Source organism: Asterias rubens, chromosome 9, assembly GCF_902459465.1.
Source record: "Asterias rubens chromosome 9, eAstRub1.3, whole genome shotgun sequence".
In the NCBI taxonomy this organism is placed as follows: Eukaryota; Metazoa; Echinodermata; class Asteroidea; order Forcipulatida; family Asteriidae; genus Asterias; species Asterias rubens.
Window position 1 is genome coordinate 13,388,214 of NC_047070.1, and position 72,089 is coordinate 13,460,302.

At 38.2% G+C, this 72,089-nt stretch overlaps 4 protein-coding genes and 2 long non-coding RNA genes across 6 annotated transcripts in view; 2 read left to right on the forward strand and 4 right to left on the reverse strand.

Annotated features, from left to right (window-relative positions):
• Positions 1 to 347: 347 nt before the first annotated feature.
• Positions 348 to 1,057, reverse strand: LOC117295139. The gene is made up of 2 exons (XR_004519643.1): positions 799 to 1,057; positions 348 to 662 (listed from the first exon to the last, which is right to left on the reverse strand). It is a non-coding gene; the product is annotated as an uncharacterized LOC117295139 (long non-coding RNA).
• A 690-nt stretch (positions 1,058 to 1,747) lies between these two features.
• On the reverse strand, positions 1,748 to 5,664 carry LOC117295071. The gene is made up of 4 exons (XR_004519624.1): positions 5,446 to 5,664; positions 4,769 to 4,802; positions 2,420 to 2,467; positions 1,748 to 1,911 (listed from the first exon to the last, which is right to left on the reverse strand). It is a non-coding gene; the product is annotated as an uncharacterized LOC117295071 (long non-coding RNA).
• Positions 5,665 to 6,728: 1,064 nt separating this feature from the next.
• Positions 6,729 to 35,288, reverse strand: LOC117294546 (probable glutamate--tRNA ligase, mitochondrial). Its single transcript, XM_033777004.1, has 16 exons — positions 35,097 to 35,288; positions 32,518 to 32,721; positions 31,293 to 31,365; positions 29,689 to 29,726; positions 28,472 to 28,519; positions 27,790 to 27,960; positions 27,177 to 27,257; positions 26,957 to 27,049; positions 25,297 to 25,391; positions 14,455 to 14,509; positions 13,726 to 13,830; positions 12,343 to 12,500; positions 11,560 to 11,635; positions 10,139 to 10,244; positions 9,330 to 9,496; positions 6,729 to 8,562 (listed from the first exon to the last, which is right to left on the reverse strand). The coding sequence occupies exons 2-16, from the start codon at positions 32,716 to 32,718 to the stop codon at positions 8,446 to 8,448; spliced, it is 1,584 nt and encodes a 527-aa protein (XP_033632895.1). The 5' UTR covers positions 32,719 to 32,721; positions 35,097 to 35,288; the 3' UTR covers positions 6,729 to 8,445.
• LOC117294545 (sushi domain-containing protein 2-like) lies at positions 15,882 to 24,028 on the forward strand. Its single transcript, XM_033777003.1, has 2 exons — positions 15,882 to 15,965; positions 19,441 to 24,028. Exon 2 carries the CDS (start codon positions 19,442 to 19,444, stop codon positions 23,006 to 23,008), a length of 3,567 nt encoding a protein of 1,188 aa, XP_033632894.1. The 5' UTR covers positions 15,882 to 15,965; position 19,441; the 3' UTR covers positions 23,009 to 24,028.
• Positions 35,289 to 42,233: 6,945 nt separating the features above from the next.
• Positions 42,234 to 47,597, forward strand: LOC117295132 (alpha-N-acetylneuraminide alpha-2,8-sialyltransferase-like). Its single transcript, XM_033777696.1, has 7 exons — positions 42,234 to 42,570; positions 42,793 to 42,993; positions 43,221 to 43,362; positions 45,554 to 45,666; positions 46,352 to 46,441; positions 46,535 to 46,779; positions 47,146 to 47,597. Exons 1-7 carry the CDS (start codon positions 42,419 to 42,421, stop codon positions 47,373 to 47,375), a joined length of 1,173 nt encoding a protein of 390 aa, XP_033633587.1. The 5' UTR covers positions 42,234 to 42,418; the 3' UTR covers positions 47,376 to 47,597.
• A 317-nt stretch (positions 47,598 to 47,914) lies between these two features.
• Positions 47,915 to 72,089, reverse strand: part of LOC117294387 — a 58,025-nt gene continuing 33,850 nt past the window's right edge. The window contains exons 14-30 of the mRNA XM_033776764.1: positions 71,985 to 72,058; positions 71,427 to 71,523; positions 69,807 to 69,895; positions 68,922 to 69,027; positions 67,780 to 67,953; positions 66,941 to 67,070; positions 65,107 to 66,191; positions 63,570 to 63,668; positions 62,213 to 62,356; positions 61,434 to 61,506; positions 60,581 to 60,756; positions 56,647 to 56,916; positions 55,540 to 55,605; positions 54,623 to 54,703; positions 53,287 to 53,428; positions 52,306 to 52,419; positions 47,915 to 51,598 (exon numbers count right to left, since the gene is read on the reverse strand). Coding sequence (XP_033632655.1) covers positions 50,751 to 51,598; positions 52,306 to 52,419; positions 53,287 to 53,428; positions 54,623 to 54,703; positions 55,540 to 55,605; positions 56,647 to 56,916; positions 60,581 to 60,756; positions 61,434 to 61,506; positions 62,213 to 62,356; positions 63,570 to 63,668; positions 65,107 to 66,191; positions 66,941 to 67,070; positions 67,780 to 67,953; positions 68,922 to 69,027; positions 69,807 to 69,895; positions 71,427 to 71,523; positions 71,985 to 72,058 — 3,768 coding nt within the window. The 3' untranslated portion in view covers positions 47,915 to 50,750. The remainder of the gene's footprint in view (positions 51,599 to 52,305; positions 52,420 to 53,286; positions 53,429 to 54,622; positions 54,704 to 55,539; positions 55,606 to 56,646; positions 56,917 to 60,580; positions 60,757 to 61,433; positions 61,507 to 62,212; positions 62,357 to 63,569; positions 63,669 to 65,106; positions 66,192 to 66,940; positions 67,071 to 67,779; positions 67,954 to 68,921; positions 69,028 to 69,806; positions 69,896 to 71,426; positions 71,524 to 71,984; positions 72,059 to 72,089) is intronic.

Consider the following 72,089-nt stretch of genomic DNA (forward strand, 5'->3'; position numbering starts at 1 on the left):
TTAATTTGTTTACCCTTCACTAATGTGTGAAAGGACTGTACGTTGAATGCTTTCCAAGTCCTGACAGGAAAAACTCCAAGTGCATACTACACTTGGGTAGGAGTGCCACTCCCTGCATTCTATCACAGGTATCTAAAGCTAGTCCACTGGAAAGCCCAATGGCAAGAGGTCAGTTTGAAGTAGCAGAAGGTCTAATAAACAATCTAATAAATGTATTAATTAGATATCAATTAAGATATTAACAGAGTATATACTCAGTGCTTCATTTCTTTTTCCCTTATTAATGGTAAAAGTTCATATTATTGCTGCAAGACATTTTGGTGGATGTAGCAAGTTTGTGTGATTTAAAAGCTTTGTAAAATGCATTAATGGTCTTAATATCATAAAGCTAGTTAGGAGAGTAACATCATTCATCAAAAAAACAAAAAAAACAGTGCAATAGTATCAGTTAGTTTAGCGGAAATTAAACGCAAAAACTTCTTTTTTCTTTACTCAGAAAGTTATTTTGACAAGGATTACTTTCATGCTTAAGAGATTTATGAAATTGGGCACAGATTAGATAAACTCACCATGCCCCGCAGTACGTGGCTAATCCTCATCAGATGATCATCAACAACATTGGCAAAATGGTACGTTGGAAAACCATCACTTTTAATCAACACCTGTAGAAGAATTAAAATGAAACTAAACATCAAACAGAGTTTGCGTTTGTCTACAAATGAGAATGCCAATCACAGATACCATGTACCACAAATCATCATTATTAGTAGAAATAGTAAATAACTCGACTTTACTTACCGGGTCACCCTCTATGAGATGAGTGTCATGTTGAGTTCGTCTATTAACAAGATCCTCAAACAAGTCTGTCTCTACATCTAGCTAAATGTGAGAGGAAAGTAATTAATCACTTTTTAAAAGTATTCTTGCATTGCGACTGTTTTAACTGTAATTGAGGCTCAAAACCGCATTACTCATTACAAACGCATTTAAAGACAATGGACACTATTGGTAATTGTCAAAGACCAGTCTTCTCACTTGGTGTATCTCAACATAAACATAAAATAGCAAACCTGTGAAAATTTGAGCCCAATCGGTCATCGAAGTAATGAAAGAAAAAACACCCTTGTCACATGAAGTTGTGTGCGTTTAGATGGTTGATTTCGAGACGTCAAATTCTAAATCTGAGGTCTCGAAATCAAATTAGTGGAAAATTACTTCTTTCTCAAAAACTATGTCACTTCAGAGGGAGCCGTTTCTCACAATGTTTTATACCATCAACCTCTCCCCATTACTCGTTATCAAGTAGAGTTTTATGCTAATAATTATTTTGAGTAGTTCCCAATAGTGTCCACTGCCTTTAAGAGTAATTACACAGTCGCCACAGGAATTAGAAATTTGGTTTTCTGGTTGACTTTTGTGACTTTTTATCTTGTCAAATGTAACATACATGTATAGACATTATAGACATTATAGACATTCAGAAGTTGTAGATTATCATTGCCTAGTGAATATATTTGGTAACAGCACTACATGTAATTGATTGTTTTATTGAGTAATTGGTGACTGATTGATTTTTAGTTGCATTAAACACTAGAATAACTGCCCTTGAATGATTGATTGATCGACTGATTATTGATTGATCGACTGATTATTGATTGATCGACTGATTACTGACTGATTGATTATTGATTATTACATTAATCATTCAATTAAATTAATCGATGGATTTGACTGACCTGAATTAAATCTTATAACACTCGGCTTCCCAGAATGCCGGTGGTCTTGTACCTGATGGGATGTTAGGTGTCTGCACCTGTTGTCGTATCGAGGAACCTGCCTATTTCTCAAGGCTTCTTTACGGAGCAGCTCAAGTCTTTGTTCTGAGCAAAAACAGTGGTAGGCTGCGCCAGACTGAAAATAAAGCAAAGCAGCTTAATTATTATGGCATGTCATGGCCGAGCAGTTAACAGCACCGGATTCAAGCTCTGGTGTTTGATCAGCAGAGTGCTGGTTCAAGTCTCGGTCAAGACACTTGTGTCCTTAAGCAAGACACTTAATCATGATTGCTTCGTAAAGTTGGGGAGGTAGTGCTTTCTGCTCCACCAGCCAGGCTTCTGATGGATGATACCCAAGCCTACATCCCTGTGAACTGTAAAGAGGGTAACCCTGTTTCAGCCTCAAAAGTAGATGGCAACAGCCCCTGGCAAAAAATAGTTAATTGTAGCCCCCTTGAAGTGGCCCTCAGGCCTTGTGTGTCTGGCGACTTGCATAAAACACCCCAAAAACCAAGTGCATTATCAAGCAACTGGTCAGATTATGCTCTTGTTTATTTAATAACTTGTCATCATTTAGCTCCCCCCTACCCCCACTAGTTAAATAAGGAAAATACTTACACATGTACTTGTAGTAATTGGCTTACCTTAACTAATGTCTCAATGTGACTCTTGTATAAATTCAGTCGCTCTGACTTAAGAGAAACACAAAGGAACTAGAGATTAAAAGTGATCATAAAAACGAATTCAGAGGAGTTACAGCTTGCACACAATGCCTAAATCGTATTAATAAATTGATTTGGTACACGTAGGTAGCACTAACCAAGAAATGTCACTATTTCATTAGCTTACAATTATTTATAGATTAATTTATACATTTTACTTCATTGAATACAATTTGCTGCCCTCGCATATAAAAACTTAGTCTCAAGCATGCAAAATGTTTTGAGAGATCCACAAACTTTTATGTTTGTGAACAAACACATGTTTACTGATGGTGTCATGATGTAGAAAATTGTAGTATGGTTCCCTGTCTCGTTTACACTGACCATCATCCGGTGTATATGTATGCAGTGTGTGTATTCTGTGTATATCAGTAGCATGCATTCAATTATCACTTTCTTTGTCGACGAAGCATTTGGGGCAAAATTCAGCATGCGCAAACATAGGTCAAAGGTGGCTGTTTAAGTCGCAGAATTTAAGTCCATGTGGGATTGCATGGTAGAGTTACATAACAGCCAGTCCTGGTAACTTTCCGCGTGGCCGCTTAAAAAAAAGTGTTGTGGTTTTACCTGACCACATGCTACGAGTAGAGTGGGTGGTTTGGGGAGATATTGGGGGTGTTTGGGTAAGGGTCGGGAATGTCTTCACAGTTATCACACCTCTGGTGTACAGTACGTTCGCTCAGATTTTCTCCAAACTTGACAAATAATTTGTGAACAGCCTAGTGAGTTTTTAAAAGCAAAATGAATGTATTGTCATTCTCATGAAAGATTAAAGCCATTAGACACCTTTGGTAACTTTCAAAGACCAGTCTTCTCACTTGGCGTATCCCAACATATGCATAAAATAACAAACCTGTGAAAATTTGAACTCAATTGATTGTAGAAGTTACAAGAGAATAATGGAAGAAAAAACACCCTTGTTGCACAAGTTGTGTGGTTTCAGATACCTTAACAAATATTTTAGTGAGAAATCACTTCTTTCAAAAAAAACTAGTGGTAATTCTCACAATGTTTTATACTATCAACAGCTCTCTATTGCTCATTGTAGGTTTTTATGATAACAATTATTTTGAGTAACTACCAATTGTGTCCCATGCCTTTAAGTACAGCATACAGAAATAAAGGTGACTGCTCTATATTCCGACATCCCTATGTTCCGACGCCCCTATGTTCCGACACCCCATGTTCCGACACCCCTATGTTCCGACACCCCATGTTCCGACACCCCTATGTTCCGACACCCTTATATTCCAACGAACCAAACACCCCTGGCCTATGTTCCGACACCCCTATGTTCCGACACCCCATGTTCCGACACCCCTATGTTCCGACACCCTTATATTCCAACGACCCAAACACCCCTATGTTCCGACACCCCTATGTTCCAACAACCTGCACCAATATTATTGTGTTAGCCACTTTTTAAGAAACTACACCTGACTGCAATTTAGTCCATAAACGTACCGGTAACTAGGCTATGTAGTCCCCCAGATGAGTGTAATTTGTATGAAAAGTGTTATTCTGCTATTAAAAAATAGCATCTTTGCTTTAGTTAGAAGAGGACTGAGTAATGGAGGGGGTGGTATGACTTCATTTGTTATTATTATTAATACTATTATTATTATTTTATTATTTTTATTTAGTTATTTTTAATTATTTATTTATTTATTTATTTATTTATTATAATTTTTTTTTTTTTTGGGGGGGGGGGGGGCGAAATGTAGGAAATTACACATTGGCGCAATAAATTGAAGGCTCATGAAATGTTATCAACACGGACACGCATCTAACAACAGCAAAGTGCCGAGTTTTTCATTGCCAGCTAACTCAAGCTATAGGCCTAACATGTTTCTAACCACAACAAGCAACAAAATCATGTGTGATTCGATTATCTTAATTTGATTCCATCACTTTTAAAATCAGTACAAATTCAACTTATGACATTCAAATCCATTCCGGGCCAAAATTCGCCGGGAAACCTGTAATACAAGATGTGTTTTTGTTATTGATCAACAGAGGTGCGAAAAAAACTTGTCCGAACATAGGGGTGCCAGAACATAGGGGTGTCGGAATATAGGGGTGTCGGAACATAGGGGTGTCGGAATATAGGTTCAGTTGTCGGAACATAGGGGTGTCGGAATATAGGGGTGTCGGAATATAGGGGTGTCGGAACATAGGGGTGTCGGAATATAGGCCGAGTTGTCGAAACATAGGCGTGTCAGAACATAGGGGTGTCGGAATATAGGTGTGTAACCGAAATAAATACTGTACCTGTTTGTATGGCCCAAAATCTCCACCCTGGGACCTGTAAGAAATCAAATAAAACAATCAAACATGAAGCCCGAATTCTAAGATGAAAAAGCTATGACTTGCCAGTGACCATGAACAAGTATCTCAAGGGTCCTGCTGATCAATCCAATGGACATTCATCCAATACCTAGGTGTGTATGCTAAAGACCCGAGTCACACTGCAGCAATAACGAAAACGATAACGATAACGACGCAAAGAGAACGCATTCTATTGGTTGAATTGCTTCACACAGAATACGCCCACGCTTATCCAACCAATCTCAAAGCACTTAGGACAAAACAAAAATACCCCAAAAAACCATGAGGAACCAATTCTTTTTCATTAGAACATGAAAACATCAAAACCAATAATAATGTAACAATAATGTTGACCCCTATCCGAGTTGCGTGTACATCATCTTGTATGTTAAATTTTTAAATTTGTTTCTTGGCGAGTTGGATGGCAATTAGGCTTGAGCCATGAACTGCAGTTGCAATGAAAGCATGCACAGCTCAGCATCAAGAATGGATATTATAACAATAAATATATCTTAATTTTGTTTGCATCAAAATTAATCAGACACAATAAGATTGATACCTATTTTTAAGTGTATTGAGAGTAACGATGGATTTAGCCAATTGAGACTTTCTTTACACACCTTCATCTGCGCAACCACTCCTGCCATTGAAGCATAGTCTGTAAATGTTCTTCAGCTCCAGGGACAAGTTGTGTCTGCATAAAAAGTGTAACAAATTTCATCATCAGTTGTAACTACAAGTCAATCGAAAAAGAATCTTACAAAATGTGTACAAAAACAAATAGTACATATTATATATTGTGGGTTCAGTGTGAGACCTTTGTATGGCAGTTTCTTGGTCTACATCTTGGTCAAGATCTGCAGCTGGATCAATCCTGGGCTTACAAACGCTTTTTATAGACCAACTCGTCCGATCCAAGGCAATGTGTTCTTTTAATAATCGTTTTTTATATAGTGCTTTGAACACCCGAAGGGCGTCTCAAAGTGATTCCAGCATTATGAACCCTGGTCATTATCAGCTGTGCTTTTTTACCAAGTCGGTTTTTATAGAGTATCTTTGCAGTAACTACCAAAGGTATACCTCTCATCACCAGCACTTATCTTTATTGAAGTATCCTCAATGAATGCAATATTTTTATTCTGACAAAGTGAAATACTGGTCTGTTTGTTTTTGGTGCAAATTTATCTTTGATGTCCTAACATGGTTGGGTTCAAGGTAGCCACCGGCCAATATGGGCTTCATATTGAAGTCAAGATGAATGTTATACACTCATTTTATCGTGTAAAGAGTTATTTTGTAGTATCATTTACTTGTGTTATTCAGAGCTCAAAATATTCAGGGGACCACTGGACAAAGTCCCAAAAATGTTATCCCTTGCCCACTAGCTCCACTGCAGAACATCTACAATCTAGGTTTTATTTCAAAACGCATACCTTGGAAGATTTATAAATGTACTGAGGTTTAGCTTAGATTAAATTTTTTGTTCATCAGGTGAGGAAAACATGAGAAGTGGTTTTTTCAGTCTTTAAAGCCTTTTGTTCATCAGGTGAGAAAAACATGAGAAGTGATTTTTTCAGTCTTTAAAGCCATTGGACCCTTTCGGTACAGACAAAAAAATAAAAGTTCACAGATTTACAAATAACTTACAGGGCTTACAGAAGGTAGTGGTGAAAGACTTCTCTTGAAATATTATTCCATGAAATGCTTTACTTTTCGAGAAAACAGTAAAACAATATCAATTCTCGATATCAAGAATTACGGATTTATTTTAAACACATGTCATGACACAGCGAAACATGCGGATACAAGGGTGGGTTTTGCCCGTTATTTTCTCCCGACTCTGATGACCGATTGAGCCTAAATTTCCACAGGTTTGTTATTTCATATAGAAGTTGTGCTACACGAAGTGTGGGCCTTGGAAAATACTGTTTACCGAAAGGGTCCAATGGCTTTAAAAAGCAAGAGCCTAAAAATACAATTAGTCAATTGCCACATTCACAGATATATGTAGTGTGTCTAAGTGGAATGAGAGAAATAGAAAGACCACGAGTTTGTGACATCGTGAATCATGGGGCAAGACAAAATAAGTATTTGACTTCACAAATAAACTTGATTAAAATCATAAATGATAATCTCCACTCTTTATTGGTTCTTGTCATTATTTTGAATGTTTTTTGAATGCCCTGAAGTGGGTTAGAGCTCCCATGGAATATAAATGGTTCAGTAGAATGAACTCTCCATTGTAATGTACATGTGCCCCGATGTACACCATCCAAATTGTTCAAGCATTTTTTTAAATATCAATCACTTTTTCTCATCTTGGTCATGTCAGTGGCTAACTTGAGAACAAAAAATGATGAAAAATGTTTGGGTTCTTGGGAAATTGATAAATAAACAACCTGGTTCTCGATGCAGCATTCCTGTGATGTGGTCGACAAACATGATAGTGTGTGGGTACAGAGTGTTATAAAATATTGACTGCTTTTTCTCGTGCTATGGTTGGAAATGTTTGAGTGGAATGTCTCAAACAAACAATGAGCACTTTGTGACGCCCCTAGATTAAGCGCTATATTAAAACTATTTATTATTATTGTAATAATGTGAGTCCCCAAGTGTGTCATTTCCCCTCAGCTTTGCTGCAGGAATATAGAACCCAGCAGGATCATTACATCAGGAGTCACAGTTATAACCATAGCACTTGAAGCACTCAGTATTATGTATCAGTAAACTACGTGTTATGTATGGTTGGGAAGGGTCAATTGTGGGATATTGTACCTTCCAAGTTCTAGAGACCATGCTTGAAGATGAGCCTAGGTTCAATTTGTACACATAACATAATGTGGTAAACTAATGCATCTTATAGGAGAACACTACACCCTTCACTTTCATTTTTAACTTCCTACGTTATATCAGTTCTGAAATAATAACAAGCGCCCTCTAGTGTTCATGCACAAAGCGGATAATGTCAGGCCTAGTAACATCTATCACATCCTTGATTTACTTGTTGCAAAGAGTTATTTGGGCAAGGAAAGTCAGTCTAAGCCTTGTGTTCTTTGGGGCTGCTTTGCAACTCAATTTATCAGCTATTAATAAATACCTTGGACGGTTTCAAGTCTCTGATTGGTCAAAACCCTGTAACATGGGGGCGTACGCGCTGAAAATGTATCAATTTTGAGGGAACGGGTTTGCGCGTATTATCTCATTTGTCTATATATGGTCTTGTTTACAGCGACATGCTACATGGACGCTGAGCGCATGCGTCCGTTTTAACGCACAAAGAACAGCTATCAGCCATTTTATTTGTCTATTTTGACCCCCGTGAGGCGCTGAAAAGACCATTACTTAAAAGAGTCAGTGGTCTCAAAGTATCAGTATGTTATTGACAGGAACCATCAAAAGCTAAAATATGGCCCCTGAACATGTCTGGAAGCGCCAGCCACCAACGAGCTCCTGCACAGAGAGGATGATGCCAGGTCTGATAGCTTCTTGCATAATACAGTAATATACATGTACAGCATTTATTGTGGACAAGAGTTAATTTGGGCAAAAAGTCCATATGTTGGCTTGTTAGGCTTAAACTGTCTGTTACTAGCAATGGAAGAGCAGTCTGGTAACTGGAATCATCTGCTAACACTTCCTGTAGTATCTTGGACAACACTCTGTACAGATGCATTTAACCGTTGCACAACCTCAGCCTTTCCTAGAACTGACATCATTTCTGCCACACTTGCTCCTCGCTGTTAAAAAAAACAACAACAAATGATCATATTAAAAAAATGGAAACCAAGTACTTAACAGATTTGACTACGCTTGAATTATGAGACCTACTCCTTTTACTTAGCACCATGTCATGGTTTAAGCCTGGTGCATACTTCCTGTGAATGCGAAAAACGGGCTTTACAAGGTGTTGTGGCACAATACTTGCCAATCAAATAAGGAACACAGTGGCGAATCCCTTCTCTTTTTGATAAGTGCACAGGGTTCTTTTGGGAGCAATACACAACGTACAAGGCTATCATTGTCAAGTGTCTTGCTTGAAGACACATGTGCCACAACAGGGATTTTAACTCACACTTTGCTGATCAGAAACACCAGAGTTTGAATCCCATGCTCCTTACCACTCTGCCATGGCACACCAAAACAACGTAGACCTTTCAACAACTTGCCCAAATGGCAACCACCATCCATTACAAGTCCAATGTCATCTCTAACCAGATTAACAGTCCAAAAACCATTCACCTTTCCACCCTATAACCATAGAGCAATCCCAATTTCCTTTCCCCAAGGCATGCAAGGGCACCCCAACCCAAGTTACAATCAAAGTCACTTCAAAACTGGAATTATTGTCTGGAAACAAAAACCCAGAGGGATCGATGGATGTATGGATAGAAGCAATAGTTAGTTACAGTACCCTTCAGCCTATATAGGTATGAGGGGTAAAACTGCAAATAGCATCATTTTGCAATTACAATAATTCCACTGAATAGAGGAAAGTTTGGATTACCTTAAGATTACTGAGTGCAAGCCGTAGCACCTTCATGTAGACAGCATAAGGCACTCCTTGGAGCCTGTCACTAGATCTTCTCAATTGAGCTGATAACTCCTTTACATCTTCATAAACACTCTCTGGTAGGCCTTCAATCTCCTGGCATGCCTCACTCAAAATAATCTCTGTCAAAAAAAGGTGAACAAATTCATCTGTTAATTATTTGATCAAGTTAATTAAGTTAGTTTTAAGCCAATAAGCCTTTGCCTTGTCAAGAGAGTCTAAATAGTTGAAATTGAATATTATTTTTTGTATAATCCGCACTGAATGTTTACTCTAAGCACTGCATTCAGTGCTTTACCCCTGCATGTGAAAATATAAATCCAAAGGCTATTTTATTTGGGTTGGATTTGAGTCCACATCCCACTGATTCTAGTAACAGATATCTTGAATGCTAGACCACAGTGAGTTCAGTCATGAGAGGTGTGTTTGAATCAATGTAAAACTTGCTATCAGGGAAGGGAGAAGTAGCAGGCATGATACTTCGTGGAGGCAACAAAGGCGATTACTTCAATTCGCCTTGCCATTGCCTTGGTGCCCCCTATAAAATGTATTAATCAGTAGAAATTAAGTTGCCTCAAGGAGATGCCCTTTGATAGGTAAATTCTGCCCTGCCCTTACATGATTGCACTTAACCAGGCCAATGTTCATGTAGCCTAACGTTTGTCCAAACCTTTACTGCTGTTTTTTTGTGACTGAGAGTCTGTAAAAGTGTTTCCATCATGAAATAAATGACTGTTACTTCAATGCATTGATGATTTATATACCTGCATTCTCTGAAACAGCGATAAAGTCTTCCCTTCGTCCATCTGGTCTCAGCCAAAGATAACTGTAGTCTGGTTGACATAGATCGTTTATCCTGCTTATATGGTTCTAAAAGAATCAGGAAAAAACCACACACAGTTTCAACTACTATTTATATTAGTGTATATATCTGTATATTGAACAACTCTCAACAGCATGAACAAACTGATGATTGAAAATAAACTGATTTTTGGGGTTGAACAAAGAATTGACTAGAGTGGGATTCGAACCAACGTCCTCCGGATTAACGTGCCGGCGCTCTACCAACTGAGCTATCTAGCCCTATTGGCGGTGTCCCTATTTTGTCAATATCTTTGTTGGGGTGTGCCAGTCAGAAGCCATACAACCGTTAACTGCCATGTAGCCAGGGATCACACCCAAATTACGATACAACCTGGGAAGCGGCAGCGAGGGGATCACCTTAAGGGGATGCGACTTTTTGTTTCAGATATCAATATAAACCACAAGGGAAACTGACTGGGTAAATTTTGAAATGATTTTTGGGGTCGAACAAAGAATTGACTAGAGTGGGATTCGAACCAACGACCTCCGGATTAACGTGCCGGCGCTCTACCAACTGAGCTATCTAGCTCAGTATACTCAGTTCTTTCCCCGAGTCCTGTAACAAAAAAATATCACAGGCATGTTACTCAGGTGGGATTCGAACCCACGACCCTTGCAACTCTAGAGCAGTGTCTTACCAACTAGACTACCGAGGTTGCCCGGCAGCTAGAGGCAGTTTGAATCCTAAATTTACCCAGTCAGTTTCCCTTGTGGTTTATATTGAAAATAAACTGATCAGTTATAAGACTTATTGAAATATTCAACTACTAGGGCCCAATTTTATAAGCAGAAAATACTGCTTTGCTAAGCAATACTTGAATGGGGCACAAGTAACAACAATGCAAACTTCAAGTAAAATTGGCTGGTAACCTGTTTCTGTTAAGCAAATTTTGTCTGTATAAATATTTGTTTTTTTTACCCATACACCGATGTGTGTTAGCACTGTATACTCAGTACTTTCCAGAGTCCTGTGAAAAATATCACAGGCATGTTACTCGGGTGGGATTCGAACCCACGACCCTTGCAACTCTATAGCAGTGTCTTACCAACTAGACTACTGAGGTTGCCCGGCAGCTAGAGGCAGTTCAACAAAAAAAAAAAAAAAAAAAAAAGTATTCTTTAACCCCGATGCAAATTTAACATTTATATCGTTGCGGTACCCGCTGCCAAAACATAGGATTCGAACTGCCTCTAGCATTTTTGTCTGTGCTTAGCAAGTTGTTGTGCTTACAGGCTTTATGAAATTAGGCCCAGGTCAAGCATGGATCACCATATTGACAAGGTTGGAATGAACAACTGCTTAGCCATATGCTTAGCGTACCTTCCTTGCTTCAAGAACCTTCAGGAGATATTCATCTTTAAGTTCCATCGTCTCTCCCCTACTTCCATCTTCTTTTCTGGATGGAAAAGTAAAACGCTTCTTTTTTAAACCATCAAGTGTTTAATAAAATCGTTAGGATTATTCACAATTGACATGAATGCGAGATCTTGTCCCATTTTTTGTAACTATTATAAGTCATTGCAGTCCATCAGTGAAAACAATAAGTCTGATGGTTAAACAAAAACAGTTAATTTCTTAAATAAAGAACAAGATGCGGCTATATCCCAGCAAACAAACAAAATGGGCTGGTAACAATAATATTAATTTTTGGTTTTACCCATATACACCGATGTGTGTAGCACTGTATACTCAGTACTTTCCCCGAGTCCTGTGAAAAAAATCACAGGCATTTTACTCGGGTGGGATTCTAACCCACGACCCTTGCAATTGTTGGTAACAATAAGTTAAATGAGCACGATGACAAACTAGGAGATACATGTACTACAAGTACATCAAACAATGGACTCAAGGAAATGCAAATACATGTGCATCACAAGCTAGAAACCAGTTCAACTGAAGTAGAAAGTTATTTCACAGAATATGGAAACACTAACTTTAAAATGACTGCTGCAACCTCTAATTACCCATACACCATTTTGAATATAATTCGCTAATCTCCATTGAAAACAAAGCAAATGCATAGAAGAAGAAAGCAAGAACAAAAGCACATTGCTGAGAGTATTTTCCAGTTTGGTGACATGCAACAAAATGTTCATCACCTACTCTGTTTTTAGCTTGGCGAGTTTTTCTCGTAACTCTGAAATAAGTCTGCATCTCCCCTTCTGATTGGTCAGGAGATGTATCATGTGACTCCTGTTTACATCTGGTAGTAAGTCCATATTCAAGACTGCTGAATGGGTAGACACTTGACTTAAAGAAAACTTGAAAACAAATAAATAAAAAGTTAACATTTTATCAAATATCAAAACATTTATTTGCACAAATATGTCACATTTTTCAGTTTTGTTTGTCGGGTAACCAGAGTCCACATTGATATGCAAGATCTACATGTATAATGGACAATTTCTAACAAAGGGACCATAATGTATATTAATTATCCTTCCAGTCTCAGTTTGATTTGACATTAAGACTGTATTCAAATTTGGTGGCTGTGGCTGTTACTAAGGTTGGTGCCAATGGCAGCCTATATACTTCAACGCATGGTGAAGGGGTGACCAAGCCACAGCCATAGCTGCAAGTTGGAAATGGCTCAGGTCATGTCAGAACTGGGGGCTACAGCTACAGCTTTGGCTACGGCTGTTACTAAGGTTGGTGCCAATGACAGCCTATATACTTCAACGCATGGTGAAGGGGTGACCAAGCCACAGCAATAGCTGCAAGTTGGAGATGGCTCAGGTCATGTCAGAACTGGGGGCTACAGCTACAGCTTTGGCTAAGGCTGTTACTAAGGTTGGTGCCAATGACAGCCTATATACTTCAACGCATGGTGAAGGGGTGACCAAGCCACAGCAATAGCTGCAAGTTGGAGATGGCTTAGGTCATGTCAGAACTGGGGGCTACAGCTACAGCTTTGGCTACGGCTGTTACTAAGGTTGGTGCCAATGACAGCCTATATACTTCAACGCATGGTGAAGGGGTGACCAAGCCACAGCCATAGCTGCAAGTTGGAGATGGCTTAGGTCATGTCAGAACTGGGGGCTACAGCTACAGCTACGGCTTCGGTTGGATGGCCATATCACTGTGCGGTGGAAGTACATGACGCTCTTGGCAACAGTTGTCACCATGACCATCCTGGGCAGAACTATGGACATGATGGAGGACAAAAAGTGGCCATCTGCTTTTGTGAAGCTGCATTTTTTTTACATCTACTTTTCTGTTACCAGAAAAGCAGATCTTACTTTATCCCCTAATGCTGGCGGACGAAAAGTGGCGTTTTGCTTTTCTGCTACCAGAATAGTAGAAAAGCAGATTAAACGTTTTGTGAAAATGTAATTTTCTATTTCTCTGCTTTTTTGCCACCTGAAAAGCAGATTTTGCTCTCACACCAGAAAAGCAGATGGCCACTTTTTGTCCTCCATAGACCATTCAGATTTTGTGTATGTAATTGATCTGCAATCAATCTTAGTTGATTTCTACTAGACCAACCTGTTGGATAAGTTGCTGCATGTTTCTCAGTTCTCGATTCTCCTGAAAGCCTGAGCCACAAAATGTGATGAAATTGACAAGAGCCTCTGGCAAGAAACCTGCATCCTTATAAAAAAAAAAAAAAAACAGCATTAACCCTATTTATAAAGTTTATACAGGGTACACAATGCCACTTAAAACATACTAAAACTTGCTTCAAGTTGTTAGACTGTCCACTTCATTGCTTTTAAGCAGCATAATTGTAAACCTAAGGTTAATTGCTCATTTGGTTTTATTTCAAGTCTCATACAAATGAAAGTCAACACCAATGCAAACAATGTCACTGAGCTAAAATGCCAGAGACAATGTGGTACAATGCTGTTAACCTTTTTTTAAATCGATTTATGTCCAAGATTGCCACATTCTAGTCCATGTCGTCATTGCAATGAAATGAAATCTAAATGAACTCGTATTGATATAGACCCCTGACCTAACATATCAAGAATTCAACAGGTGAAAAGAATTCTGGCAGAAAACATTGAGAGTCAATATACCAGAACTGGAGACTTCAGTCTTTAGCTAGGACTCAAGTCACTTGAGTTTTTGATTATTTCGGGCACTGTCTAATTTGAACCCTGGACTTGACTTGAGTCTTGAGCTGAATGAAAAGTTGATGAAAACTCTACCTCATACACATTGCAGCTTGTAAACCTTCATTACTGTTAAATGTGTTTGGTTCTTAAGACTAACCTTAAAATGTTGCACATAGATATCCCCCTGTCGCTTTGATAACTTACTTCCATCTCTGCATGCACAAAATAAACAAAAAGAAAACAATAAATTATGTTTTTAAAAGTAGGGTCACCGTTTGGCTATTGTCAATGTCATGCTGATTTGTAGACCAAATTATCAAGAAAGACACAATGATACTGTGAAAGTTTCAGATGAGTACCAGTGTCTACTTGCTAAAAACAGCAACAACAACTTTCAGGGAAATTTCACAAGAGTCTTGAGCACATTCATGAACACAGAACAGACACCATCAACATGGGGCATTTCAGACGAAATCATATTGCTGTAAAATACAATGGAAGACCATACAGCAGCCGAATGTTATGCAAGGCGTCAATACAATTGGCAAAGCGCCCAAACATTGGTTCTTTCCAAACTTCAGTTAGAGAGATTTATATCATAGGCAGTTACCATGGATACAAATGCACCAGTCAAGTACCACAGTGAAATAGAACAATGTACTAAATGGTTAACACCTTTAACCTGTGTGTATGCACAGAGATCAATGTACATTTCCATTCCCTCCCACGGAGTTTTCTGGTAGGACTGGCTGCAGATTGCACCACAGAACGTTGTAAACCATTACATTATAAGCTTTGTACTTCAATGGGTCCTATTATATTTAAAGATAACTCAGTATACCTATAGAACAAAACGCTGCACACCTTAGAGACAATGTGCATGAAGTACTATACAAATGTTGAGTATTATTTCATACTGCTGGAAACCCACCCATCTCTATTGGTTGAACATTTAAGAATGGAAGCGATCATGTCCTCACTCAGTAAAAACCTTGGTTTCAGCAACACATGGTCATTAAAAAAAATAATAAGGATATATTTACGTATGTTGTTGTTATTCATATTTTGGTCAATTCTGATGGAGTTTTGTTTTTTCGTATAAAAAAAAAACACCCCGGGTCATCATTTATGCTCCATGTAACATTCACAACCTCAAGATGAAAAGTGAGAAAGCCATACATTATACATGTACACACGCAATTGTATGTGTATGTACACACGCAAGTGTCTGTGTATGTACATACAACATTGAATAAATTACAGTAAGATTATGAACTATACAGTGCTAACACAGATTGATGTATGGGTAAACAAAATATAAACAAAAATATATATATACTAATATTCTTTATCCCGATGCAAATTTAACATCTGTTAATATGATTTCTGCAAAACAACACTTGATCTTTGTTTATTGGAACTTGGACAGCCAGTTAAGACGAACAACTTTGCCAGATAAAGAATAACATTAATAATGACAAGGGGATTTCCCACTGAAGACCACCCAGTTCCAATAGGTCATAGTTCCTCCAAACCCCAGTTTCCATAGTGGGACACTGTCTGCTGGAAGTCACAATTTGCAAAGGAACGGTCTGTAGTGGAACGCAGCTAAGCTTTCTCCAAAACACCAAAAGCCTACTCTTTATTAAGTGCTAGTCAGCAGAAAAGGTAAGGACATTGTAACTCTAAGGAAGTTTGTGCAAGTTACAATTTTAAAAACATTTTATGTAGTCGGAATATTCAGGAAAGGAATATAGTGAGAAATAGGCATCTTTGGTATGGATTTTGAGCCCAGTCACAATGCTTATTTTGATTTTGCAAATCATAATGTCTGAATGTTTTGGCTTGTTTTATGATATGAATAAATCATATGAAATGAAAATAATCATTGTTCTTATGAAGAGATATTCACACTGTGTTCGCAAACCTATCTTCCACCGTGCAAAGTTTCAAATCCAACTTGTTTTTCTGTTTCGCCACTGATGGCAGATTAGATTGGAAAGGCAGTGGACACTATTAATAATTACTCAAAATATTTATTAGCATAAAACCTTACTTGGTAACGAGTAATGGGGGGAGGTTGATAGTAGTAGTTTTGAAGTAGTACTGTAGTTTTCGAAAAAGAAGTAATTTTTTCACGAATTTGATTTTGAGACCTTAGATTTAGAACTTGAGGTCTCGAAATAAAGAATCTGAAAGCACACAACTACGTGTGACAGGGGTGTTTTTTTCTTTCATTATTATCTCGCAACTTCGATGACCGATTGAGCTCAAATTTTCACAGGTTTGTTATTTAATGCATATGTTGAGATACACCAACTGTGATGGCTAGTCTTTGCGAATTACCAATAGTGTCCACTGCCTTTAACTGCTGTGGAAGGAAAGATAATTTAATGCAGTCCCCTGATCCACAAAGCAAAAGGAGAAGTCCCTTGCCTACTGCTTAGGTGGTAGATTAACAATCTTCAATTTTTCTGAATGCACTCTGTAAAAGTAGATTGTACTATTTGAAGACAGTACGCACCCTCTCGCATTTTTTGTTCTTCTCCCAGGTCAAAATTCCAGTTGAACCTAGTTAAACTGGGTTTAACTGGAACTAGTTGAAGTTGAAACCAGTTGAAAAACTAGTTAAACACAGTTAAAAACCAGTTGGTTTAATATGGAAAATGGACAGAAACCAACTGGTTTATAATTCCAACCTAGTTGAACACAGTAAAATGGACGAGTTTGGTCACTATCCAGTTGAACCAGTTGACCCCAGTTAACTAGGTTCAACTGGAATTTTAACCTGGGCTGCTAAGTCCCTTTTAACTATTCCTAAAACTTCCACATCATATGGCGATCGTGCCTTTTCCGCTTGTGCTCCTAAACTTTGGAACGCTTTACCTAACAACATCAGATGCTGTAGTTCTCTATCATTCCTTAAAAGCTTGCTGAAAACTCATTTAAAGGCCCACTATTGGTATGGTAATTACTCAAAATAATTATTAGCATAAAACCTTTCTTGGTAACGAGTAATGGAGAGAGGTTGATAGTATAAAACATTGTGAGAAATGGCTCCACTAGTAATGTAGTTTTCGAGAAAGAAGTAATTTTCCACTAATTTGATTAGAATTTGAGGTCTCGAAATCAAGCATCTGAAAGCACACAACTTTGGGTGACAAGGGTGTTTTTTTCTTTCATTATCTCGCAACTTCCACGACCGCTTGAGCTCAAGTTTTCACAGGTTTGTTATTTTATGCATTGTTGAGATACACCAACTGTGAAGGCTAGTAGTCTTACACAATTACCAATAGTGCTCAGTGTCTTTAATTAAATCCACAAACACTTCGCTTGTTACATGTCTTGACTAAGACTATTAACTGTATAATTGTCATTGTATTCTATTTTTCTTTTTTGTTGTACATGTAGATGTTTTGTTGTTTTGGTTCTTTGCTCTGAATAGTGTCTTGTACACTAGACAGATGGCGCATTATAAATGTAGTATTATTATTAATATTTTTATTATTATGATACCAGCTTCAGACCAAAATAAACAAACTACCTTCATTCCCTTTGTAAAAATGTCAATAATGGAACATTTTGGTTTCCGTCGGTGCGTTGCCTGGCCTTTACATATCAACCACTAACCCTGTTTGTTTGTCAGAGATAAAGTCTTGTTCAAGTCTGTGATGGTGGTTTTTTGCCCACCTGAAACAGCGCCCTCTTCATAAAACAAACCTTTTGAATAGGGTTTTGCACTACCACTGCAGAAAAACTGTTTAAGCACAATCTCAGACTTGAAATGACAGGCTAGATAGGCTGGTCGTTGTGTGTTTTGTTTTTTTGGTTTAACTTGATTGGTGTATGCCTCCATGATTGGTTGGATAGTCCTTGACAGACCGACACCCAAAAAGCCACGTTAGACCCTACAGTATATGTTATGTATACCGGTTTTGATTTTAAAGTTGATTTTTTGTTGTTGCAAGTTTGTGCTTATAATATTTTGTTTTATACCATACATTGATGTGTGTTAGCACTGTATACTCATTACTTTCCCCCGAGTCTTGTGAACAATTATCACAGGCATATTACTTGGGTGTGATTTGAACCCATGACCCCTGCAATTCTAGAGCAGTGTCTTACCAACTAGACCACTGAGATTGCCTGATAGCTAGAGGCAGTTTGAAGTTTGTGCTTGTTTTCTTACCTTCATTTTCCTGAAAGATGATTTTTAAGTGTAAATTGATTCATTACCCAATGGAGATCGATCCCCTGCCTTTAAAATAATTTGGTTTTGCTTTTTGCTTTTAATGTAATACAATTGAGCAAATCTGGTCACTGTAGTCTAACAGAAATTGATGGAAATGGCTGAAATTGCATGCAAAACAAATAATAGTAGGGGGGCAATGTACAGATTTCAGGTCCCGTTGAAATTTCATGTTAATTTATGGCAACCATTATAAATGCATTCTTATAGGTCCCTAGAACAATAGAAATGATGTTGCCATTTTTTCTATTGACCTTTAGCAGGGATGAGATTCTTAAAAAATTAAAAGGTCTGAAAATTTATCGTAGGTCTGAAATAATCAATTAAAATCAGGCATGAGAATGGGTGATGATAAAAAAAACAGGAAAAAAATTCAGTTGATTGGAAATGTCAATATTCCATCATAGTGTGTGCGAAGCACACAACAAGAGCGCGCAGCGTGTAGTCCCTTACGGCCGGGGGGTCCAGCATGTCCAGGGCCCGCTTAATCAGGGCCCATATCTTAAAATAAAACAGGTAAAAGAGGGAATGTCAAAATGTTGGAAGTGGAAAAAAAGGTCGGATTTCTAAAATTCAAAAGTCGGAATTCCGACAAAGGTCGGAAGAATCTCAACCCTGCTTCAGTTACCTTAAACTGAGGTCAAAGGTAATGGGTCATTTTCACCTGAAATTCTTCTTTTTTGGCAGGTTTTTAAAGAGTTTCAATGCAATAAGCATGGTTATAGTTAATTTTGACTCAGTGGATCAGACTCAAACTCAAAATTTGAACAACAGGGACTCAACTACAGACAGCACTGTACAAAAAAAGTTTGCATAGGTTACTAAGAATACAAACATCCAAACTTTGTGCATGGTGATTAAAAGCGATGTTTTTGCATGAATTTTGTTTTTCAGGATGGAGAGCCTGAAGTGTCAAGGACTGTGGTTACTGGTTTTATTGATACTAGCCACATCTGAACAGGTAAAGGCTGACCATCCATCGACTCTCGACAAGCAGCCAACATGCTTTGGCATATCCAGAGGTAAAAACTTCATCCTTGGCTTCACTGATCACGCGTTGGACAGTAGTTTCAAATACCTTTCCATAGTTGTAGTGGCGTTTAGTGATCAGCAAACCAATGTGACTATTAGCAGCAAGCACCATGTGGAGGGTCAGCCTCTATATGAAAGATTTGATCTTGAGGCTGGAGGGTACAGAACAACAAATGTCTCTATAGAGCTGCTTATGGATGGCACAGAAAGAAGCTTCAAAGGTATTGAGGTAACAGCCACCAGTGAGGTTTCAGTGTATGGTTTTTTTGCATTCTCCGGTTTCACAACAGATGGCTTTCTTGGCATACCGGTAAGCAACCTTGGCTTGCAGTACATCGTAGCAAGCTTATATTACACATCAAGCTTTGCTGTAATCGGTACAGAAGATTCCACTTCAGTTCAAGTAACCCTACGTGGAACAGTAACATTTGAAGGGCAGTCATACAGTCCAGGTGATCAGCTGAACTTCATGGTTGACAGATTAGAAGCCATTCACCTAGAAGGATCAGAAGACTTTACTGGAAGTGTGATTCAAGCCAACAAACCCATTGCAACATTTACTAGCAGTGGATGGTACACGGTGATTGAACAATCCGTACCAGTCAAGAGTTGGGGCCAGAATCATATCTACACAGCATTCCAAAGTACAGATCAAAACTTCTATCAGATAATTGCTTACTTCAGCGGCACCAGTGTTACCATCCCAAATATTGGGAACCTGAATTTGAACACAGGGGAGTTTTGGGAGGGTTGGCTTTCAGGATCTGGTCTGGTGTCTTCAAGCCAGCCAACTCTAATGATGCAGATGCTCGTGTCCATTAATAATTCAGGTGTATGGGAATCCCTGATACAAGTTCCTGCTATAGAACAGTTTGGGTATGTGTTTGGTTTTGCGACCCCACCCAATGCTGGAGCAGATTCTGGAGGATACTTCAATTTTATCAACATCGTTGTCAAGACAAATGCACAGGAGACTGTGCATCTCAATGGCTCTCCAATAAATGGATCTCAAGTACCCGTACATGAAAACAAAGTTCCAAACACAACTTACACGGCACTCTCTGTCCAACTCCCTAAAGGAGAAGGGGTGTACTTTGTAGAGCAAACTGATCCTCTTTCATCACCATTGTCTGTTATTGTTTATGGCTATGATTCCGTATATTATTCTGAATCATATGGCTATGCTGCAGGTTTATCCCTTCCAAGTAACCGGCAAATCCTGCACTTTTCAACATACTACTTAAGAGAACTTGGTGGTGAAACTTTTAGGATAACTTTACCATGCTTGCAAGATGAAGTTCAATCATACAAAACCTCAAAATGCAAATTTTTAACAGGTATTGGAAATATCTTGATTTCTGGACACTCTGTTGATTCCGACACCATCGTCTGCATTACACCAACCTTTTACATGAATGGATTTACTTCAGTCTATGTGTCTCTGGACGAAGGAGAGACATTTCCTTACTCTGGTGTTGTCTATATTACATCAGAAGAATACTTGCCTCCACTTATCACAGTCAATCAAACGCAGACATCAACTGGAAACGGAGTTATTGACTTAACAAAAGATGATGATCTTCTCTTAACATGGAACCCTTACAGTGTAGGTGAGGGAATAGAGACAGTGAATATCATAATGCAAGATTCTGATTACAACGGGGATGGCCATCCAGTCCTTCTAGAAGGAGTTTCCCTCAAGAACAATGTCTTGAACAATGGCAAGATTCAGATCTCTATAGAGTTGATAAATGACAAAAGCTTAACTACGACATGGCCATCGCTTGTAGCTTTTTACCTGCAACCAAATGGCCAACAAAGCAGCCCAAACAGATTTTACTCCGGAGTGAATCGTGTTACAAAGTTCATGACTAAATCCTGCTCATTTTTCCTAAAAAGATTAAAGAATATTCCTACAGGCTTACCACCATGTCCATGCACCTTTGCCCAGGCCAGTGTAGATTCTCTTAACTTTGTCTTATCAAATGAGTTTATTTCTTTCTACCATCCTGGAGCAAAAGACTGCTTTAGGTCAACCACATCATCATCTATTGGATCTGGCCAACAGTGCTGCTATGCCAAGGATGGTAACATACTCATAGGTCCCCCAGGGGGTGGCACTGCTGATCGATACAGTCCTGAGGATCATTTCTGGAAACATCAATGGTATGATGTGCTGCCATGGTTTGGCTGTTGTAAATCTACACAAAACTGCAAGACGTACTACAAGTACCGTCCATCTGATGACTGCTCTAAATACGTCCCTCCTTGGCCAGCAGCAGGGACTGGAGATCCTCACATAACAAGTCTAGACGGCAAGAGGTTCACCTTCAATGGGGCTGGAGAGTTCCTGATGTCTTCCTCTATACTTCATGACCTCATCTTCCAATCCCGCATGGAGGTATACCACCAAACTAATGCCAGTGTGTACACTGCTTTTGTTGTCCAGATGAACGATTCTTCTACTGTCCAGGTACAGGTATCTAACTCCAGTGAGGTGCTGGTTCTTGTAGATGGTGAGCAACTACTCATGAGGTCAAGCCTTGTCAAAGTTTACCACTTCAGAGGCTTTCGATTAAGTTTCACCTCCGACTTCTCTGAAATCAGAATTGCATTCAATGCTGGTATTGCCATCATCGTGTACATCAAACATGACTTTATGTCATTTACGGCACAGCTGAATGAAAAGTTCAAAGACCAAGTCCAAGGACTTCTGGGTAACCTGAATGGAGATCCAGAAGACGACTTTCGATTCCCAGATGGTACCATCATGAATCCAGAGTCTTCCATGAAAGAAATCCACAAATATGGGCTACATTGGCTTGTGATAAAAGAGGAATCCATATTCACTTATCTTTCCCCATATGACTACAACACTTACTTTTTGCCTGATTTTTTGCCAACTTTTGATGTCCCAAACCCACATGATGCAAGTCCAGAGATCAAAGATTTGTGTGGGCATTCTCTTGAATGCATATTTGATGCTGTGGCCACTGGAAGCCTGTCTTTTGCAAATGAAACACTACTAGTGACTGGCATCATCGATAATATTCAGAAATCTTCAGTCAAACTGGTCAGTTGTGGTTTTCCTGGAAGTGTGGACAATGCAATCATGACGGGGTCTGTATATCTTGTGAACTCAACTGTGGAGGTCAAATGCTTTGATGGATTTACTCTGGAGAATGGTTTACCCAGTTTAACCTGCCAGAGTACTGGACAATGGTCATCTACCCTTCCCTCGTGTACCATGATGAAAGATGCATTAGCCGATGTAGGTCTGAGTCTATTGGCAATCATCTTCATAGTCCTTGGGGCAATCAGTCTCTGTCTCATCATAATTATCATAACCATCTTCATCGTCAAACAGAAACAAAAAAACAAGATTGATGTTGGATCATTAGACATGCTAAGAGTAGGGGACAGTAAATAAAATACATAGGGTGGCCATGGTAAAGAATATATTTCCTTCTTTGCATTTGGACGTTTGCCCCAAACTAACTTTAGGGCTCTGATTTCAACATCGACCACAGTTAGTTCAGATGGGACATTGCTCTTGTGGAAAATTACTAAATATGCTTGGGAAAATACTATAATATTTGCAGTGTTGCTAGGCATTTTCCCATTTAAAAAATGTTTTAATATGGCCATGTACATGTACATGTCGTGCTCCAAACTCCAAATTATGCAAAGTTTCCATGAAACTTACCACAAATGTTCATTTTACCAAGATCTATCTGATGACATGAACACATTTAAAAAAATTGTCATTAAAGGAATTTTTATATATGTTTGAAAGCCCATTTTGGGTCCAAAAACTTAGCATAGCATTTGTTGTCCAAATGCTATAAACTTTGCAAATGATTTATTTTGATATAATGAACAACATGATAGTTTTATCATAAGCTAGGGTCACTCTTGGAGGTGCTATAATCTTTGGTTTATTAGCATTTCTTCTCTAGAAATCAGCACTTTTAAAGTATCCATTTATAATGATAGTTTAAACCCCTAAATACACGATGAAAACACAAAATCCAACATGGCGGCCAAATATGGTGGCCATTTTGAGTTCCCATTGCGTTAAATTTGTGATAACTGCTGTTCCAAAAACGAAAACCATTTTAAAGTGCTCTCTCTATCATCTCTTACATGTACAACTTAACAGTAAAGGTTTCATGAAAAATCGTTCAATTGTTAAGCATGCTTTGTATAAAAAGCGTAAAAACCTTTGCAGATATTTTCATTGATTTATAGTACATGTAAGTGTATAATTGTTGTTTGTGAATGTGTCCAGATGGTTACAAAACATCTCCCCTTAAAATGGGAGCAAGCATCAACATACATAATTGAACATCATTGCTTGTCCTCCTTGTTTCATCTCTGAAAATAGTGTTTAAGGATACATCTTTTGTATTATTTGGTTTTACCCTTGTGTGTCATGGCCGAGCGGTTTAATACACCGGATTCAAGCTCTGGTGTTTCAGTGTTTGATCAAGTGTGGGTTCGAATCCCGGTCGTGACACTTGCTACGTAAAATTGGGGAGGTACATGTTAGTGCTTTCTGCTCTACAAGACTGGGGTAACCCTGTTTCAGCCCTAGGAGTAGGTGGCAACGGCCTCTGGAAAAAATAATTGTAGCCCACACCTTGAAGTGGCCTTCAGGCCTTGTGTGTCTGGCGACTTGCATAAAAAATAAAAAATAAATAAAAACTACTGTATGTAATGTAAAGCACTGGTTACTCAGTACTTTCCTAAGTCCTGTGAAAAAAATTCACAGGCATATCACTCAGGGTAAAGTACATGTGCCAAGTACAAAGTGCTTTACACACATCTGTAAATGGGTCAAACAAAATAACATTGTTTACCCCTGATGCAATCTTAACATCTACTAGATAGGCCAAACAACAAGTTTCAAGACAGAGTAGAATATACAGTGTACTATAATCATGAAACAACACCAGGCAAAGAGCAACGCCAAGACTGCTTGCTAATTCTCAACAATATTCGAGCTGTTTGGAACAATGAGCTTTTGACCTTTGAGACATAAATGTCTTCATTTTCAGCTTTATAATACAAAGAGTTGAACTAGCATGGGAAATTATTCAAATGTAATTGTGTAAACAACTCATTACAAATATTAAAAGATGGTGTACACGTTGATGTGTATGAATAACAACTATAGCACCTATTTGGATGAAGTGCTCACAGCTAAAAATTGTATTCTTGAAAGAAAAAAAATGTTTAAAGAAAAACATTCTTGTGTCATACTCGCTAGAAAATGTCTCTTTTAAGTTTATTGTGAGTGACACAAGACAATTTTTCTTGAAATAAGAGAAATAAGATTAATTCAGGAGTCTTTGATGTGGTGTTGGGATCACGTGTCTGCAATGTCGAAGACGCTACATGTACATCCCGGTCATGTTGATAAAGACTTTAGTTTTGGTCAAAAATTGCATCTATGAAAATATTTCCAATGTTGTGATCAAAAGATAAACACTATTTGTGTCAATTACCAACATAGATGAATTTTCATGCCAAGAAAATTAAATTGTGATCATTTTGTGAAGGGTAATATACCTATTTTTGTGAAGGGTTACATACCTATTTTTGTGATGGGTTACATACCTATTTTTGTGATGGGTTACCTACCTATTTTTGTGATGGGTTACCTACCTATTTTTGTGAAGGGTTACACACCTATTTTTGTGAAGGGTTACCTACCTATTGAGTAAGAGAGGCAGATGAGCAAATTTAGGTGGGCTCCATCCCAGGGCCTTGTAAAGAGACAGATGCTTTGGTGTAGACGTTAACCATTCCTGGTGACAAGAGTTGAAAATATAAAAACTAAGTATAATACTGCACTGGTAGCATTGGTAAATTCTGTCAGGTATGTGACATTACACTGGAAAAAAATCAGTCGGGGAAGCAACGTAATTAGAAATGTAAAATGTTGTGCTTTAGCTGTTTTGAAAGTAGCTTATTAACTGTACTGGACATGGAGGATTGTTTTCTTAGTTTAAGATTGAACTAAATTTCCCAGCCAGGTATAAAGTATTGCATTTAACATATTTACGCTTGGAACCAGATAACAACAACAGACACAACATGTTATTTTTGTTGGAGACCTGTTTTACTGCTTAAAATATTATGTTAGTGCTTAGCTAACTTATGTGCTTATAATAGTAATTTTTAAATTGATAATATACACATAATGAATGTTTATGAGTGCAATGGTGCGAATATGTTCATGAGTTGAAAGATGGAATGTTCTATTCAACGAGGCGGAGCCGATTTGAATGGAACATTCCAGCTTTCAACGAATGAACATTTTCGCACCATTGCACGAATGAAAAACATTCATTATTTGTTTTATATAACATCCAAGTAGATCTTTGTCATTTTGATTGAGAGATACAACTTTCAAAACAAACAAAGCGTAGGCCTACAATTTTTAATTGTAGAAGCCGAATGCTAGTAATTTTACTAATATGCCTTGCAGTAACACTGCTGCATTACCAAAGACACGCGCACGCAGTGATGTTTTTACTCAGCTTTTTCGTTCCATCCGAAAAGTACCATTGCACGCTGGCAGCGTGCCAGCGTGCAATGGTACTTTTCGGATGGAACGAAAAAGCACGGTGAGTTACTCAGCGTGTATTGGTACTTTTATTTGCTATCACGTGACGGACAATCCTCCAATCAAATGGCAAGGATCTGCTTGGGTGTTATATAACATGACATAATCAATTTAAAAAAGAAAAACTTTGGAAAATGTTTACTTTTTAGCAGATGTATTTATTTTCACCGAGGAATATAAAATTATTAATTTGTTTACCCTTCACTAATGTGTGAAAGGACTGTACGTTGAATGCTTTCCAAGTCCTGACAGGAAAAACTCCAAGTGCATACTACACTTGGGTAGGAGTGCCACTCCCTGCATTCTATCACAGGTATCTAAAGCTAGTCCACTGGACAGCCCAATGGCAAGAGGTCAGTTTGAAGTAGCAGAAGGTCTAATAAACAATCTAATAAATGTATTAATTAGATATCAATTAAGATATTAACAGAGTATATACTCAGTGCTTCATTTCATTTTCCTTTATTAATGGTAACATATTATTGCTGCAAGACAACGTTTTGGTGGGTGTAGCAAGTTTGCGTGATTTAAAAGCATTAATGGTCTTAATATCATAAAGCTGGTTAGGACAATAAAAAACATCATTCATAAAAAAAAAAAAAAAAACAGTACAGTAGTATCAGTTAGTTTAGCGGAAATTAAACGCAAAAGCTTCTTTTTTCTTTACTCAGAAAGTTATTTTGATAAGGATTACTTTCATGCTTAAGAGATTTATGAAATTGGGCACAGATTAGATAAACTCACCATGCCCCGCAGTACGTGGCTAATCCCCATCAGATGATCATCAACAACATTGGCAAAATGGTACGTTGGAAAACCATCACTTTTAATCAACACCTGTAGAAGAATTAAAATGAAACTAAACATCAAACAGAGTTTGCGTTTGTCTACAAATGAGAATGCCAATCACAGATACCATGTACCACAAATCATCATTATTAGTAAATAACTTGACTTTACTTACCGGGTCACCCTCTATGAGATGAGTGTCATGTTGAGTTCGTCCATAAACAAGATCCTCAAACAAGTCCATCTCTACATCTAGCTAAATGTGAGAGGAAAGTTATTTATCATTTTGTAAACTTTTTAAAAGTTTTTTTGCATTGCGATTGTTTTAACCGTAATTTAGGCTCCAAACCGCACTATTCATTACAAACGCATAAGAGTAACTACACAGTCGCTCCAGGTATTAGAAATTGGGTTTTCTGGTCGACTTTTATGACTTTGTACGTATCTTGTCAAATGTAACAAATACGAACAATAAAAAACAACTTATCAGGCAAACAAATACAAATTTATAGACATTCAGTAATTATAAATTATCACTGCCTACTGAATATATTTGGTAACAGCACTACATGTAATTGATTGTTTTATTGATTAATTGATGACTGATTGATTTTTGGTTGCATTAAACACTAGAATAACTGCCCTTGAATGATTGATTGATCGACTGTGATTGATCGACTGATTATTGACTGATTGACTGATTATTGATTAATCGACTGATTATTGATTGATTGACTGATTACTGACTGATTGATTGACTATTAAATTAATCGATGGATTCGACTGACCTTAAATCTTATAACACTCGGCTTCCCAGAATGCCGGTTGTCTTGTGCCTGATGGGATGTTAGGTGTCTGCACCTGTTGTCATATCGAGGAACCTGCCTATTTCTCAAGGCTTCTTTACGGAGCAGCTCTAGTCTTTGTTCTGAGCAAAAACAGTGGTAGGCTGCGCCAGACTGAAAATAAAGCAAAGCAGCTTAATTATTATGGCATGTCATGGCCGAGCGGTTAACAGCACTGGATTCAAGCTCTGGTGTTTGATCAGCAGAGTGTTGGTTCGAGTCTCGGTCAAGACACTCGTGTCCTTTAAAGCAAGACACTTAATCATAATTGCTTCGTAAAGTTGGGGAGCTAGTGCTTTCTGCTCTACCAGCCAGGCTTCTGATGGATGATACCCAAGCCTACATCCGTCTGAACTGTAAAGAGGGTAACCCTGTTTCAGCCTCAGAAGTAGGTGGCAACAGCCCCTGGCAAAAAATAGTTAATTGTAGCCCCCTTGAAGTGGCCCTCAGGCCTTGTGTGTCTGGCGACTTGCATAAAAAAACTAAAAAAACGAGTGCATTATCAAGCAATTGATCAGATTATGCTCTTGTTTATTTAATAACTTGTCATCATTAAGCCCCCCCCCCACCCCTGCTAGTTAAATAAGAAAAATACTTACACATGTACTTGTAGTAATTGGCTTACCTTAACTAATGTCTCAATGTGACTCTTGTATAAATTCAGTCGCTCTGACTAAAGAGAAACACAAACATGACAAAGTAACTAGAGATTAAGAGTTCATAAAAACGAATTCAGAGGAGTTACGGCTTGCACACAATGTCTAAATCGTATTAATAAATTAATTTGGTACACGTACTTGTAGGTAGCACTAACCAAGAGATGTCACTATTTCATTAGCTTACAATTATTTATAGATTAATTTATACATTTACTTCATTGAATACAATTTGTTGCCCTCGCATATAAAAACTTAGTCTCAGGCATGCAAAATGTTTTGAGAGATCCACAAACTTTTATGTTTGTGAACAAACACATAGCTGTTTACTGATGGTGTCATGATGTAGAAAATTGTAGTATGGTTCCCTGTCTCGTTTACACTGACCATCATCCAGTGTATATGTATGCAGTGTGTGTATTCCCTGTATATCAGTAGCATGCATTCAATTATCACTTTCTTTGTCGACGAAGCATTTGGGGCAGAATTCAGCATGCGAAAACTAGGCACAGGCACATCATATCCTGTAGAGGTCAAAGGTGGCTGTTTAAGTCGCAGAATTTAAGTCCATGTGGGATTGCATGGTAGAATTACATAACAGCCAGTCCTGGTAACTTTCAGCAAAAGTCTTGTGGTTTTACCTGACCACATGCTAAGACTAAAGTGGGGGGTTTGTGAAGATTTTGGGGGTGTTTGGGTGATGGTCATTGTCGTCCAAGTTATCACACCTCTGTTGTAAGATCGCTCAGATTTTCTTCAAACTTGACAAATAATTTGTGGACAGCCTAGTGAATTTTAAAATGCAAAATGAACGTAATGTCATTCTCATGAAAGATTAAAGCCACTAGACACCTTTGGTAACTTTCAAAGACCAGTGCATTTATAAACTCACAAATCTGTGAAAATTTGACCTCAATTGATCGTAGAAGTTGCAAGAGAATAATGGAAGAAAAAACACCCTTGTTGCACAAGTTGTGTGGTTTCAGATACCTTGACAAATATTTTAGTGAGAAATTTATACTTCTTAAAAAAAATGTTATTTCGGAGGGAGCTGTTTCTCACAATGTTTTATACTATCAACAGCTCTACATTGCTCATTATCAAGTAAGTTTTTATGATAACAATTGTTTTGAGTAATTACCAATAGTGTCCAGTGCCTTTAACTACAGCATACAGAAATAAATACCTGTTTGTATGGCCCAAATTCTCCACCTTGATTGGGACCTGTAAAAAATCAAATAAATCAATCAAACATGAAGCCCGAATTCTAAGATGAAAAAGCTATGACTTGCCAGTGACCATGAACAAGTATCTCGAGGGTCCTGCTGATCAATCCAATGGAAATTCATCCAACATCTAGGTGTGTATGCTAAAGGTCGAGTCACACTGCAGCAATAACGAAAACATTAACGATAACGACACAAAGAGAACGCATTCTATTGGTTGAATTGCTCCACGCAGAATAGGACAAACAACAAAGTACGTACCCCAACACCCCAAAAAACATGAGGGACCAATTATTTTTCATTAATAAATACCTTGGAAGGTTTCAAGTCTCTGATTGGTCAAAACCCGGTCGTGTGGCCGAGTGTTAACGGTCGGTATAAAGACCGGCTTTGGAAAATAGCAAATAAGTGGCGCCAGTAGTTGTTATAGCGCCCTCTTGCGAGGGGTTTGTCTTTGTTTACGTCGCCATCTTTTATGTTGCTTTTTCTCCCACTGTAATAAAGTTCCTTCGATTCTTAATAGGTATTCTGCTGTGACTACCTTGTGTTGATGCATCCATCTCCTTACCCTGGCGCGGCCCCATGCACTGTATCGCATGCTTATTTGTATCCATGTTAGTTTCATTGCAACTTCGCGCACTTTCGCGTACGCGCGCTGAAAATGTATCAATTTTGAGTGCGCGCGTGTAACAGTTGTGCAACATGGTACATGGACGCTGAGCTCATGCGCGCGTTTTAATGCACAAAGAACAGCTATCGTCCAATCATTTGCCTCCTTTGACCCCAGTGAAAGCGCTGAACAGACCATGATTTAAAAAAGTCACTGGTCTCAAAAATCAGTAATGTGATTAACGTACGAAAGAGATGGGAACCATCAAAAGCTCAACTACAGCCCCTGAACATGTCTTGAAGTATCGCCGTGAGAAAAGTCACAAAATTTGGACAATTTTAGCCGTTTAATTCGCTAAAAAAGGTATTTATTAATGGGAATAACAGTGGTCGGACCCGGTCTTCACTGTGTGGTAATGACCTTGGTTGGTGGCTCGGTCCGTTAACAGCGCCAGCCACCAACCCGGTCATTACCACGCAGTGGAGACCGAGTCCTCGCACTGTTATTCCCTAATTAAAACATAAAACACAAAATTGCGTGTACATCATCCTGTAATTGAACTTTTTAGTTTGTTTCTTGGCGAGTGGGATGGCAATGCTTGATCTTGCTGAGCCATGAACTACAGTTGCAATGAAAGCATGCACAGCTAAGCGTCAAGAATGGATATAATAATATTTATCTTCAAGTACGCGCTAATCCTCAAATCAGATTCGCAGAATGGAGTGGTGATAAAAACCTATATTGCACGGCTAATATCACTACCATGCGTATTGTGTGTTCTATGTCACGCGCCAAGTTGGATATGGGATGCAGAAGTGCTATATTTTTCCGTATTCAACTCGCACTTGTGTGATTACTTATAATATCAAAATTATTCAGACAACAATAAGTTTGATACGTATAGTTAGTATATTGAGAGTAACAATGGATTTGCCCAACTGAGACTTCACACACCTTCATCTGCGCATAAACCACTCCATTGTAGCATAGCCTGTAACTGTTCCTCAGCTCCAGGGACAAGTCTTGTCTGCAGGAACAAAATAAAATAAAAATTAATTATTAGTTGTAACTACAAGTCAATCTAAAAAGAATCTTACAAAATGTGTACCAAAATATATAGTACATACTATAGTGTAAGACCTATGTATGTAAGTTTCTTGGTCTACATCTTGGCTCAAGATCTGCAGCTTGATCAATCCTGGGCTTGGTTTCACAAGCACTAAGATTCATCTTTAAGTTTTGTTTATAGTTTGTTCCTAGGCATTATATCCTGACTTACGGACATTGCTGAGTATCATGTAGAAGTAGAATTGGAAGTATTTACTACATCAGTGATTTGTGTTGTAGCATCACACTTTGCTGAGCAATATGGACCCCCCGGAATGAAAACCCTAATTGTTTTCACTGCCAATCAAATTGTTCCATTAACTTTTGGACTAATTCACCACAGGTTGTGTACAACATCATGAACAAGATTCCCAAGTCTGTGATCCAAGGTTTATGTTGGGGGTTAATCCACAAGAGGGCGCTATTTCAGGCAACTGGTTGGCATCAGATTAGCCTGACGTCACACTTGGAGGCTCATGAAGAACGCCAGAGACCGGCCCCCAGCTGGCGTGTACATGTACCTTTGACCTACATTCATTTCAAATAGAGATAATGTAGTCAAATTCTAAACCAACATTACAAAACATGCAAGAACATGTACTGTACATGTACATGTACTGTATACATTACACACATACGTACAGTACAATAAACATGGACACAGCATGCAGCAGCTAGACGACCAAAAGTAAGCTTTCCTGTGTTTTGATTGGTCGTCCGAAGTGACCTCAGACCAATCAAAACAAACCCATATACAAAAGCTTTTAGTCACTGCATTTATCCAATGATATCATTGTATCCAATGGAATCACTGGATCTGAATATAGCAGGTACCGGTCTTTATCCTAGCCGATAAAGACAGGGGCCCAGCCTAGTATCAGATAGACAAAAAAACATGGTTACAGACTTAAAACTAAGTCTGGGCCAAGTCTGGGCCAAGTCTGGGCCGGATGGATACTTTTGGGTGTTAGATGTATGCCTCAGACCATTAGGTCTCTGCTTCTTAGAGCCTCCATTTCTTAGCTTTTGACCTGAGTCTGTCCAAGTACAATGAAATACCAAATGATCTCACCTGATCTGTGTCTTCAATTCTCAAAATAAAACGGCCACCATGGGACTTGGCAAAGATGTAGTTGTAAAGAGCAGTGCGGAGGCCTCCAAGATGAAGATGACCGGTTGGACTCGGAGCAAACCTCACTCGTACCTCATTGTGAAAGTGGGATGAGGTGCTGAGGGTTCCAAATGTGGCTCTAAGCCGCTGAAGGAACCACATGATCTAATCATTCAAAAGAGTAAATGATAACTAGTAAATGAAGTAGTGGCTAATCAAGAGTGGTACACGACATAGTGGTCGAGTTGTCTGACAATTAAAAAAAATTTCTGTCGAGTTGTCCGAACAGTCGAGCTGTCAGAACTGTTGAGCTGTCAGAACGGTCCAGTTGTCTGAACTGTCCAGTTATCTGAACACCTCTTTAAGTGGTCAGCACTACTCCACCCAGGGGTAAATGGGTATACCTGTGAGGGCAGAGATGGTTCTTGTGATTGATTAGCTTAGTGCGCTACATATTTGGCGGCACAGGCTGTATACTCCCCAGGGAGCTGAGATGGTTTAAGGGAATGATTTAAGGCCCAGTGACCAGGGGTAATAATGTGGAAGCGCTTTAAGACATGGTGTATAAAGCGCTATAAAAAAAGAAAGATTATTATTATTATTATTACTACTTGCCGTCAACTCGCCGTCAACTCAACCGCTACTGGTGTGGATTAGTCTTGACCCAAGTCATTAGCGATCAATTTACACGATGTGCAGTACAATCCACTATGCGGTACCAATAAATGACGTCTTGGGCCAAGACAATTTTGTTTTCCGGAAAGCGCCCTCTGTTGTCCATGTTGTACAAGCTCTGTTAAAAAGCAAGATGGCGGCCGACAGCTTTGCTACTTTCGCGATAATTTTTTCTCAACAACAAAATTCAATTAAATGTAGTAAAATAACCGAAATGTAACCTAAAACTTATGAAAATGATCTTTTAGCTATTAACAGTTCTATGCCTCTGCTGTGGATTTAAAATGTGTATTGGTTGAGTTGACAGCGAGTTGACGGCAAGTAGTAGGACCCGAAGTGGTCCCTTCAAATTTCAAAGTTCAATTCAACTCAAATTAAATAGTGGACTGATTCAATTGTTCACCTCATAAAAACTCTAAATCTAGGCCTACCTCCATGTTCTCACCGGGTATCGATCACTTCAGCACCTTGCAAACTCGGCGAAATGGTCAAAAACATACAATTTCGACAGCTAGTCAACAGATTTGCTTTATTTTTACCACTTTCGAAAATCATGTCACAAATTCTATGAACATGAACTTAATCCTCAACGTCTAATGAATAACACTCAAAACACCATTGAGCAAATATTTTGAAAAAAAAGGACAAGTCACAAAAGTGTCCCAGGTCTTTTGTGCATCGCCATTTTGTGACTTCCCGATATGTTCAACGCTTTATTTTTTGGACACCAAGCGCTGAACCGCAGGTACCAGTCAGTTGAATTGACGACCTGCCGAGCCGCGGCCGAGTTGGAATAAACCATGCTGTAAAAGGGGTGTTATAAGGCAATGCAGCAGCGCGTGTGTGCTGTCCGTTTACTATGCCCGCTGTTCACAATATAGTGGTAAAAAATGAGCAAATCTGCCGACTAGACCATTTCGCCCTTTACAGTTTGCCCATGCTTCGGAACCCTCCGGCTCTGCCATCGGGAGGGTTAAATTATCGCAACTACAAACTCGGCACCTGCAAACTCGCCACCTTGCAAACTCGCCACCCACAAACTCGGCACAAATACAAAATACGAAATGTTTGATTTTCACACTGCGTGGTAGGCCTCGGTTTGTTATCTGATAAAGTTCAGTTTATTTAGTTTTAAACCACCTCACAGTCACTTGACTATTCTAGTGAATTGCTTGGTGGCAAGTTGTTAGTCAAAAAAAGGCCAATGCCGAGTTTGCATTGTGTCGACATTCTTGGTGCCGAGTGGGTGCCGAGTTTGCAACTGGTGCCAAGGTTGCAAGATCGCAAGGTTGCATGATTATGATCGAGGTACTAAAGTGTCCGCTATTCTTCTCACCACCACCATCATCCCATGTTCTCACCAAAGCACGTAAACTATCCTGGTGTCATGGGTTTTCAGTAGGTAGGATAATGGGAAAATTGTTCATAATCAAAGACTAAATTTTTTTAAATCATCTATCCAACCTTTTTACAATTACACTTGGTAGTCCGCTATTTTGGAGTGACGTCATATGTTTAATATTGCATTAGTGATTTAGTTGCGACAACCTACCGTCCTCCTGACGGTCAGGGAGGAGGGTTACGTTATCATAACTGTCTAGTGATATATACAAAAAACAAATCATCATTTTATAAATATTTGAGCATAACCTACGACAGGAAACATTATTCTCAGCATGATTAAGCCTGATGAAAATACAGATCGTGAGTTAACAGCACAGCTTCTGTCACGGGTGTAGCTTGCACAGTCTCGCGGTAAACGGGACAAAGTTGGGGGTCGAAAACATGTGATTGTGAGGGTCGATCTGACAACAATCAACATGACCCTACGAATATGTTTAGTAATCAGGTTAATCAGGACTTACCAAAGACTGATGCTACTGAATAGTGACTGATAGTGATACAAAATGGACAGTTTTATCATGACGAGTTTGAAATGGCTGTTTGTGATCACTTCTTCATAAGCTTCTACTTTTGCGATTTATGTGACTTGTGCATCGCATGCATGACATGTGATTTGGACCAAGCTGAAGCTAGCCGCGAATTATCAGCCGCGAATTCCCAGCCGCGAATGCCAGCCGCGAATTCTCAATTTACGGCCGAAATGTCCAGCCGCTAATTCGAGCCGCCACGCCAGCCGCGAATTTCATTACCGAAGTAGTTTCACGAAGCGACAGGATTTCCTAAGTTGTTCACACACATAAGCCACTATTTCTTAAATTTTGTAAAATCATGGCAATTTTGAATGTTGCTTTTGTAAAATTTTGGTCATAGTAACAAAATGTAGGCCAAATTGGGTTAAGATAATTGAATTTTTAATGCTTTAGTCGATCCATCAAACTTTAATGGTTACTTATCGACTTTCTGAATATCAGTTGTTTTAAAAATAAAAAAATAATAATAATAATATGTACCTCACATAATTAACAAATTGTTACTTTTTAGTGTTTAATCATTAAGACCATTACATAACACATCGAAATATATCGTTGCAGCTAATTAGACCAACTAATTGGTGCCTAATTAAACCACTTTGTATGTTGTGGGTTTTGTCTCATTTGAGGGGAATTTTTAGACTAAAAAATAACGTAAGTAGTCACTTTAAAACAAAATGTACCTCACATAATTAACAAATTGTTTTTTTTTAGTGTTTAATCATTAAGACCATTACATAACACATCGAAATATATCGTTGCAGCCAATTAGACCAACTAATTGGTGCGTAATTAAACCACTTTATATGCTATGGGTTTTGTCTATTTTGAGGGGAAGTTTTAGTCTAAAAAATAGTGTAAGAAGTCACTTTAAAACAAAATGTACCTTACATAATTAACAAATTGTTACTTTTTAGTGTTTAATCATCAAGACCATTACATAACACATCGAAATATATCGTTGCAGCTAATTAGACCAACTAATTGGTGCCTAATTAAACCACTTTGTATGTTGTGGGTTTTGTCTCATTTGAGGGGAATTTTTAGACTAAAAAATAACGTAAGTAGTCACTTTAAAACAAAATGTACCTCACATAATTAACAAATTGTTTTTTTTTAGTGTTTAATCATTAAGACCATTACATAACACATCGAAATATATCGTTGCAGCTAATTAGACCAACTAATTGGTGCCTAATTAAACCACTTTGTATGTTGTGGGTTTTGTCTCATTTGAGGGGAATTTTTAGACTAAAAAATAACGTAAGTAGTCACTTTAAAACAAAATGTACCTCACATAATTAACAAATTGTTTTTTTTTAGTGTTTAATCATTAAGACCATTACATAACACATCGAAATATATCGTTGCAGCTAATTAGACCAACTAATTGGTGCGTAATTAAACCACTTTATATGCTATGGGTTTTGTCTATTTTGAGGGGAAGTTTTAGTCAAAAAAATAGTGTAAGAAGTCACTTTAAAACAAAATGTACCTTACATAATTAACAAATTGTTACTTTTTAGTGTTTAATCATCAAGACCATTACATAACACATCGAAATATATCGTTGCAGCTAATTAGACCAACTAATTGGTGCCTAATTAAACCACTTTGTATGTTGTGGGTTTTGTCTCATTTGAAGGGAATTTTAATCAAAGAAATAACGTAAGTAGTCACTTTAAAACAAAATGTACCTCACATAATTAACAAATTGTTGCTTTTTAGTGTTTAATCATTAAGACCATTACATAACACATCGAAATATATCGTTGCAGCTAATTAGACCAACTAATTGATGCCTAATTAAACCACTTTGTATGTTGTGGGTTTTGTCTCATTTGAAGGGAATTTTTAGACTAAAAAATAGTGTAAGTAGTCACTTTAAAACAAAATGTACTTCACATAATTAACAAATTGTTACTTTTTAGTGTTTAATCATCAAGACCATCACATAACACATCGAAATATATCGTTGCAGCTAATTAGATCAACTAATTGGTGCCTAATTAAACCACTTAATATGTTATGGGTTTTGTCTCATTTGAAGGGAATTTTTAGACTAAAAAATAGTGTAAGTAGTCACTTTAAAATAAAATGTACCTCACATAATTAACAAATTGTTTTTTTTAGTGTTTAATCATTAAGACCATTACATAACACATCGAAATATATCGTTGCAGCTAATTAGACCAACTAATTGGTGCCTAATTAAACCACTTTATATGTTGTGGGTTTTGTCTTATTTGAGGGGAATTTTTCAGACTAAAAAAAAATGTTTCCCAGGTTGTATCGTAATTTGGGTGTGATCCCTGGCTACACGGCAGTTAACGGTTGTATGGCCTCTGACTGGCACCCCCGAACAAAGATATTGACAAAATAGGGACACCGCCAATAGGGCTAGATAGCTCAGTTGGTAGAGCGCCGGCACGTTAATCCGGAGGTCGTTGGTTCGAATCCCACTCTAGTAAATTCTTTGTTCAACCCCAAACATCATTAAAAAAAAATGTGTAAGTAGTCGCTTTAAAACAAAATGTACTTCACATATTTAACAAATTGTTACTTTTTATTGATTAATCATTAAGACCATTACATAACACATCGAAATATATCGTTGCAGCTAATTAGACCAACTAATTGGTGCCTAATTAAACCATTTTTTATGTTGTGGGTTTTGTCTCGTTTGGAGGGAATTTTTCTCAAAGAAATAATTTAGGTAGTCACTTTAAAACAAAATGTACCTCACATAATTGACAAATAATGCTGGGCTGAGAGGCTCTCTCCGTTTCCTTTCGAGTATCCCTCCGTAAAGGTTGGATATTAGGATTACAAGTGCTGGTCATGTCTTACAAGTTTAGCCATTCGATTTTCATTTTAAAACGGCGCTGTCCAAAAAACCCGGAGGAAAAGGCTCTTGATGTGTATTACGGAACACCACCAGGCCGAAACTACGCAGATTGAAACTTATGGGATCAATTAAATTTGTTTTGAGTGCACATTGTATGTTTAAAAGGTCCCCAAAGGAAGGGGTTATTTATCAATATTATCCCTTTAACAGGAAGGTCTTTGTTCTTACTCAAATTCGGGAGGTACCGCAGCCGTGCGAGTTTCGTGTGTTTGTAACTTTCAAATTAGTATATCTTAAACTGTAAACATTAAAGTCACCGTCCAATTTTAATAAAAAATGTATTCAGTCACAATTTTTCAGGGATAATAACGTCATTTTTGTCGTCATTCAAAACTGCGATGTGTATTAAGGACATAACCAAAAAACATGAATACTGTAATCAAGCTGCAATCATAAAAATTACACTTTTACTTATTGTTAAAAACCTTTATGGTGTTAGAGTGTTATTCCTTTAATCCCTTTGGTCATCTCCAGATAGAGACAGCATGGTGCCATTGACCGCTTAAGATCACTCATCACTTGTCTCATGGAATGCAGCTTGAGCGGACCACACCACATTACGCAATTGAATAACATTAAAGTGAAACGACCCAGTCAGGGTGTGTTTACGTTGAATTACTTGGGCACCTTAACTTAGTTTGACGACCATCTGCCAGGAGCACTCAGGCTACCAGTTCAAAGTATTAAGTTACACTAATTATAGTTAAGGAAATATTCAGTGGTGTTTTGAAGTGGTCTTAATGACTAAATACTAAAAATTTACCATTTGTAAACCATTATGTAAAGTGCAGTTTGTTTTAGAGCGCTATTTACCTTATTTCTATGATATAAGAACACGCTTCAAAAGAGACAAACCCATACCGCATTTAAAGTGGTATAATTAGGCACCAATTAGTTGGTCTAATCGCGGTCTAATTAGCTGCAACGAATTATGTGAGGTACATTTTGTTTTAAAGTGACTACTTACGTTATTACTTTAATTAAAAATTCTCTTCAAATGAGACAAAACCTACAACAAATAAAGTGGTTTAATTAGGCACCAATTAGTTGGTCTAATTAGCTGCAACGGAATATTTCGATGTGTTATGTAATGGTCTTAATGATTAAACACTAAAAAGCAACAATTTGTTAATTATGTGAGGTACATTTTGTTTTAAAGTGACTACTTACACTATTTTTTAGTCTAAAAATTCCCTTCAAATGAGACAAAACCCACAACATATAAAGTGGTTTAATTAGGCACCAATTAATTGGTCTAATTAGCTGCAACGATATATTTCGATGTGTTATGTAATGGTCTTGATGATTAAACACTAAAAAGTAACAATTTGTTAATTATGTGAGGTACATTTTGTTTTAAAGTGACTACTTACGTTATTTCTTTGATTAAAAATTCCTTTCAAAAGAGACAAAACCCATAGCATATAAAGTGGTTTAATTACGCACCAATTAGTTGGTCTAATTAGCTGCAACGATATATTTCGATGTGTTATGTAATGGTCTTAATGATTAAACACTTAAAAAAAACGATTTGTTAATTATGTGAGGTACATTTTGTTTTAAAGTGACTACTTACACTATTTTTTAGTCTGAAAATTCCCTTCAAATGAGACAAAACCCATAACATATTAAGTGGTTTAATTAGGCACCAATTAGTTGATCTAATTAGCTGCAACGATATATTTCGATGTGTTATGTGATGGTCTTGATGATTAAACACTAAAAAGTAACAATTTGTTAATTATGTGAAGTACATTTTGTTTTAAAGTGACTACTTACACTATTTTTTAGTCTGAAAAATCCCTTCAAAATAGACAAAACCCATAGCATATAAAGTGGTTTAATTAGGCACCAATTAGTTGGTCTAATTAGCTGCAACGATATACTTCGATGTGTTATGTAATGGTCTTGATGATTAAACAATAAAAAGTAACACTTTGTTAATTATGTGAGGTACATTTTGTTTTAAAGTGACTACTTACACTATTTTTTAGTCTCAAAATTCCCTTCAAATGAGACAAAACCCACAACATACAAAGTGGTTTAATTAGGCACCAATTAATTGGTCTAATTAGCTGCAACGATATATTTCGATGTGTTATGTAATGGTCTTGATGATTAAACACTAAAAAGTAACAATTTGTTAATTATGTGAGGTACATTTTGTTTTAAAGTGACTACTTACACTATTTTTTAGTCTAAAAATTCCCTTCAAATGAGACAAAACCCACAACATACAAAGTGGTTTAATTAGGCACCAATTATTTGGTCTAATTAGCTGCAACGATATATTTCGATGTGTTATGTAATGGTCTTAATGATTAAACACTAAAAAGTAACAGTTTGTTAATTATGTGAAGTACATTTTGTTTTAAAGTGACTACTTACACTATTTTTTAGTCTAAAAATTCCCCTCAAATGAGACAAAACCCATAGCATATCAAGTGGTTTAATTACGCACCAATTAGTTGGTCTAATTAGCTGCAACGATATATTTCGATGTGTTATGTGATGGTCTTGATGATTAAACACTAAAAAGTAACAATTTGTTAATTATGTGAAGTACATTTTGTTTTAAAGTGACTACTTACACTATTTTTTAGTCTAAAAATTCCCTTCAAATGAGACAAAACCCATAACATATAAAGTGGTTTAATTAGGCACCAATTAGTTGGTCTAATTAGCTGCAACGATAAATTTCGATGTGTTATGTAATGGTCTTAATGATTAAACACTAAAAGCAACAATTTGTTAATTATGTGAGGTACATTTTGTTTTAAAGTGACTACTTACACTATTTTTTAGTCTAAAAATTCCCTTCAAATGAGACAAAACCCACAACATATAAAGTGGTTTAATTAGGCACCAATTAGTTAGTCTAATTAGCTGCAACGATATATTTCGATGTGTTATGTAATGGTCTTAATGATTTAACACTAAAAAGTAACAATTTGTTAATTATGTGAGGTACATATTATTATTATTATTTCTTTATTTTTAAAACAACTGATATTCAGAAAGTCGATATGTAACCATTAAAGTTTGATGGATCGACTAAAGCATTAAAAATTAAATTATCTTAACATTTTGTTACTATGACCGAAATTTTACAAAAGCAACATTCAAAATTGCCATGATTTTACAAAATTTAAGAAATAGTGGCTTATGTGTGTGAACAACTTAGGAAATCCTGTCGCTTCGTGAAACTACTTCGGTAATGAAATTCGCGGCTGGCGTGGCGGCTCGAATTAGCGGCTGGACTTTTCGGCCGTAAATTGAGAATTCGCGGCTGGCATTTGCGGCTGGGAATTCGCGGCTGAGAATTCGCGGCTAGCTTCAGCTTGGTGTGATTTGGTCGGCTGCACGGACGGACGGACGACTGCCTTCGCATCATTTTAACTATAGAGGGCGTCCTTCATAAACACGCGAGGTGCACCCACAGGGTGCATGAACCACACCGTAAAATAAACTTCCAATGCTAAAATATTCAAAAATACTCAACAAATATTTAAAGTCTCTCGCTCGGCGTCTTGAAAACCAGACACAAAAACTTCAGATATTTTTTAAAATTGTTGTTGGTAGGTTAACCGTTTGGAATCTTTGGTAATTACCCTACTGAAGAAAAAAAAACCGACAATGTAACTTTTTCCCAAACCAACTCGTTGCTAGTTCAGGAGTCCCATTCCAGAGCCAAATAATAGAACCAAGTTTAGGCCTACATTTATAAAATCTCCTCAAAAGTTGAAGCACAGAGCCCTCATGTAACGATACATTGTTGTAATTACACATTACACGATCTTATTGTTCAAAATATTTAAAGGGAATACAAAATTATGATAATCAGCTTTGGCGCATGAATGTTTGCCTTTTTAGTGTGGTAGGCCACACCCCGAGAATGCGGGTGCGTCAAACAATGCTAAACGCTAACAATACTTTAAAGTAAAACAATAAAAAATACTTACACCTCCCGATGAGTCTAGTGTCTCAGCAAGTCAGTCTTTACATCAATGCGTACAACTATCTACTTGTTATTGATACCCCCATGCAAAACAAATTAAAAACATGTAGACGCAGAACTCCTGCCTGGTTGACATTACTCATTGGTAGTATAATCTAGCGACTTGATGGCAAGTCTAGCCTCGCGACCTTCGATCGAGTGTGCAATCAATACATTTCCACACTTCCTTCATGAAATAACGTTTGGTTTGGGGCCTCGATCATTCTTGCACGATTTACAGTTACGTATTTTGTTACAGCCTTGCTGTTAATTCGTTCGATAGGAAACTATTGGTTCATGGTTCAACACGATTCTCAAAGCCATGATTTACAAACTGACTGAAACAATATGGAACTCCCTAATCTCAGGACACTCTTTGTGTTGGTGATCGTCACGGGTGCATGCATTTTTGGGCTTCTGACCGTTCTACACTCAACATGGACTTCGGACGGATATATTCTCCCTCTTGAAAATGGACAACTAACACGTGGAAAATTGAGGTATCACCCAATATTGGTTTAGCAGCGTACTGCATGTTATGCACATTTCCTTGTATTTTCTTCCGTTTCTTTTGAATCAAAATGGGTTATAATTATCTCTAAAACTGACAGGGGATACACACCACCCAAACTTGCATTGTATTAATCAGTGCGTCATCAATAGGCCTATATGAAGTACGGAAAACAGTAGTTTCATCGAACAGTTTCATTTTTGTCCAATAGATTTCCTGTAACGCAAAAGAAAGGCCTACCCAAACTCGAAAACGCACGACCTGGCGATGAAACAAGCGCCGTGCTTGCTTTACATGCGTCAGCTTCACCGACAGACAACCATACTTCACCACCAAGCTATAATATTGACATGATTAAGAAAGGGGTATCTCGTGTCTGGGTATCCAATGAAACACGGAAATCTGGTGTCCGGTAAGTCTCTCTGGTTCTGAAATAAATTAAATAAATTTTCTTTTCGAAAATACTTTAACGAAAGCCCGACAACCAACTGGAGAAGCCTCTCTTGGCGGGAGACAGTTCAATGTTGACTGGGATGCAACGGAGGAGGGTTGGTATTGGAATGCTATCATACTTTTTAAAAGATTTGTTTTTATCAGAATAAAATGAATAATAATTGTAATGTCTTGACGAGCCCACAGGAGGAAGCTGAACAGCATTATGGACGCCAAGGAGCTCGCTGTGATGACGAAAAGGTTGTCCAAGATTGGACAGACAATTAGGTTTGCTATCACTAACAAATCACGTGCGATGACGGAAGATATATACACTTCACTACCCGAGGTATTAAATTCAATCTAACTGATACTTCCCCCAACCCTAGTATACAAGTACATTATACTGCCCAAACCCAATGCGTGTGTGGGGGCGTTGCACGTCGGAGTCCTTGGTCATGTTTGTTTTTATGATAGTTGAGACGATCTCAAAGATGTAGACTTGATTCAAGTCCCGTTCCCGTTCCCTAAGCATACCCACCGCCGTCAAAATAAAGCTATTGTGGTCCCGAGAATGGAACAGGTTGGGGAATGCAGAACATCACAAAACAATAGTTTTTCTGAGATTGGCACGGGATTGGGACTTGAGTCAAGTCTATCAAAGATGCCGCCCAAAGAAAGATAAACTTAAAGTCACCTGGAAATATATTTTTTTTCCCCTTTCAAACATAAGAGTATATGCTTAAGAAGAATAAAACAATTTTTTTAGTAATTTTTTTGTCACGATTTATATGTTTAAAAATATATAAAGTTGTTTGGGGGGCTGACTCCGCCTACAGCTTTTGTGACGTCAATCGAGGCAGACTTTGCCCGCAATGCGTATAGTAAACACACGTGCAAAGTACATGTACGTCCAAGTCGTGAGATGGTACATTTTTTTTTTTGAAACGTACAAACTCACGACTTGCTCCGTTCGTACATGTACTTTGCAATTGTGTTTACTCTACGCATTACAGGCAAAGTCTGCCTCGATTGACGTCACGAACAGCGCCCTCTCGGGTCGGGGTCTACTCTTAAATTTGTAAATAACACAAGAACTGATTTTTTAAAGCCTTAGTTAACTGTTTATTCACATTCCACTCATCAAAACACATATATTAGTGACAAAAGCTTTATTTAAAAAAAAATACCACTTCCAGGTGACTTTAAGAATTGAAAGACCGAACGAACAAACGAACGAACGAACAAACGAACGAACTAACTGTAAAAGGCAACCTGGTTTCGCGTTGCACAGATCTTAAAAATCACAAAACATTGTTAAATTCAGTACAATAAAAATTTACACTCCACGATACCCTTATATGATAAGTAAGATAGAATTGGGTCATTATAAAGACCCTATTGGTATAAGTGAGTCGGATGTTGATTGCTGATTAGCTTTTACCTTCAAATTTTGTATTTGATATGGTATTTTATGTGCAATTTTTTATGACGTTTTTGTCCTTTTGTGCCTTTGTTATTTTTATTGTCTGGATCGCCTTCAGATAGTGATTATTTTCCGCTTTTTGGTTATCCGCAGGCTTGTTCTCTGTGTAGTCTTATTTTTATTGCCTATTCTTGGTATGTTCTGTTTGCCTGGAAATAAATAAGTGTTTAAAGACACTGGACACTTTTGGTAATAGTATTGTCAAAGACCAGTCTTCTCACTTGGTGTATTTCTACATAATATGCATAAAATAAAATAAAAACCTGTAAAAATTTGAGCTCAATTGGTCGTCGAAGTTGCGAGATAATAATGAAAGAAAAAACACCCTTGCCACACGAAGTTGTGTGCTTTTAGATGGTTGATTTCGAGACCTCAAATTCTGAATCCGAGGTCTCGAAATCAAATTCGTGGGAAAATGACGTCTTTCTCGTGAACTATGTAACTTCAGAGGAAGGTTTTTTGCTAATAATTACTTTGAGTAATTAATACTCGTGTCCACTGCCTTTAAATTCTCGTCTTCCAAGTTTGAGTGTAGCCCTTCGGCATTACGACAAGATGGATCCGCACACCACACTAGTAATCAAATTCAACTTACTAACTTCCAATATGCTTACAATTAAACTGGGAACAGTCCCAAGTACACATTAGAACACTCTTACTCACTCGTAACATGTTTATAGTAAGCAATAATATTGATGTGCTCTCCAAATTTGAAGAAACTTGTCGAAAACAATCGCTGTTCCAACTTGGAACAGCCACTAAAAATACGTAGTTTTTATAAGGTAAGGATCTTTATTTTTTATAAGCAACCTTAATCGGGCTGGATTCGTTATAACGTAAAAAGTTACAAGTAGATATAGCGCTTTATCATACCATATGGGCGGATCAAAGCGCTAAGAATTGTGTTCCTGTATGATAATTTGGAGCTCGTTTTGAAAGTTAGATTGTATTATTTGGCAATGGTACACTCTATCGTCCACCCCCCCCCCCAAAAAAAAAAAAAGCATTTGCTACCTTGAGAAGTATGCGTATTGCTTTCTTTGATTCTTTTTAGCAATCGCCGTTCGCCAATGAAACACTGCAGAGATGTATCGTGGTGGGAAATGGAGGAATTCTCACCAATAGCCGATGCGGTACAAACATTGATAGAGCTGACTTCGTCTTTAGGTAATCAGTTCTTATACTTTGCTTTGAAGGCAGCGGACACTTTTGGTAATTACCCAAAACAATTATTAGCTTAGCATTACACCTGACTTGGTACCGAGTCATGTGAGAGGTTGATAGTATAAAACATTGTGAGATACGGCTCACTCTGAAGTGACGTTGTTTTCGAGAAAGAAGTAATTTTCCACGAATTTGATTTCGAGACCTCAGAATTAGATTTTATCGTCTAGAAATCAAGCATTTGAAAGCACATGTACACAACTTCGTGTGACAAGCGTGTTTTTTTCTTTCATTATTACCTCGCAAATTCGACGACTAATTGAGCTCAAATTTTCACAGGTTTGTGCTTCTATGCATATGTTGAAATACACCAAGTGAGAAGACTGGTCTTTGAAAGTTACCAAGGGTGTCCAGTGTCTTTAACTCTCGGTGATGTTGGTAAATAAAAACAAAGATTAGCAGCATATTATGGGAATTTTCTTTGAGTGGACCCATGAGCTCTGAATCATTATAACTGACTATTTCATTTCTTCGTTCGTTTTTTGTTTTAAACAGTTCAACGTGATGTGCGCCGTTATTATTTTTGGTTTAATTTGTTGAACTTCTGCTATATGTAGACTATATCACCAAGTTCATTTCAATGCAATTATTGTCATTACCCCTTTATCTTTATGTCTACTTAATTTAGGTGCAACACGCCACCATTGAGGGGATACGCAGAGGATGTTGGAACGAAGACTAACATTGCTTCAATTAACCCTTCAATAATTGCCTCAAAGTAAGGACAATGTTTACTGCAAATTTCCCAATTTACTGCAATTTGAATCTCTGATGTAACAATAAATATATATTTTTTATTTTCACTCGTCAGATACAAGCGATTGCTGGATAAGGGACATAAGTCAACATTTCTCAATGATGTGAAGCGATTTGGCCGGCTTCTTGTCCCGCTATACGGCGTACCATCTGGGTACGCGTACATCGTTCCCGCCTTGAAACTTCTACAAACTAGCAACAACTCCACCCCTAAAAAAATGGTGATCATCAACCCTAACCATTTCAGAGCTGTGGCTGGAATATGGGCCGAGATGGGTCTGAAAGATCGCATGACAACGGGTAGGTCTAGTAAAGTTGTATCGAATCAAGCTTCTTGGATAAACAGTGGGTTCGGGGTTAAATCACGCATGCGGTGGTCTGTGTTTCACTCGAACGCGATTAGTCGATAAATTCGTAATAACATGGCAAACAATGACGGCGAAGATCGAAGACGAACAAAAATGTACCGGCTATACGAAACATTACTTGTTTAATAACAACATAGGAAATAATAATTATTATCCAAGCAATTAACATAATTCTAATGGCATGGCAAGAAACTACTATCTATCGCAATTGTTTGTCTGTGAATAGATTAGAAAGGGTAATAAAACGTTCTTCTTGATCACGTAACTACAATCATTCATTTCTTTTCTAACATTACAGGTTTTTATCTGACGTCATTGGCTTTATCTGTTTGTGGTTCCGTGGAGTTGTTTGGATTTTGGCCGTTCCCGCTCGATACCATCGGTAATCCAGTCCCATACCATTACTACGGGAAAGACAAAATTACAAAAGGCGTGCACGATTTTAATTTAGAATTTGCTTTGTTGTATCAGTTGCACACAGATGGTGTGTTACGGATGCACGTAGGGTCATGCGTGTCGAACACATAGCTTAGGACATTTGTTTCTAATTAATGGTGCAATAATGATGAAGTTATCTTTGCTCTTCAGTACGTCCTGAGACCTCCTTTCATCTTCTTATATGTTGTTACCTTGCAACATTATTTTATCAGAGCAAATACTAATACCGTTTTACTCAATGGCACTGGACACTATTGGTAATTACTCAAAATAAACCTCATTCGGTATCAAGTAATAGGGAGAGGTCGATAGTAAAACACATTCTGAGAAACGGTTCCCTCTAAAATGCCATAGTTTTCGAGAAAGAAGTAATTTTCCATGTATTTGATTTAGATACCTCAGATTTTAGAATTTGAGGTCTCGAAATCAAGCATCTGAAAGCACACAACTACGTGGGACAAGGGAGTTTTTTTCTTTCATTATCCTCGCAACTTCGACGACCAATTGAGCTCAAACTTTCACAGGTTTGTTATTTCATGCATATGCTAAGATACATCATGTGAGAAGACTAGTCTTTGACATTTACCAATAGTGTCCAGTGTCTTTAAAATGTACAGAACAAATTATCCTATTTATGTGAGTTTACTTTATTTATCGCAAGTACTCTTTTTTGTACTGTTACAAAAGTGTTTACTAAATACAGGTATATTTTCCTTGTTATACAAACGCATTCTGAAATAATCTGTAATTAATTTGAAAATATAAAACCAGTCGACATCATTTTATGTATGTTAACTTTCTGACTGACAAATGTTTATAGACAAGGAACGAGTTACGGACAGGTTCCTCAAACGATCAAATTGTCGCTATTTACCAAAAGAGGTATTTGTTTTGACCGCACCAGCACAATTAATTATCGGTTAAACACTTAACAAATAGTTTAACGCTTGGAAGGTATAGCAGATGAAGTACTAAAAAACAAATAGGGGGTATGTACCGAGTCGTTTCTTCGCAAACAAGAGCACCTAAAATCTTTGGACAACACATTTAAAAAAGTGTCTGAAATACTTCTCCAAGACATGAGAAATGAATTCAACGTTCGAATCTAAAAAAACAGATGTTACAACATAAAAACATCATCACCTTTGTTTCTATGATCAATAAATATGAAATGTATTTATTTAGGTGTAGGCCTACATCAAATCACTTGCCATCAATAAACTCAAGCTAATTATATTATATCATCTAAATTGCACATATAAATAATGAAAACACATTTGTTTGAGATCGAATCAGGTGAAAAGTTAAAAAGAAGAATAAATAAATTATATAGGATTTGAGCATTGCATGGTGAGGTATCAATGTATATTTGGTTTGCGGTAGCACCATGTGTGTATCTACTTGCCAGGTAGGGTTGTAAATTGTAACTGAAAGCATTTTCAGCCTGGATTTATAACAACACTTGATAGATAAAATATGGCAATGTTTACATAAGATCCTCTAAAATTTGACACATTGTAAACACAAGTCAAAATTCAACCTAGTTGTACAATATAAAAAGTACGCCAACCAGTTATTATAAAAAATTAAATGACTAAGGTTACAGTCATAACCGACAGCTGTGGGTTACAGAACCAACTTACATATTATGTTAAGAATGAAAACATAAGTTACAATAGTTAATTCTATCCCTTTGTATTATGTTTTTTTTTTTTCTCATAAAACAGATGTATCTATAAAAAAAAAAAACATTCTAGGAAATTCATCGGTTTGCCTTTCTACACTTGAATGTTAATCCTACAGATTATTGCATTCCTTTTTTATAAAGCTCTTTTGGTATTGTGTGTTGCAGAGTTCTTGTAAAATGCTGTTTTTTGTTTAGTTTCAAGTGCGTACATGCGTTTTTGTTCCTTTTTGTGTGTGCTGGTGTGGTGTGTGTCTTGCCAAAGGTGTGTGGTTGCTGTTCAATTTAATTCCCCTTTTTGCTTGTGCATTTTTATATTTTTATTTCTGTATATAAATTGCTGTTCTCTTAATGATGTCCTTTTAATCTTTTTAAAATGTTGTGTCATAGTTGCAATTCAGTTGTTATGCTGTGATGGCTATTGCCAATAAACCTTCTATCTATCTATCTATCATCTATCTGTTGAGGGGACGTTAGATTTCCTTTGGCAATTGGTAACCCTTCTCTGGAGTAAGGAGATAAGTAAGATCACACTTAAGTGCTTATTTCTCCTTAGGAATGAACCAAGGGTGGCAGTGGGTTTTAAATTTGTTGAGAATTTGCTTTGTTGAGTGAGAAAAAGGCTGATGAAAAATCCATCTTCAGACTTCATTAGCATATTGTTAAGATGCAGATAGACTATATGCCTGACACCAGTACTCACGTTTGTTTGCATTCTGGCAAATCTATGTGATATATTCAGGTAATAATGGTCAATCAGGTTATAAAACAAAATAGTTAAAATCTTAATAAAAACTTTAAAACAACTGCGTAAATTCTTTTAAAATGAAATAAAATTCCTTCTTCTCAACCCTTTAAAATCTTTCAGATCATCCAGGTCAAATAAACGATTTGGACAAAAAAAAATACCTTTTTGTCTTCTGCGTTGATGCTTCATTAAATTAGGAATACATAAAAATTATAAGTTTTATAAGAAGATGTACATATATTTTAATGTTTGGAAATAAGAAGTACATATATATTAATGTTTGTGTTCACATTACAAACAGAAGGTAACAGTGACACAGAAACAACTTTTGCAATTTTTCCAAATTAAAGAAATGTCAGGACACAATTTATCCATGATTTGTTTAATTTTAACTTCAACTTCAACGAGAGGAGATAATAAAAAGCAATCAGACAACACATTGTTTTATCAGCTGCTCGGAAAAAAACAACAACCAAAAACAACAACATAATAGATGATGTCACTTGAGCTAGAATTGAACATTGTTTGAAAGATATTTTCACAGTAGAATGTAATGTTTCACACAGACATCCCTAGAAAATGTGTGGTTTTCCTTTTACTTTGTCAAGTAACACCGTCCAAATTTTGTTTTACAACACAGCGGACCTTGTTAGTTCTCTATGTAAAAGGAAAACCACACAGTTTGGGGGTCTATTGTGTGGATCACTATATTCTACATTTAAAACAGCTTTCCCAACAAATTTCATAAAAGCTTTTTATAGTCCGAAGTGCCAATAAGAAGGCAATGTGTCCATTTAATTATGCCACACAATTTTGACAAATAGCCCAATGGCCCAAAGGTCAAATTATTAGAGGTAAAAAAACAGCTAAAAAGGCTGGAAGGAGAATGGATTATTTTTCTTTTGGAAAGTATGAAACGTAGCAGTGGGCACATTGAAAATCTTATTGAGATTTGCCCCAAAGACTTCCATGTACATTACTGGTTGAGGGTCTGGGTCACCACTGGGGTACCCTTACACACTGAATTCAAGCTTCACTTGAAACACATACAGCAAGGGGACCTTCTCTCTTCCTTCCAGAACTCAGTGGGGATAGAACGAGTAAAATCTTTCGCCACACGGCTAGTCCTTCTTCTGCAGAGAAGAATTGCCAGGATGTATTCTGCTTTATTGTGAGAACATTTGAGGTGGGGTCGATGCTTTTCAGATTTTCTTGGAGAACCATCTGGAGCTCTGCCTTCACTGGATCTCAAGAAATCTCCAGACATGCTATAGAACAACTGGTCATCGATATCACAGAAGTAGTAGAAGTGGTTAGAGTCCGTAAAGAAGAGGTGTTTGGATTCAGACACCTTAGAAGCCCTGTCGAAATGGGAGGACGAGGATTCCTTAGTACTAGAACTTGATGAGATAGATGTTGGCTGACCTCCTGGAGGAATAGATGTTTTTATCCCCTGATCATCGCTGGAACTCATGTCTCCTTCAGATCCTTGTTGATTCTGTTCCTTCTGACTGATTAGGGAGGAAGGTTCCTGCTCGTTGGGTATTGATGGAGGACTATCCGAGTTATCCACAGCAGATACATGAACATCAACCTTCACAGTGACTGTCTTCCTGACAACGTAGTCCGATCGAGACGTTGAGCTATCGTCGCTTGTCTCAATCTCCTCAGAGTAGAAATCTGAAATTCTTCTTTTGGAGCGCCGCCTCTTTTGATGACTGAATGATGACTCCAGGTTATCTTCTGAGCTGTCATTATTCATGTCTTTGCATCGGTGGATAGAGGTCTTGGGTAGACTATGGATTGTGACCGGTGGGAAAGGAGTACTGTCTGTTACACTGGCATCCGAGGAGAAGTCAACAAAATCATCGGATAGAACATCTAAGAGAACAAAAATATTTTAAATGTACACTTTACTTGAAAACAAAGGGTGGAGTTACCAAAATCACTTCACACTTTGCTTGAAGGCATGTTTACTAAGTAACTTTGAAGTTAAGTTATTTCATATACCGTACATATGGCTCTTCTCATCTGTTGGTGGAACACATGTCATGCTTCACCCTTTATTTGGCCATGTGTTTACTGCCTTGACGTGTAACACACCCAAATTGGAGGAATTTTGGCAGCAAAGCTTTGTAGTGTTGTTTCAAAACAAGCAATTCCTTCCAGCCAGTATGAAACAAGTCATTGTGAACAAGAGATGGCGTCTACAAGGAGATGTTTACATTACTTAGCTTTTCTTTAAAAATCCACAGAGTTGGGCAGGATGAGTTTCTGTGTCTTTTTTTGTGTTTATTGTGAACAAATTCAAATTACACATATCTATTTGTGTGTTACATAAAACAAATAATTGATTGCATTTCATTTGTGCATTATTCATAGAATATAATCTCTCCGTGGAATCTGGCTTTTCCATTTCATTGAGCTTCACCTCGCGACATGGAATATTCAAGACGTCATCTTATATAGTCTGCATTCTGCGTCAATGCATTCGTACACACTCAATATTTGTATAATATACCCTGTATAACATGTTTAAGTTTGATTATGTTGCAAAAGTTTAAAAGTGAACAATGTTTTTGATTTACCCTTTGTTCCTCTGCTTCGTGATGATACATGCTGGATGAAGTTCATATCCAAGAGTTTCTGACCAATCATCTTAGCCTTCCTCTTGTACTTGCTTCTCTTGCTTGTTGGCCTCTCTGTTCAGACAAACCAGAATAAGTGTTGGATAACTTTGGCAAATCACTGCATAGTGATGTACCCCCAAGAAGTTACACCTCGGAGGACATTTAACAACAAACAGCAAATGGGGAAAGTCAAAAGTTCTAATAGGAAAAGCTTTTCTAAGCTTTTGATACAAATATAATCATTACCTAGATGATGACTACAAAGGTATCAAACTTGATCTTATCAAATTAAAGAAAAGGTATTCATTTGGTAATCACTCTTAAAATAATTGCCACCAAAAATTAACTTGGTTAAAAGTACAGTAGCTTTCAATGGTATAAAGCATTTTGAGAATTATTTCACTTTCAAGCAATGTGGTTATGGAATATCTATCAGTTTTTATCCCCAAAATTTGAATCTGAAAAACATTACTGTCAAACGTTTCCCAGATTGTGTATTCCAATTGCGGTTTATTCTTCCTGCATGGAAACGGCTCTTTTTTAGGGGGGGGGGGGGATATATCAAAAAAGGCTACCACCTTTCGCAAGGAAATTTGACTAGGTTAAAGGGAAGGTATAAGTTTGGTAATTACTCAAAACAAATATTAGCTTAAAATTTACTTGGTTACGAACATTGGAGAGCTGTTGATAATATAAAACACTATAAGAAATGGCTCCCTCTGAAGTAGCAAATGTTGAGATACACCAAGTGAGAGCACTGGTCTTTGACAATTACCAATAGCGTACCTTCCCTTTAAACTTATGGCATTTATACACATTTATATCATATTAAAACGGTTCCAAAAACCAAAGGTATACACTCCCTTTAAGCACTATTGTGACAATCGCAAGCTCTGTGTGTTAGAATACAACTTGATTCCCTAATATTTGGATAAAAACCTTGTGCATTGTAGTAATGGACTAGAAGCCACATGACCATATGATGTCCAGTGAAACACTTGCGCTTCTTATGGAGTGCTTGGTACATGGCTTGTAGTATTTCCCTTGGTAAAGGCTCTGTAGTTGGGTCTGCTTCTACCTCCTATAGGGTCATACAGTAGGGGTCAACAACAAGTAAGGAAAGAGCCATCAATGGACGGTCAAGCAGAGGTACCAAACGCCACAAATATTAATAAGATTTCTCAGCCAATTTCGGCAAATGAGCAGCCAAATTAACCACCAAGCTATTCTATTTCGCACAAAATCGAAATGCTACTGAAAAAGGGTCATTCAATTTTGTTTTATGATCAGTCAAATGTAATGTTGCGTCATTCGATTTAAAAAAATAATCATTCGATTCAACAATTCATAAAAGCAGCATTCAAATTCGCAGACGCTTCTTGAGGTGTGTGTGTCACGAAAAAGAATGACAATGTGCTAAATTGAACAGAGTGCTTAAGGATTTGACTCGACTCAAAACGAAATTGAATAGCCCAATTCTGAATTTGAAACGCAGTAACAACTGGAGAGGCAAAACAGCATTAATTTGAACGCATAAAAAATGAAATTGGCTGCTTATTTGCCGTAATTGACCGTGAAAACCTATAGTAGTAATAATAATAATGACATTTGTAAAGAGACCGATGCAAAAACCTCTCGGCGCATAGAGATTTAAACATTGTAAAGAACTAGGCTGGCAAATATGCACAAGAAGACTGTTCAAAGGAAACAGCGCTGCGTAAGAAAATGATCTGTGACAAAATAATAGTCCAAGAAAATATGTCACTTATTATCGTTGTGTGAATCTTTTGAGCAAATCTGTCCTATTCCATCTGGATTTGGTGACAAGCCTACACATTGACCAAGAGTAGCCATCTTGGTTTTCCTCTAATCAAACCATTGACCTTTCTTTTTGCAACGTCACATCCCAAGTTTTTGCCAACCGAGATTGGAAAACTATAAAAAGCCATAAGTGCAAAATCAAGAAAAGATTGCTATTTTTTAACCAAACATGTTGATTTTGTTTAAAACAAAACAACTTTTCATGAGAGGTATTTCATTTAATTGAAAATTTGCAGAAAATGTTTAATTTTGTGGAAACATCTGTTTTTAAGATTGAGTGTTTTACTAACATTCGGCCGACCATGCCAACCAAGGCGGTTTGTTTATCAACAAAAGAAAGGTCTATTGACACAAACAGTGGCTGGAGGGTAAAATAGTCAGGAACCTTCTTGTAAAAACAACAACAGCATTCTAACAAAGATATATGCAGTGTGGGAACTAGATGAGATCTTACCCTGAGTAATGTCTTCTGGTAGAGATGAACCAAGTTCTTACTTGATAAGCTGTGAAGCTGCAGCATGGTCAATACCACCTCCTTATCAAACAATAACATCAATACAGAAAAGGCTCATTATTTTAATCATAACATTATTAATAGTAGACTGCATCAGTCTAGCATGTACTCCAACATGTGGTCTCAAAAATGTTTGAATAAACCCATGACCTCCACAGTTTATGAAGCTGTTTAATAAAAGACAACGTTTTATATAGGATTTGAGGCATTGCATGGTGAGGTATCAATATATGTATCAATATATGTTTGGTTTGCGGGAACAAAATGTGTGTATCTACTTGCCATGTAGAGTTTCTTCTTTAGAGAACTGTCTTGCTTTATTCTACTACCCCAGAGTAGATTATCGGATGTTCGGGGGCTTCTCAGTTCTTAAAGGAAATGTCGAAGAACTATCCTGCTTACTAACTACTACCCGGGCGGAAGGTATAGAAACATGGCTGGGACTACTACTTTAGCTTATAAGATCGTAAATAACTGTACTACCGCGGAGTCAGTTCTTGAATTGGTCTCAATGTTTCAACTAGCTTGCTCTAGTCATCGTCAGGAGACTGAAGAGTATTTTTGTTAAACCTTGGCTTCCCAACAGTATTGCTTTATTGTGTGAAATAAAACAAACCGGGAACTGAACATGTCTCAACATTGGAAAATCTACAAGTACGAGTATGAGCTGACGAGTATGGCAAGCCCCTACTCTATAACACCAACTGCTACAAGAAGCTGTGGGGCAAATGTCAAACCAAATCAGACACGTCTGTATTCAGTTTTATTCCAGGGGGCTCTAGCACAATTTGTCAAAACATGATGAAAGGTACATTTAAATTACAAGTTCATTTATATTGAATGATAATTTAACTTACAGCTGGTTTGACAAGCTGATCTATTTCAAGCCCCTCACCCCTGGCATGAAGAAACTCAATCAGATGCTGCAAAAACACAACATGCAATAATAATAAATGGAACAAATAAACATAACAGAACAATGTCTAAAAAACTGTATGTACTAAAATACTATGAAAATAAAATGTAAAGAAAATAAGAGTGCTTACCAACCAAAGAGCACACATTGTGCAAACGCAAATATAAGTTAACATCAGGCCAATAACAGGGTTTTTTTCTGAGAAAAATACCATTATAGTATTTTTCTCAGAAAAAAAACAGTCAAACATCAAATACATATCAACATACATAGCAAGTATTTAAAGACACTAGAAACTATTGGTAATTGTCAAAGACCAGTCTTCTCACTTGGTGTATCTAAATATATGCATAAAATATAAAACCTGTGAAAATTTAAGCTCAATTGGTCATCGAAGTTGCGAGATAATAATAAAAGAAAAAAACACCCTTGTCACACGAAGTTGTGTGCTTTTAGATGGTTGATTTCGAGACCTCAAATCTAAGTCTGAGGTCTCAAAATCAAATTCGTGGAAAATTATGTCTTTCTCGAAAACTATATTACTTCAGAGGGAGCCGTTTCTCACACTGTTTTATACAATCAACCTCTACCCATTACTCGTTACCAAGAAAGGTTTTATGCTAATAATTATTTTGAGTAATTACCAAAAGTATCCACTGCTTTTAAAAACATAAACAAAAACCCTAACCAGAGAGCCAAAAAGCAAACAAGCGAATCTGGAAGTTGGAACTATCCAAACAAAAAGCATCACAATATACAGGCATGCAACTGTCCGTTGAGGACAATTTTCAAAGGCACAACGCAAGTGCGGAGCGAGGCAGCAGAAACGCCACGGGACATGATACCCACAATGGTACCCTAGAAAATGTTAATGCCAGGCATAAATTAGGCTAAATATAAAGTAAAAAAACGTGGAACTCCGCGGAAACGCGGAAGAGTTGCATGCCTGAATATAATTCCGTGAAAGTGTTATAAAAGAGGTATTCAATCAAGTATCCAATGTGCAAAATAAAGAAAACGAAGTTTGAGAAAGCTTGTAGGGACCTACCGCTATGGACTGCGATAAAAGCAATGCGTGCCTGTCAGCCTTCTCCTCCAGTAGCTTCAAGCCCTCTACCTCAAGCTCAAAATCTGCCACTAGACGTAGCCACAGATTCTCCATGAATAGAGTCAGGCAAGGTGGCGTTAACCAACTACCAAGGGCCTTCCAGTGATCAAACAGACATGAGGTCAGAGGTTGGAGTCTGTCTGCTATGGTCAGACTGTCAAAGTCTGGAGATAGCAGTACATACAGGGCTTGCTGGAGCACTTGGTTTAGCTGCAATGGAAGGATAAATACAAGAAATGAAGATCAAGATAGTGCAACATCCCAGGGCCTTCCAGTGATCAAACAGACATGAGGTCAGAGGTTGGAGTCTGTCTGCTATGGTCAGACTGTCAAAGTCTGGAGATAGTAGTACACACAGGGCTTGCTGGAGCACTTGGTTTAGCTGCAATGGAAGGATAAATACAAGAAATGAAGATCAAGATAGTGCAACATCCCAGGGCCTTCCAGTGATCAAACAGACATGAGGTCAGAGGTTGGAGTCTGTCTGCGATGGTCAGACTGTCAAAGTCTGGAGATAGTAGTACACACAGGGCTTGCTGGAGCACTTGGTTTAGCTGCAATGGAAGGATAAATACAAGAAATGAAGATCAAGATAATGCAACATCCCAGGGCCTTCCAGTGATCAAACAGACATGAGGTCAGAGGTTGGAGTCTGTCTGCGATGGTCAGACTGTCAAAGTCTGGAGATAGCAGTACATACAGGGCTTGCTGGAGCACTTGGTTTAGCTGCAATGGAAGGATAAATACAAGAAATGAAGATCAAGATAGTGCAACATCCCAGGGCCTTCCAGTGATCAAACAGACATGAGGTCAGAGGTTGGAGTCTGTCTGCTATGGTCAGACTGTCAAAGTCTGGAGATAGCAGTACATACAGGGCTTGCTGGAGCACTTGGTTTAGCTGCAATGGAAGGATAAATACAAGAAATGAAGATCAAGATAGTGCAACATCCCAGGGCCTTCCAGTGATCAAACAGACATGAGGTCAGAGGTTGGAGTCCAGACTGTCAAAGTCTGGAGATAGCAGTACACACAGGGCTTGCTGGAGCACTTGGTTTAGCTGCAATGGAAGGATAAATACAAGAAATGAAGATCAAGATAGTGCAACATCCAAGGGCCTTCCAGTGATCAAACAGACATGAGGTCAGAGGTTGGAGTCTGTCTGCTATGGTCAGACTGTCAAAGTCTGGAGATAGTAGTACACACAGGGCTTGCTGGAGCACTTGGTTTAGCTGCAATGGAAGGATAAATACAAGAAATGAAGATCAACATAGTGCAACATCCAAGGGCCTTCCAGTGATCAAACAGACATGAGGTCAGAGGTTGGAGTCTGTCTGCTATGGTCAGACTGTCAAAGTCTGGAGATAGTAGTACACACAGGGCTTGCTGGAGCACTTGGTTTAGCTGCAATGGAAGGATAAATACAAGAAATGAAGATCAAGATAGTGCAACATCCAAGGGCCTTCCAGTGATCAAACAGACATGAGGTCAGAGGTTGGAGTCTGTCTGCTATGGTCAGACTGTCAAAGTCTGGAGATAGTAGTACACACAGGGCTTGCTGGAGCACTTGGTTTAGCTGCAATGGAAGGATAAATACAAGAAATGAAGATCAAGATAGTGCAACATCCAAGGGCCTTCCAGTGATCAAACAGACATGAGGTCAGAGGTTGGAGTCTGTCTGCTATGGTCAGACTGTCAAAGTCTGGAGATAGTAGTACACACAGGGCTTGCTGGAGCACTTGGTTTAGCTGCAATGGAAGGATAAATACAAGAAATGAAGATCAAGATAGTGCAACATCCAAGGGCCTTCCAGTGATCAAACAGACATGAGGTCAGAGGTTGGAGTCTGTCTGCTATGGTCAGACTGTCAAAGTCTGGAGATAGTAGTACACACAGGGCTTGCTGGAGCACTTGGTTTAGCTGCAATGGAAGGATAAATACAAGAAATGAAGATCAAGATAGTGCAACATCCAAGGGCCTTCCAGTGATCAAACAGACATGAGGTCAGAGGTTGGAGTCTGTCTGCTATGGTCAGACTGTCAAAGTCTGGAGATAGTAGTACACACAGGGCTTGCTGGAGCACTTGGTTTAGCTGCAATGGAAGGATAAATACAAGAAATGAAGATCAAGATAGTGCAACATCCAAGGGCCTTCCAGTGATCAAACAGACATGAGGTCAGAGGTTGGAGTCTGTCTGCTATGGTCAGACTGTCAAAGTCTGGAGATAGCAGTACATACAGGGCTTGCTGGAGCACTTGGTTTAGCTGCAATGGAAGGATAAACACACGAAATGAAGATCAAGATAATGCAACATCCCAGGGCCTTCCAGTGATCAAACAGACATGAGGTCAGAGGTTGGAGTCTGTCTGCTATGGTCAGACTGTCAAAGTCTGGAGATAGTAGTACACACAGGGCTTGCTGGAGCACTTGGTTTAGCTGCAATGGAAGGATAAATACAAGAAATGAAGATCAAGATAATGCAACATCCCAGGGCCTTCCAGTGATCAAACAGACATGAGGTCAGAGGTTGGAGTCTGTCTGCTATGGTCAGACTGTCAAAGTCTGGAGATAGCAGTACATACAGGGCTTGCTGGAGCACTTGGTTTAGCTGCAATGGAAGGATAAATACAAGAAATGAAGATCAAGATAATGCAACATCCCAGGGCCTTCCAGTGATCAAACAGACATGAGGTCAGAGGTTGGAGTCTGTCTGCTATGGTCAGACTGTCAAAGTCTGGAGATAGCAGTACACACAGGGCTTGCTGGAGCACTTGGTTTAGCTGCAATGGAAGGATAAATACAAGAAATGAAGATCAAGATAATGCAACATCCCAGGGCCTTCCAGTGATCAAACAGACATGAGGTCAGAGGTTGGAGTCTGTCTGCTATGGTCAGACTGTCAAAGTCTGGAGATAGCAGTACACACAGGGCTTGCTGGAGCACTTGGTTTAGCTGCAATGGAAGGATAAATACAAGAAATGAAGATCAAGATAATGCAACATCCCAGGGCCTTCCAGTGATCAAACAGACATGAGGTCAGAGGTTGGAGTCTGTCTGCTATGGTCAGACTGTCAAAGTCTGGAGATAGCAGTACATACAGGGCTTGCTGGAGCACTTGGTTTAGCTGCAATGGAAGGATAAATACAAGAAATGAAGATCAAGATAATGCAACATCCAAGGGCCTTCCAGTGATCAAACAGACATGAGGTTAGAGGTTGGAGTCTGTCTGCTATGGTCAGACTGTCAAAGTCTGGAGATAGCAGTACATACAGGGCTTGCTGGAGCACTTGGTTTAGCTGCAATGGAAGGATAAATACAAGAAATGAAACTCATGCTCATAGTATGCATGCCAGGTTCCTAATGTACACAAGGACAATGATAGTTACAACACCTATTTCATGTAAAGGGTCCAAACATTTTCTTTTCACAAACAGTGCAAGAAAAAGAGGGTGACAAAGCAGAAGATGGAGAGATGAATTAGGCACATACAGGGGCATTGCTTGGCAACAAAGAGTGCAGGATAGAATGAGATGGAGAATTGGTGAAGAGGCTCTCCTCCTGCAGTGGAGTGAAACATGCTAAACGATGACACAGTCATTTTGGCAAAATCTTTTATGGTGAGCATAATTTGATATTTCAGTTAACTTTTGCGCATAAGTAGCTCTAAACTCTAATACTGTCCACTGTGTTTGAAGGAAAGAAAAGATTAGTTTGTCAACTTAATCTTTATGAACACTGCCCCTGATTTCACGAAGCGCTGCGACGTTAGGTGTGCCAGGCATCGCAAACCCTACGATGCATTGCTTCTTGCGATGAGTTTGATGAAATCGGGGGCTGGACGTATAACACCAACAAGAGCTAGCCTATACGACTGTACCTTGTATGTAAGTAGGTTGATCTGAGCCTGTAAGGCACTGTTGAGGTAATCTAGATGATCCCCTTCAGCAAGACTAGATGTGTCTATATCCAAATGCTCCATAGGGGCATCGTAGATTCCATTCTGCTGCTGGTCTTCAATAGACTGGCTGGCAGAGAGGCGACGGCCTTTAAGTCCTAAAAATTAACAATGTCTAGATCTTGACTAATATTCTCATGGAAATCCAGCAAATAAACAATGTCTAGATCTTGACTAATATTCTCATGGAAATTCAGCAAATAAACAATGTCTAGATCTTGACTAATATTCTCATGGAAATCCAGCAAATACATTTATTTTGCCTCTCTCAAAATGACTAATTCTCATAACTAATTCTCAAAACTAAGATACTATTTATGCCTCATTTTAAGATTCTATATTAATTTATCCAATCATATTTTGTTCAAATCGATTAAAAACAACATGATATCCTTAATCTGGCGTACAAAATGATATTTAAAATCCAAGAATTTCACCATTAGGTGTTTTTATGTTTTTGCATCAGCATCTGCCATAACTACGCCTACTTACTGCCGCTTGGACTGAGGCCTTAGTTACCACTAGAATCATATGTCTAAAGAGCGATTCATACTTCATGCGAATGCGAATCGAATTTGATGTGAATTTGTCATCACAACTCTCCTTTCGCAGCGATATTCACAAGTGAGTTGGGCAGAGTTGAACTGCTGCAAATCATTTGTTGCGAATTTGTGACGTTAACATTCACTTCACATTCGCATTCGCAGGAAGTATGAACCGAGCTTAATGGCAAGCTTTGATGGTAATACATTGACAGACAGCGGGAAAGACTTACGAGACTGCAGCATTCTAGACAGCTCTGGTAAGAGGCAAATGATGCTCCACATATTGTTGATTCTAATGCACATCTACAAGTTAGAGAAACAACATTAATTGATAACAGAGACAACATTTGATGACAAGACTAATGTAAAGTAGCCTTAATAGGAAGACGGGGTAAGAGTGACTAAATTCACCTAATGTATATGTATGGCAAGGAAGAGGGGAGATGATTGTAGTCAACTTTCCTATTGGTGAAGGGTGAAACATAAAATAATTAAGCAGGTAACCATTCACAAACAGAATGGTATTTGAGCTGGTAACCTTGTCTGGTGAGCAAAATCGTTCTGTGCACCAAGCTTAAAATTGTCATGCCTAAAAGCAGTGGACACTATTGGTAATTACTCGAAATAATTGTTAGCATAAAAACTTACTTGGTAATGAGTAATGGACAGAGGTTGATAGTACAAAACATTGTGAGAAAGGGCTCCCTCTGAAGTGACATAGTTTTTGAGAAAGAAGCAATTTCTTACTCAAATAATAAAAGACTTCAGCTGAAGCCTTTTATTATGCATACTGAAAGCACACAGAGTAATGTTTTTTTTCTTCTTTCATTATTCTCTTGCAAATTGATGACTAATTGAGCCCAAATTTATGCAAGATGGGATATACCAAGTGAGAATACTGGTCTTTGACAACTACCAAACGAGTCAAGTGCCTTTAAGCAGCTATGACCAAGATGTATTACCAATATGTAGATGTTTGAGATAAATATAGAGAATGCATAATGCATACCTGTGATGTTATAGGTTCATGCTTGTCACATAGTAGGGCGGTATCTTTGTTCATGTAGTAATCACATGGAATGTTACTCTCTCGTTCATGTCTGCAGCGACTTAGCATCGCCTCTTCACGACTTACTAGAACTCCAGAGATAACCTGCTCAGAAATCAAATAACAATTGGCAAAAAACTTTAAGTTATGTTCCCATTGTGTTATTTAATTAAAATAACACTTTTGTAAACCAGGGCACACTTTCATAGAGCTGCTTACGCAGAAAATATATTGCTTTACATTTTTCTGCTATGCAGACGTGAGCAGGACACCAGTCACAAATTACACATGTGGCATGGTAGTTTGGCTGATAACCCTCATTTTAGTGTGCTTAGCTACATTTAGTGCTTAAGCAGCTTTATGAATTTTGACCCAGGCCAACAGAATCAACTAAAAAGACATGTACGGACAATTTGCCCATACATGTACATTTGACTCTTTCGTCTAACGCATCAATGTACCACAAATACCCAAATTTCACACAAGGACCTTTCAAGGTCGCCATTAGTGAGTCCTTTTATATTTGCTTGTGTAATGAACTGTTAAACGCCTTGTGTACATAAATTTATGTTTAACATGTACCATCTCATCAAATGTGTGTTTTGTGATGTAATTTTGTAGTACACATGTGTCACTTGGTATGCATTGAGACACAGAAAGGTTGAGTTCAGAGTTCCATTTCCATGTACATGTATTTAAGCTACCAGCTACCTTCACGTTAATCATGTTAATATACTTCTATCTGTGCATTCAGCACAAAGTCATCCAATGAAATCATTCAATTTGTCAATAAACCCTGTCTTTAACCTTGAAGGGTTAACACAGTGTACTGTTACCGTTAGAGGTTTTGCAAGTCTACGAATACACATACAGATACCTCGACACTTTGTGTGTTCACATGACGCGTATCCGACTATCGTATTTTGCACAATCGTTAGCAACGGATACAGGAGCTCATATACGTCGTAAAAAACGGATATTGTTTTGCAGCCTTTTACTTGTCTTTTTGTCCCAGATCAAACACATTTCCCATGGAATTGCTTTCACTGGTATCGTGCTTGATATAAATACAAAATTGGTAGTCATTTGCAAGCAAAACGATGAGAAAATGCAGTATATAAAACGTGGGGTCTTTATCGGTCATGCTTGTCGAGAAGAACAGTCATGATGAATGCGAGCACACTCCAGTAACACATACCTATATTTTGCGAAAACCAAAATCCACCAAGCGGCTGATGTAAACGGATACAGTGATCATATCCGTATCTGTACCCGCACACTTGCGTAACCTCTCTTATATTTCTAATTGAACCATTACCTGAGAATCAACTAAGGAGTCAATGTTGTCCTTTTCAACAGCACATAAATCCATGGCAAGAAGATTGTTTGCATATAAACAAAGCACCTTGATGATAGCCTAGAAGACAAAGGTAAACAACAACATAAATAAAAATAAACAAAAAGAATACCATAGTTGACATATTGATGCCATGCTACTTCGGAACCAGATGTCTATATTAAAAGGTTAAGAAAACACGAGTGGTTCATCATGATTATTATGGTTTCCAGCTTAATCTATTTTCTTGTTTGAAATTTAAATTATACCCAGGGGTAAACATGTAAATGGGTACCTGCGAGGGTAGAGGTTGATAATGTGAATGAAAAAGCCTTCGAGGCGCCACAGCAGCTCGGGGCTGTATACTCCCTATTGGGAGCTGAGAAAGATTAAATGGATGTTATTGGCCCAATGACCAGGGCACTAATGTAAAGCGCATTGATACGGTTAATTGTGAAATGCGCTATATTATTGTTATTATAGAAAATATTTTAACAGTCCTGTCCCAATTTTTGTACGGGTAGAGAAAGACAAAACAAATTTGGTATTTATCATTTGGTTCTCTAGAATCCCTTAATGCGCAAGCTGGAGATTTTGCATATACCATTTGAAGGTCTTCTCAAAAATCTGTCCTTAACAAATTAGAGGTGTCTATTGTTAGGCCGTGTCTAAATTGGTGACTTTGGCTACAGCTACGGCTAGATCAGCGTGTCTGTCAGTGTTGAAGAATAGCAGACGCGCGCACCCTAGCCGTAGCCGAAGTCGCCAATTCGGACACGGCCTAAAAGTATCATTTATAGTATTGCTTGGGCCTATCAAACCACAGTCATGTCAGTGGAGGTATCAACAAAGTAGGCATACAACTCTGTAGCTGCAAAGCATCATGTGTATTGACCTGTAGATGCTGATAGACACACTACATGTATCTTTAGTCTTTGAGAATACCCTGTGCTTATAGGGGTTCAACTCCAAGATACCGCTTGATTCATTCAATTCTACCCTGACGCATACAAAACAAAACCACATTAGGCTGTTTTCTTGCCTTAGTTTGTTTTAAAGCAGGTTTTTGCTGGGTACACAAAGTTCCACAATAGCTGCGGAACACTATAGACAGAGCCATGTATAGAAAGAGTTGTGACTGAAAACAAAGTATCCCCTGCTAAATGTGCATAATTACTGTTTCCTTGATGTACAGGTATGGTCAGAAATGTAGTAAATTGAGTTTGCGTTATACTAACAATGGTTTCAAGGTTTAGTTACTGTGTCAAACGTCCAAAGTGAATACCATGCTTTTAAGAATAATTGTATCATTATGACAATAGACCGATCCAGTAGGCTCCGCCCACAACGCACGTGTGAGCAAGAACACGTGGGGCTCTCCAATGCCTTTCTACACAACTCTGCCGCGCGCGCCAAGATACGCGCACGCCTGTCGGACCTTAGTGTCGGACCTTCGTTGCGTTGTGATTGGTTAATACGCAATGGGGCGGAGCTTAATGAATCGGTCTATTAAACTCACCTCTTCAGTAACTTCTTTCAGTTCCACTTTCATGACTCTCATTCTCTCTGCAAATGTCCTATAATTCAATGATGCAGTGAAGTCTCCGTCAGGACCCAAAGGTAAATTAACATCCGACGGACATAGAATCCCTATCAGTTTCTGCATGAAGCCAATGATCCGCTGCGATATGAACATGACATCCACCATACTAGAGGAGAACCGGTCTGGATGCTTGCTCTTTGACTTTGAGTACTGTGTGTGATCTGACTGAAAGGATACGGATGCCCCACGAGATCGGAGCTGATCCGTCATCGAGGGGAGTGGGTTGGAGGAGGTGGATGTGGATGTGACTGATGAGGACCGGATGCTGGATGAAGTGTTGGAAGATGGCATTGAGGTTGTCAAGCCTGTTGCTTCTGGTCTGGGTGCTTCCTCTACTGTAGATGAAGTTATAGAAGATTCACCAAGGGCAGTATTGACATTGTCCAAAGTTAACTCAACAGGCCGAGTGGTCCTGACTGGAGCAATATCACATTCATCATGTGAATCTGTCTCTGGAAGGTGAGTAGAGTCCGTTTCTTTGATATCTTCAGTACTGTTATTGTTATCATCTTCACATGTCAAGTCATTCTTTGTGAGTGGTGTTTGTGTAGTGGAGCTTTCCAAGTCCATGGAACTGTTTATGTCCTCTGCAGTGCTGATTTGAAGATCTGATCTTCCAATATCAATTTGCTTTGGTTTTACTACACCTTCCTGCATGGAGCTAGTCTCCAGAGGTACGTTCGTCTCCAAGGATATCTTGTTATCAGAGTTTGTCAAACGCTGTATAGTACTCTCCTCTGTCTGAAATGAGTCTGTCTCTATTTTCAGGTCTATGCTACTTGCATGTTCATGTTGAGGCACTTTGGCAGTAAAGCTTACCACACCTGAGCCTGCCTCGTCAATTCTAATATCTGAGGATGACGTGACCAAAGGGTGAAAGTCGGCTGATGTTGCATTTCTTCGAAGCAAGACCACAAAATCTTCAGTCTTTTGGGGCTTTATCTCTGGCATTGACTGGATTCTTTTTATGCTTCCACTTCCATTGAAATATAAAGCGGTACCTTTGTACAAAGAATAACAATAACGATTATAAACCCACCTCAGATCCTCAAAAATCCATCTTGAGGTATTACTTGAATTGGATGGATCTGGTACTCTATCCCCAAGTCTACAAAATGTTCTAGAAGCAGGCATGCAGCCACATCAACCAAATATGACCATGGGGCACCGCAAGAGATCAAAAGTGCTTGATTTTTCACGAGGGAGGAAAACCGGATGGTCTGGAAAACCCTCGTGGCACATTAGAGAACTAACTCACAACTCAACTCACATATGGCCTTTGCCGGGTATCAAACTAAGGTCACCTTGGTGAGAGGCGGAGCGCTTTACTTAACTGTCCAATGCGGGGCCAGGCATACCAATCTCATAGGGGGTCCAAACATTTGGGTGCTTAGTTACCATGGGGTATTTGAGAGGATTTTGGACAGCTCTCGGCCAAACCACTGAGGATGTTTAAGAGCAAAATGTAGAACAATGAGAAGGACTTGTGGCGGTAAGACAACATTGATGACAATATTCAAAGTGAACAACGACAGTAAATAAACACAGAATCAATTAATGTAGTCCTCATTAATATGAGAGATATAACAGTTTGATTGATTATTCCGGTCAGACCTTTGACAACATAAGAAGATTTATAATTTGTTTTTGATAATCCCAGACTATTATTAAATAGTCAAAGCAGGGGTGATAAAAGTGTCTCTCTGTGGGACCCAGTATGCAACATAAGTCAAGTGACGTCGGAGCTCACCTTGTTGGTTTCTACCCTTTGAAGACTCCTCTGTGGTATTATTGCGTTGGTCTTTGGGATGTAGTCTGGAACTGGGTACAGTGGTTGAAGAGCTGGTTTCATCAGTAGGTGTTACTTGACTGGACGTCTCCTAAAACCAAACACAAACCCAACATTGCGTCAAAGTACAAATGACATTAATGGATTAACCAAAAAAGGCTGGCTTCAATGTCAAATTATGTCTATGTTAGGGCCAATGAAGACACTGATGATGTAAACATCAGGCTGAGTAGCCTTGAGACACTCAGGGTGTTTGTGAATTGAAAGATAAACCTAAGTTTTAAGCTCTCAAAAATACAGTGCTAACAAGTACAACAAATGAAAAATACAGATTTTACACAATAGTGTATTTTCCATGAAGAATTTAAGAAGCCAACAAGGGTGGGTTTTTCCCGTTATTTTCTCCCGACGCCGATGACCGATTGAGCCTAAACTTTCACAGGATTTTCCCTGTATAGTCCTTTCCTTTGCATCGACATGGCTAATTGTGTTCTTGTTTAATAAAGATATGTGTCAGCATTAAAATATCTGACATTTTTTGGTTGAGGACAATAAGGTCACAACTTGTGCCATTTACAGCCCCAGTCAGTGTTTGGTAGTAGCTACTAGCCATAACTACAGTCTTTAAAAGCTACCGATCAAAGTTTGCAATTTACCTGTTTGGTTTGGACTCCATTGGATGAGCCATCCATTGAGGGGCCCACTGGTCTGAATGGGGAGGCTGGAGAATGTCTTAAGATGCTGGAAGGATTCTGCCATTGTCTTAGGGGAGGCTCAGGGGATCAAAGTTTGCAATTTACCTGTTTGGTTTGGACTCCATTGGATGAGCCATCCATTGAGGGGCCCACTGGTTTGAATGGGGAGGCTGGAGAATGTCTTAAGATGCTGGAAGGATTCTGCCATTGTCTCAGGTGAGGCTCAGGGGATGTCGGCTCTGATGGTGAAGGTGTGTCTTCAATGAAGTCAGGCTCAAACTGAAAGTATCATAATAAGCAGTTGTCATAAGAAACAGCTATCATAATAGTGTTTAGAATCAAAATCAATCTGCAAAGTCTTAAGTCAACCTTTTAAAGAAATTTATTGACTTGAAATGCAACTCACTACATGATGATGAGATAACTGCCAAACTGAAAAACTCTGAAAACCTGTGACTGAGTCAGTAGAAGTCTGGAGCTTTTCCACAATTCTGTTTCAGCTTGGTCTACGTTCAATCCCTGCACTAGACTTGCGGACAAGTCGTTAAATGTCAGTCGCGGTGATAGCGTTCCGACTCTTTTCCGAATCTCCACGCGATTCCCGCGGTATTCTCGTGAGACTGCTGGCCCCGCGAGACTACTGCTCTCACAACTACGGTCCCATTGGGAGTAGAAGTCGGTAACCAGTAGTTCGCGCGAGAGCAGTGATATCGCGAAAGCACCACCACAACTCAACTATCTCACCGTGGCAGACCATCAACGACTTGTCCACAAGTCTATCCCTGCACTGAAAGCACATGGTTTCAAGATTCCTGATGGAGCTACTGATGGAGCCATGAAAAGGCCCTTCTATTGATTCCTAAGGTGTCCTTTTGATTCAGATGAGGAATCTATCAGTCAGAGCTAAAATCCCAACATAATAATAGCACAGTTATTCAAGTGTACCAATAGCCCCTTGGTTCCTACTCTGGAGGACCAGATAAGCTAGCACATTGAAGTCTTACACAAACGATCCTCCCAAACGTTTGGCAAATGATTTTGTACCATTTTTACTTTCAACCATTTAGCTACCATCGAACGGTTCTTATTTGGACTGTATGCCTCAGCATAAAGAGGTTACCACCCAATACTCTATGTGATGTTATATGTTGTCTAGGCTTAGCAAATAAGTTAATTAAGAAACATTTTTAGTTAGACAGCTCTTTGAAATTGGGCCTTGTGATCAAATTTATAGTAAATCAACTTACTTTGTCTGTGTCGACTGTTTTGACCGCTATTTGAGTCAGTTGGTTGGTCATGATCTTCAGCCATGCTTTTGCCTGGACCAGCATCGGCTGCCTCCATTGCTGAGCTCTAAGGTTTGACATTTGGGGGGGGGAAGAAGAAAGGTAGTTGATATAAACAGTTTAGAAGTGCTGTTTATGATGTAATGCAGATCAGGGGGTAGTAAACGCTTCATTTCAATTCTTTTATTCAATGAAGTATGGTTTTATAGGGTTTGAGGCATTGCATGGTGAGGTATCAATATACATTTGGTTTGCGGTAACACCATGTGTGTGTGTATCTACTTGCCAGGTAGAGTTTGTTCCTAGAGAACTGTCTTTCTTTATTCTACTACCGCGGAGTAGATTTTCGGATGTTCGGGAGACTTCTCAGTTCTGTAAAGAACTATCCTGCTTGGGCGGAAGGTATATAAAATTGGCTGGGACTACTACTTTAGCTTATAGGATAGTAATAAACTGCACTACCACCGAGTCAGTTCTTGAATTGGTCTCAACGTTTCAACTAGCTTGCTCTAGTCATCGTCAGGAGACTGGTTCTATTACAGAGCACAACTAAGGCTTTCATTTTTAACAGCTTCAAAAGATATTGTGTGATGATGAAGAAATTATTTGAACTTGGTTCCTTGTTTTGTTTCTGATTGTGCACTGTAACCACAGGTACACTTTAACTATGGTTTGGCCGTGTTGTTTTCTCACATTTAAATCTGGGTATCGAACAGAGGCTGCAGGCAAGGTAAACTAGTCTGAGCCCTCTGTAAACAAGGAATATTAGGTGACCTTGAGTGCTAGGTATTCAGGAGACATGACCAAGATGGTGGTAGAATCAAAGATTCTTTGGAGTTGACTTACGTTCTTGGTATATAGTCCCGCCATGCTGCATCAAGATCACTTAGCTTCTGAGCTAATGCTAATAAGTCTTGATCAATACGATGCAAATCCTAAAGAGTAAGAATCATAAAGGAAATAAAGCACCATTCATAAATACCTCAGACAGTTTCGCTATTCCTATTGGTGGAGAGCGCATCACGTAGGGTGTTTAAACGGTTGATAATGACCAGCTGGAGCTGTTTATAAGCGTTTTTGGGGGGATACGTTTGTGCAGGTTAGCCCACAGCCTCGTTCCAAGGGGTGATCAATCTCGCCATGCCATTTTAGCAAATGAATACGAGGATGCATACTACGCGCACGAATGCATATCCGAAAACTGTCTCAGTCATAAAAATGCAACACAAGTTCATGTACAGAGCTCAAGAAAAACGGATGAGTTTCTTACTTTACTATGCCTTTTAACCAAAAAGGCAATTATGAATGGGAATAAAAGAGTAGTGACTCGTTCTTAAACGACCGTTTAAAACCTTGCAGGGTCGTGGCTGTGCAATAAAGGCCTTTATTACATGGCCACAACCCTGCCGGTTTTAAACGGCAGTTTAAGAACTCGTCGCTACCCTTTTATTATCTTATAAGTTCAGTCTATTGCAGGAATAACACTGATAAAACTAAAGCCTAGCTGTTCATTTGAGAAAACCTTTTCATCAGGGCGACTTGATTACAAAAACAAGAAAGTTTAACGCTGGATTCCTTAAAATTAGGCAGTTTGCTCTTAAAGGGTTGATTCACATTTCCGAAGGGCTGTGTTGCTTTGTGTCAAAAAGGGGGGAGGGACACGCATTAACATTCTGAGTTTTATACATGCCGAAAAAGAGCACCAAACAAGCTTTATCTTGATATATCTTACGTTTAGTGTAATCTTTGGTTCCTAAAGTTAAGATTTTTTTAAAAAATAAATTAACTCGTCATCTAAAAATGACCTGTTATTACAGTCTGTTTAGAAAACACCAAATACCGTTAAAGGAAACAAAGTACATAAAAAAAATGAAAGGGTCAGAATTTGTTTTATTCATCTTTATTGATCAAGAGTTTCTGTTTGAGAAATGTGAAAATATAGACCCTTGTGAAGCAAGAAACTGCATGTCACAAAAATATGTTTAATTGTTTGTTTTTATCCTCCTACCACTCAACAGCCCGTACTCAGAAATGGGCTGTGCAACAAGCGACTCATTTTTATAGGGCCCATCACATTTTACGTGACACTTGTGTCCCTGAGCAAGACACTTCACTGTAATTGCTTCTCTCCACCCAGGTGTCAATGGGTACCTGTGAGGGCAGAGTTGGTTCTTGTGATTGATTAATTTACATATTTGGGGGCACAGACTGTACACTCCCCAGGGAGCTGAGATGGTTAAGGAATGATTTTAGGCCCAGTGACCAGGGGTAATAATGTTGAAGGGCCATGAGCGTCACTGCGTGACGGACCTGAGCGCTATATAAGAAGCCACTATTATTATTATTATTATTATTATTATTATTATTATTATTATTATTATTATTATTATTATTATTATTATTATTATTATTATTATTACAAAAAGGACAGTCCCTGCAAACTTTTTAGAAAAATGAGTTACTTACCTTGTTAATATCTGTCATTTCACACACCAGATGGACATCTGACATTAGACTGGAATAGAAGGTTGTAGCAGCTAGCTTGACTACGTTCTGTTTATATCTGGGTAATCAACATGATGAACACAGCAAAACAAAAAGGGTTAACAATTTAAAATGACTTCACTTGTTGCAGTGTTGTATTGGTAATGAGAAATTAAGGTACAATATAGAATCCCTTTTGGTAGCTGTGGTAGAAAGCATGAGAAATGACACTAGAGAAACCCTTGCGCAGTGCCCAGTTGAATGCAACTACTATTCAAGCAGAATTAAAAGACAGCAAGTCACGTTTCATCAAAACAATTTGAATCTGTTGGCATTTTGGCTGATTACAACCAAGCATGATTGTTTGAGATTAAGAACAGGTATTAACAATGCACTGAATACTCAGCATGATTTTACTGTTTTTGCTAATGTTGGTACTGTATTTAGTAGTGTTTGTACCATTTGAGCCGCCAATGCTGTCACACTGCACAGTACAGTTAGTATTGGATCCTATGAGTAAAGTTCCCACTAATTCCTTACCTGCTGAAGACACTCTGGTAACAGTCATGGCATCTCGTGACATCTGCCTTTGCACAACCAACTAACTTTGACACCTGACAACAAAGTAACAAAGCAATGTTTGCA

Coding starts and splice junctions, on each gene's coding strand:
- LOC117295132 (XM_033777696.1), top strand. CDS start 42,419: ATGGAACTCCCTAATCTCAGGACACTCTTTGTGTTGGTGATCGTCACG. Junction 45,667..46,351: donor AGAGCTGACTTCGTCTTTAG/GTAATCAGTTCT, acceptor TACTTAATTTAG/GTGCAACACGCCACCATTGA. Junction 46,442..46,534: donor CCTTCAATAATTGCCTCAAA/GTAAGGACAATG, acceptor TTCACTCGTCAG/ATACAAGCGATTGCTGGATA.
- LOC117294545 (XM_033777003.1), top strand. CDS start 19,442: ATGGAGAGCCTGAAGTGTCAAGGACTGTGGTTACTGGTTTTATTGATA.
- LOC117294546 (XM_033777004.1), bottom strand. CDS start 32,718: ATGTGGTTCCTTCAGCGGCTTAGAGCCACATTTGGAACCCTCAGCACC. Junction 11,636..12,342: donor CTCGCCAAGCTAAAAACAGA/GTAGGTGATGAA, acceptor TTTTCCATCCAG/AAAAGAAGATGGAAGTAGGG. Junction 8,563..9,329: donor TTGCACTCAGTAATCTTAAG/GTAATCCAAACT, acceptor TTTTTTTAACAG/CGAGGAGCAAGTGTGGCAGA.